The sequence below is a fragment of the Aulonocara sp. 'chitande type north' Nkhata Bay genome, linkage group LG13, assembly GCF_057382095.1.
Source record: "Aulonocara sp. 'chitande type north' Nkhata Bay isolate Kocher_YH1m ecotype deep benthic linkage group LG13, A_spYH_male_GT1.1, whole genome shotgun sequence".
NCBI lineage: Eukaryota > Metazoa > Chordata > Actinopteri > Cichliformes > Cichlidae > Aulonocara > Aulonocara sp. 'chitande type north' Nkhata Bay.
This window is the reverse complement of record NC_141356.1, coordinates 14,985,342-15,053,029: the sequence shown is the minus strand read 5'-3', so window position 1 is coordinate 15,053,029 and position 67,688 is coordinate 14,985,342. Positions and strand designations below refer to the sequence as shown.

General features: G+C 39.1%; 6 protein-coding genes across 8 annotated transcripts in view; 4 read left to right on the top strand and 2 right to left on the bottom strand.

Moving 5' to 3' along the window:
* Nucleotides 1–5,724, top strand: part of napba (N-ethylmaleimide-sensitive factor attachment protein, beta a) — a 12,466-nt gene extending 6,742 nt beyond the window's left edge. The window contains exons 4-10 of the mRNA XM_086258835.1: nt 87–133; nt 248–325; nt 429–484; nt 4,249–4,333; nt 4,566–4,670; nt 4,826–4,894; nt 5,543–5,724. Coding sequence (XP_086114961.1) covers nt 87–133; nt 248–325; nt 429–484; nt 4,249–4,333; nt 4,566–4,670; nt 4,826–4,894; nt 5,543–5,695 — 593 coding nt within the window. The 3' untranslated portion in view covers nt 5,696–5,724. The remainder of the gene's footprint in view (nt 1–86; nt 134–247; nt 326–428; nt 485–4,248; nt 4,334–4,565; nt 4,671–4,825; nt 4,895–5,542) is intronic.
* Nucleotides 5,725–8,849: 3,125 nt separating this feature from the next.
* Nucleotides 8,850–19,722, top strand: cdc5l (CDC5 cell division cycle 5-like (S. pombe)). 2 transcript variants are annotated; one of them, XM_086258830.1, is made up of 19 exons: nt 8,850–9,099; nt 9,572–9,675; nt 9,847–10,008; nt 10,145–10,272; nt 10,530–10,629; nt 10,767–10,893; nt 10,999–11,090; nt 11,318–11,462; nt 11,582–11,773; nt 12,792–12,940; nt 13,347–13,518; nt 13,791–13,955; nt 14,054–14,134; nt 14,303–14,554; nt 14,650–14,757; nt 18,527–18,595; nt 18,694–18,825; nt 18,959–19,039; nt 19,303–19,722. In XM_086258830.1, exons 1-19 carry the CDS (start codon nt 9,055–9,057, stop codon nt 19,414–19,416), a joined length of 2,418 nt encoding a protein of 805 aa, XP_086114956.1. In that variant the 5' UTR covers nt 8,850–9,054; the 3' UTR covers nt 19,417–19,722. The 2 variants fall into 2 exon arrangements, with proteins under 2 accessions (XP_086114956.1, XP_086114955.1); XM_086258829.1 differs by having other exon boundaries at nt 8,851–9,099; nt 18,506–18,595.
* A 2-nt stretch (nt 19,723–19,724) lies between these two features.
* supt3h (SPT3 homolog, SAGA and STAGA complex component) lies at nt 19,725–29,613 on the bottom strand. Of its 2 annotated transcripts, none has more exons than XM_086258831.1 (12): nt 29,478–29,613; nt 27,963–28,066; nt 24,565–24,649; nt 24,201–24,287; nt 23,949–24,045; nt 22,751–22,881; nt 22,445–22,520; nt 21,961–22,073; nt 21,777–21,881; nt 21,542–21,673; nt 20,531–20,620; nt 19,725–19,859 (listed from the first exon to the last, which is right to left on the bottom strand). In XM_086258831.1, the coding sequence occupies exons 2-12, from the start codon at nt 28,052–28,054 to the stop codon at nt 19,818–19,820; spliced, it is 1,050 nt and encodes a 349-aa protein (XP_086114957.1). In that variant the 5' UTR covers nt 28,055–28,066; nt 29,478–29,613; the 3' UTR covers nt 19,725–19,817. The 2 variants fall into 2 exon arrangements, with proteins under 2 accessions (XP_086114957.1, XP_086114959.1); XM_086258833.1 differs by having other exon boundaries at nt 21,542–21,670.
* Nucleotides 27,757–32,130, top strand: runx2a (RUNX family transcription factor 2a). The gene is made up of 6 exons (XM_086258834.1): nt 27,757–27,899; nt 30,109–30,299; nt 30,425–30,584; nt 31,181–31,285; nt 31,372–31,446; nt 31,669–32,130. The coding sequence occupies exons 1-6, from the start codon at nt 27,758–27,760 to the stop codon at nt 32,013–32,015; spliced, it is 1,020 nt and encodes a 339-aa protein (XP_086114960.1). The 5' UTR covers nt 27,757; the 3' UTR covers nt 32,016–32,130.
* A 148-nt stretch (nt 32,131–32,278) lies between these two features.
* Nucleotides 32,279–37,996, bottom strand: LOC147315862 (follistatin-related protein 1-like). Its single transcript, XM_086258067.1, has 11 exons — nt 37,923–37,996; nt 37,595–37,669; nt 35,264–35,353; nt 34,995–35,124; nt 34,881–34,910; nt 34,667–34,788; nt 34,265–34,383; nt 33,974–34,086; nt 33,335–33,445; nt 33,136–33,236; nt 32,279–32,765 (listed from the first exon to the last, which is right to left on the bottom strand). The coding sequence occupies exons 1-11, from the start codon at nt 37,926–37,928 to the stop codon at nt 32,742–32,744; spliced, it is 921 nt and encodes a 306-aa protein (XP_086114193.1). The 5' UTR covers nt 37,929–37,996; the 3' UTR covers nt 32,279–32,741.
* Nucleotides 37,997–43,768: 5,772 nt separating this feature from the next.
* LOC147315861 (gap junction alpha-5 protein-like) lies at nt 43,769–55,753 on the top strand. Its single transcript, XM_086258828.1, has 7 exons — nt 43,769–44,198; nt 47,882–48,009; nt 49,423–49,587; nt 51,298–51,594; nt 51,876–51,941; nt 52,036–52,184; nt 53,150–55,753. The coding sequence occupies exons 2-7, from the start codon at nt 47,941–47,943 to the stop codon at nt 53,616–53,618; spliced, it is 1,215 nt and encodes a 404-aa protein (XP_086114954.1). The 5' UTR covers nt 43,769–44,198; nt 47,882–47,940; the 3' UTR covers nt 53,619–55,753.
* The last annotated feature ends 11,935 nt before the right edge of the window (nt 55,754–67,688 follow it).

Genomic DNA, 67,688 nt, shown 5'->3' with positions numbered 1-67,688 from the left:
TAATTTGACTTCGGGGCTTCAGCACACTTTCCATTTTCTTTGTATTTATAAAAGCCCTCCTTACCCTCTCATCTGTCTCTTTCCAGAGGCTATCAACTGTTTAAATCAGGCCATTGACATCTACACTGACATGGTAAGACCTCTGCCAGCCATTAGATCTCACTCTCTGACAATGATCTCAGTCTTTCCTTTGATTAATGTCCTGTACTGCCTCTTCTATCTATGTGTGTGTGTGTGCTGACTACAGGGTCGGTTTACCATTGCAGCCAAACATCACATCACTATAGCAGAGATTTATGAGTCAGAGCTGGTGGACATTGAGAAGGTAAAGTGGGGAGTAAAAGGACTTCCTCCCTTTCTTTGGGATGAAAAGATTTTGGATCTATGTGCGACGCTCTGAATGTCCTCGTCTGTGTGTGTGTTTTCAGGCCATTGCCCACTACGAGCAGGCAGCAGACTACTACAAGGGAGAAGAATCTAACAGGTAAATGAGCTGTTTAGCTAAAAGCTAAATAACTATATAGTACATACATAATGCTAAAACCGACATTTATTTATAGAGTCAGGTTTGTTTATTATTTTTGCAATCAAGCAGTGGGGCAATTTAAAAAACAGATATAAGAGCAAAACATTTACGATTATTGGATGTTGCTGAGCTGTGACTCAGCATTGAAAATGGCCACTAGAGATTTGTCTCACATCTTTCAATCTTAGACACATTTTTCATGAACTCAAGTCAATTTTAAACATATTTGAGAAACTAAACAATGCACAAAATATTTTTTTTGTTTTAAGTAAAATCAAGATGTGATTTAAAGCTGATGTGATCACAGTAAATGATCGAGGGAGTACACAGAAACAGCAGAAAGTCTCTGTGTGGGATTACACAAATCTTCTGACTTGGTAGATCACAATTACTGGAATTTTTGACATAATAATGGGTTAAAAACAACACATTACCATTTGCAGGTTGATAAATTAGAATATTAATAAAAAAAACTGTTCTAATAAACAATTATTTCTATTACTAAAAGTAGAAAGACCATTTTTTTCAGGTTACTCAAATGGACTCAGGCGCAGACCAGGAATCCTTTGCAAAGCAGTGATTTTATTTACAGTAAACACCAACTGCAAATATGTACAACTTGCAGGGGTTGGGGGGGCGCGGGGACCAGGGCTCCAGGGTCCGTGGGAAAGGGAGAGATCCACACACACGCCACACTGTTCGGAATTCCACTCCACTCTCTTCTGTAGGCACTCGCGCTTCTAAGCACTTTGCCACTCAAACGCTCTCAGGTCCCTTGGGTTTACAGGGACGGGTCCAGGAAGATCTATTCACACAAAGGACTCGGTTAGAAACAGACTAAGATAAATACACAGGTTCAGATCAGAAATTGCCAGCCAGACTAACATAGACTACTCAACAACCCAGTGACAATCTTAAATAGTGCTCAGGATTGCAGGAGATGAGCAGCAGGTGTTGTGATTGGAGACAGGTGCGTGGGCCAGAGGCAGGAGCCTGTGATGAGCTCACCGCAGATAGAGGAGAGAGAGCGAAAGACAGAGCGCATAAAACAACAAAAAAACATGTTGCCTAACACAGAGCCAGCCAGGGAGACACGGGGACCATGACAGTTTCTGTCTTCTCTACCCCTGTTTGTTGTCTCCTGGAGGTGCTCTCTCTTAAACTAACTGTGGATGTTAATGCTATCTTTATACATTTTTTTGCAGACCTATTGTGTTCAACTACTAAATTTACCCCACATTCATCAGCATACTTATGAGACTAGTATATGTCATGGTCCTGGGTCGGTGACCCAGCGCTTTTAGTTTGTTATCATTTTCTAGATGCTGATTGTTTAGGTTCTGTGTTATATTCGGTCTGCCTCTGTGTCTGCGTCTGTATCTGTCTGTCTATGGTGTCACCCCATCTGTTTGTGAATCTGTCTGTTTAGTTCAATGTCTTGTCTGGTTCCATGTGTCTGAGTTTCCTGTTTTATTGTGAAGGTCCGTGTCGTATGTGAGTGTGATCAGTTTACGTTTCCCCTGTCCCGTCAGCCCAGATTCCTCCCAGCTGTGTTGCCCTCCTGTCTGTCATCCCCTGATTACTGGTGTGTGTATTTAAGCCCTGTGTGTTTTCCTGCCTGTTACTCGGTGTCCTGCTTGTCTCGCTGCCTCTCATCCCTTTTTGTATCTTCTCAGGTTTGTCATTTAGCTTTCCCAGTTCAGGTCTTTAGTTTTGTCTTCTCTCTTGCCTGTTTTGCCTTCTCACCACTGTGTAAATAAATCATCACCAGCGTTATCATCTACTGCCTACGTTTTGGGTAGTGATGGGCAGATGAAGCCCCATGAAGCACTGAAGCTTTTCATCCAATTGGTTCACCCCAACGCGAAGCTTCATGAAGCTTCATTTGCTCTAGCAGGACACCTACTGGACGTAAAAATAATAGCTGGCATGAATTTGAAGAGTGTGGCATTTTGCACACAGCCTGTAAATGTCAACAACAAAAGGAGTGTGTAAAACATGTATATTGTAGTGATGGCAGTATACTGTGTATATTTATAGTGGCAGTATGGGAAATGATTATTTGGAAATGCTTGAAATGGAAATGATCATTTACTGTGAGGTGAGGTGTGGTTGGGGTGTGGACAGTGGTTGTGCTTTTGTAACGTTGAGGTATGGACAGCTACACACTGAGGCTTTGAGCCTCAGTCCTGCCTGTTCACATTTTATTCTGTAAAAACTAAATTTTCACTGCTTTTACGACCTTTTTAGTGGGGAGAACATAGCTAGGATTTAATGATTTAACAAATCTTTTGAATCCTTTGTCCTCCACAATGCTAAATGGCTGGGAGTCCTCAATCACCATGCTGACCAGGTCTTCATCTATTTGAGATTGTTCTCCTGAGGAAAGACAATAAAGATAAAGCACAAATATAAATATCACACACGTAACTTATAACAGTTGTATAATATTGTTATATCATTTAGTAACATTACTGCATCCTATATTATCATTGCATTTGATGGCTCACCTGGTCTTGCTCCACAATCGGTGTTCCCCTTATTCTCATGCAAAGCTCTGTAGTGCCTAAGCATGGATGAGGTGTTGTTGTTATATCCCAGCTCCCTGGCACATAGCAAACACTTCACCTTGTACAAAAGTCAAGACAGCTCAACATAAATTGTATTGCACCATCAGTATCATGAAAATACATCTTCTGTAGAAATACCTTGTTGGGAGGAATAAGATCAAAATGTTCCCACACAGGGGAGGACATCCTCCTCTTCTTAGCTGGCTCCATTCTCTCCTGACTTTCCTCACTCTCATAAACCTCCATACGGTCTCCAAACTCTCACTAACCGCAACTCTCCATCAAACACCCACATTTTTGAATGAAGTCTGAGGGGTTTATATCGCTGTCATATCTCGCGGCAAAGTTCGAACCACTTCATGAACCAGTCACGTGGTACAGCCGGGCAGCGAGGCTTCGGACGTCATCATTTTCAGCTCCTCCCATAAATGAAGCAAGCCTCGATACGCGCTTCGCGGAAACGCCCCCTCCATTACTCGACACACGCTCCGAAGCCTCGATACAGAACGTCCCATCACTAGTTATCATCTACTGCCTGCGTTTTGGGTCCTTTTTCCCCTTCAATACCACACGGCTCGTCTCAGCAGCCGTGACAGTATATCATTTTGTGAAAACTTGGAAGGAACCAACCAGATTATGATTACAGACAACTGAACAAAGGACAAAGGAAAACATAAGAGTTTACACAGAGGGTTAATCTGGAAGTGGGGTTGCTGATTTTATTGCTTATTTGGTATTTTTGTGTTATGGACTCTCTTATTTCTTTTGATTTGGGGAAAGTTGTGTTTCTTGGAGTTTGATGGATCACTCTTTAGTCTGATTAGTGAGAAAAAACTGAGAACCTGATCTGTAATTAAAATATAAGCAGTGGTTCTAGCCCTTGTAGGGGAAAATGTATAACTATACATGTATAAATGTGACTGTGATATTGTTGACACTGGTGGAGTGTTTCATGATAAAGCTGCCACTCGTACAATATGATGAAGTGGTCATTGAGTGATGCTCACTCAGCCAAGCCTGATGGTCTTTACAGCTGGATAATACGCTTTGTATACAGTCTGTGGGTAAAAAACTGTCAGTCATCTGTAGGAAGATTCAGTATGAAAGAAACAGCAGATGTTAAAGTAAAATTTCTTGTTTGCGTCTTTTCAGCTCAGCTAACAAATGTCTTCTGAAGGTCGGACACTACAGCGCTCAGCTGGAACAGTACCAGAAAGCGATTGAAATCTATGAGCAGGTAACAACTGATTGTTATACCCATTTTGCTTTTATAAATGCAATAATGTTAAGTTTTTATTGTATTTGAAAAGAACCCTTTTTTATAATGTTTCATCCCATTTCAAAATTTATTGGTTTATAAGTGACCAAAAATGTAAAAATGTATCAAGTTAAAGAGAGGGTTTTAAAAACTGGTCGTTTATGACATTTGCCCACTTCGGTTAATGTTTGTGCCTCCATGTGTGTTTTAGGTTGCAATGAGCACCATGGACAATCCCCTACTCAAGTACAACGCAAAAGAGTATTTCTTTAAGGCATCGCTCTGTCATTTCATTGTGGATGAGCTCAATGCCAAGGTAACACAACAAACAACAACTATAGCCAGCCACTGAGTCCGCACAGACACATGCACACTGAATCTGATGTATTTGTGGGTCGGGTTTCATGCTTAATTGTTCATTGCAGAAATCAGTTTACACGTACCGTTAACACTAACGCCTGTGTGTTTCAGTTGGCCATCGAGAAGTATGAAGAGATGTTTCCAGCCTTCTCAGACTCCAGAGAGCTCAAACTGTTAAAGGTAAATTACCTTTTCTTGTTTTTTTCAACGTAACTTTCTAAGTTTGCATAAATATTTTATTAAAGGTTTTAACGGTTTATAAAATCTGTTACGCTGAAACAATAATTTTATGAAAAATAATATAAACACTCTTTACAACAAGCAGGCAGTGATTTATGAAAGAAATTCCTGGAAAATTTAAATGTAATTTGTGTTTTTAACCTCTGCAAAGGTTTAGACTAAACTTTTCACCGAAAGTGAGGAGCTGTTTATTAGTGGATGCATTGAAATGTTTTCAAATGTTTGTTGTATATTTTTGTAGCTCTCCATCTTTGACTTACGTGATTAAATAACAATTGCATTGACTTAGTGCACCATCTTGTGGTTCAAACTGGCATTACACAAAGGTACAGCCCAGCCTTACCCCAACTTCAGTTGATATGTCTTCAGATATTGCACCTTTAGTTAAGTTTAGACACTGAAATCAAACATGTAGATTTCTTTCAATAGTATTTAATGTAAATAGTCATAAGAACATTACGATGTAAAGGAAAGCCCACAGAATATGATCATTAAAACACTGCTGCTACTAATCAGAGCTTAATTGTGCCATTTGTGTGTTTTTTCCCATGAACATTTTTGCCTATTCGCCACTCCTCTGTGCAACAGAAACTGCTAGAAGCCCACGAGGAGCAGAACAGCGAGGCGTTCACGGAGGCCGTGAAGGAGTTTGATTCTGTGTCTCGCCTGGACCAGTGGCTGACCACGATGTTGCTACGCATCAAGAAAACCATCCAGGGGGACGCTGGGGACCTGAAATAGACACACTTAGAAGGGGGAGAGAACAAAGGGGGGGAATAGGGAAAGGGGCCATTGAAGAGAGAAGGAAGATGAGAGTGGAGGGGATTAAATGATGGGACAAGAGACAGGCATGTATCTTAATGGATGTGCAAAAGTAGAATAAAGTAAAGGCAGAAAGATGAAAGAGGGTGGGAGGTGAAGGAGTTTACAGTTGTACATATCAGTCTGCATGTGACCTGCCCCCCAATGAGCTAAGCATCACCTTTAAATCACCTTAAGATCACCCTGTGTCTCCCGGTCCTGCAGTATTGCTCTCGTAACACTGGACAGAATTGTACTTAAAAAGTAAGAGTGGAAAGAAAATGTGTGTGTGTGTGTGTGTGTGTGTGTGTGTGTGTGTGTGTGTGTGTTTGTGTGTGTGTGTGTGTGTGTGTGTGAGAAAGAGTGTGTGTGTGTGTGTGAGAAAGAGTGTGTGTGTGTGTGTGAGAAAGAGTGTGTGTGTGTGTGTGAGAAAGAGTGTGTGTCCACACCAGAAAGGTAAATGAAACTGTCTGATGGGAAAGTTTGCAGCTTACATGAGATTTAAGGAAATATGTTATTAAAAAAAAATATTGAGAAATATTATTTATGAGATTTCTGATATTTATTGTCAATACTGAACATATGTATTGTTTATTAAGGTGCTCAGTGTTATGATTTGTCTTACTATTTTAGGTATTAGCCCCTCAGCTCTCTCTCCTTCTCCTTTCTCCTTTACTTCTTCTCTTCCTCCTCCTCTTTCTCACTGTCCTCTCCGCATCCCCACACCCTGTCAAATCAGAGAAATCACCCATTGTGATTGGTTGGCTCTTTGTGTTCAGGCCAGTGGTGGTTCGGCACAGTAAGCCACCAGTGGTGACTCCTGTCACTGCCTTGTTTTGTGCATGTCTACTGTCATGTTGTTGTAAGTGTTTTCCGTGTTGTGCTAATGTGTGAAGAACATACATGTAGCCTCGTATCATTTGTGTGAAATCGGTAAATATGTACTTCAGAGACCGAGTTGAATAAAAACATCAGCGCTCCAAGTATCTGGGTGTTTATTTAGAATATGGAAACAGACCACAGGCCAGAAAATGAGAACACTGAGAAAGTAGAATATCTCATGAAAAGAAATATAAATAAAGGAAAATAAATACACTACATTCACTTTAATAACATAACGTAGACGCATTCCTAAATAGAACTGGTGTCTCTGTGGTAGTTATTGCTGCAGTTACAGATTTTGGAAGCTAGGATCTGAAATGGATTTTAGTCATAGGTGAGAGTGAGTCAATCAGGTTTTTCCCAAAGGCAGGTGGATACACCAAGATGAATTCTGCAACACTCAACACAGCTCAACAAGGAATGGTGAGGAGGTTCATATTTAGCTTTTGTGTTCAGAGAATATTTGTTTCATGTATATATACAGAACAGGAAAAGGAACTGCCATAGAAGACCAAGCTTTTACATGTGATGTGCTGTTGACTGATAGAGGAAATGCCTGAAGCCAAGAAGTGGCTTGAAAAGGCCTGCTTAAAGGACAGCACAGAAATTCTGATCATGGCAGCAGAAGAATAGAATAGAATAGAATAGAATAGAATAGAATAGAATAGAATAGAATTCAACTTTATTGTCATTGCACATGCACAGGTACAGGGCAACGAAATGCAGTTTGCATCCATCCAGAAGTGCTTCAGTGATATAGATATATTACAATATATATTAGCAATAGTATAGATATGTAAGTATATTACAGAAATGGGTCTATTATGGTATGTTATAATATACACGGTATGAAGTATGTTGTGAATATTCTATAACTATAAGTATGTACAGGCTGTAGTGAGTACAAGCTATGTACAGGCTATGAACAGGATATAAATATGAAAAACTATACAGAATATGTTATAAATAACTTTACAGAAATCTGAGATATACAGTTATACAGAAATGGGAACTATGCAAGTTGTAAACAGTTGTAGGATTAAAAATTATCGAATGTACAGAATGATTATTTACACAGAGCTATACAGTAGTGCAGTTAAGATAAGTGAGGGTGTAGATAGTTTCTACAGAGGCTATATAAAGTGCTAGTGGTTGTGAGTGGTGGTTCAGTCCATGTTATTATTGTGTGTTTGAGGGTAAGAAGAGGCCATAAGTACTGCTTCCAAAGAAGCATGACAGGACACAAGTTGCAGACTGTGCAAAGTGTGCCCTGCAGACTATCAAACACATGTTGCCAGACTGTAAGATGCAAACTGAGACCGCATGCACTGAGAGGCACAACCAAGTGGTGAGGAACATCTGTGCCTTTGTGACTATGGGAGACACCACCACAGGTGACTGACAACAACAGAGGTAAAGTCCTGTGGGACTTTGAGTTCCAGACAGCAAGCAGCTCTGTATTTATTCATCCACTCACCTAGTCAGCAGGACACTGCATCAGACCTTGTGTCTCAGCTGTACTCTGCTGACCATCCTGCACATTTCTTTTGATTGCCTGATAACCTTGAATGACATAATGACAGATGCCATCTGGTGTTGGTGTTTTAAAGTTAAAATGGTTAAAACCCTTCCTTAATAGTAGATCATTATTTTTGGTTTAACAAACTTTATTTGTTTTTTTATTTCAAAATTTAGGAGGAATAGACTTTTTATTCTGATTTAATTCAGGAACTTACATATCAATGGTTCCTATCTAGCCCTGCGACAGACTAGCGACCTGTCCAGGGTGTACCCCGCCTCTCGCCCTATGACAGCTGGGATGGGCTCCAGCGCCCCCCGCGACCCTGAAAAGGATAAGCGGAAGCAAATGGATGGATGGATGGATGGATGGATGGATGGTTCCTATCTATTCGAAACTGGTTGAGAAACATATTTTCACGCTACATGTAACGCCAATATGGAATAATAGATATGCTCTCGTTAAATGAAAATGTGTATACACAGAGGATGTGTTTTCCAACGGTGTTTTTTAAAATGAATTATTTTTTCCGACAAGTTATTTATGTTTAAATGTTCAGATGTATCTCATGTTATTTTTTAACATGTATTAATGCTATGGTGTGTGCTTTTCATAGACTTTGTCTGTTTAATCAAGTTCCGAAAGAGGGGGACGGGGTAGGAGGGGTAAAGGAAACTGTCATCGATTTTCGTCATTACTCGTCGACGACATTACCCACAATTCAGTTGGTGGACCCGTTCTGAGTTTCCGGTATGGTGCATGTCGCCTTTTCCCTCGCAGCGCTTGTTCTGTAGTTGGATTTTTGTTTTGTTTGAATCTTAAGCTACAAAACACCACAACTGGATAAGAATCACTTATAGCATTTCACTGAAGGAGGAGATACAACGAAGCCGCCAAGATGCCGCGAATTATGATTAAAGGAGGCGTCTGGCGCAACACTGAGGTACGTGTTTACATGGCTAGCTTGGTTAGCATGATGCTAACCTCCGAAAGCAAACCTGTGGTCTCGAGTTAGCATAAAGCTAGCTACTCACTTAACAAATTTATCCCGTGTGACATTTTAAGTTCATTTAAATTATCACCAGCTGTGTTTAATACTTTATTTCGTGCTTGTGTTGAGTTGCATGAACGCAGCTTTTTAATTTGCACTTAAACATATATGTTTACAGTTAGCGAATATTTGGCAGTCTAGATGGCCAAAATAATAAACCACAAGACTTCATAAAAGTTTATAAGTGAGCAAAAGATAGGGGATAATATAATTGTAGTTCAGCACTGGGATGAAAATTAATCAGCCCTCTGCGGATTGAGGATAAAAGATTTTGACATGTTTAGTCTTTATAAATCATTTGTCATTCAGTACATCCATTTAATTTATGGACGTCTGTTCCTTTTTAAAAAATTTTTTTATTCAGGATGAGATCCTCAAGGCAGCTGTAATGAAATATGGGAAAAACCAGTGGTCCCGTATCGCCTCCCTGCTGCACCGAAAGTCTGCCAAACAGTGTAAAGCCCGATGGTGAGTTTTGAGTCAGAGATGTGTGATGTGTCAAAAACATGAGATTAATTAAACGTCTATATACATTGATGGTTGTTTCTTCTGTCTGTGATTTTTTTTTTTAGCTTTCAAATCTCTCTTTATGAAGAGTGAAATAAAGACCTTCTCCTCTGGCTTTGTTTCTGTCTGTAGGTACGAGTGGTTGGACCCCAGTATCAAGAAAACAGAATGGTCCAGAGAAGAGGAGGAGAAGCTGCTTCACTTGGCCAAGCTGATGCCCACCCAGTGGAGGACCATTGCTCCTATCATAGGAAGGACTGCTGCTCAGTGTCTGGAACACTACGAATACCTGCTGTATGTTTATCTCTAAGGACACATTTATTCACTATGATTTGTAATTCTGTGGCTTTTCACCTTGTATGTTCAGGAGCATTCATTGTTGCTAATCACTGTCGATTTGTAATTGAGATGTATTTTGTGTTTTATTCAGGGACAAAGCAGCTCAAAGAGACAATGAGGAGGAAGTGGGAGATGACCCCAGAAAGTTGAAACCAGGAGAAATTGATCCCAATCCTGAAACAAAACCTGCCAGACCTGACCCTGTGGATATGGATGAAGGTACAAAAACACACTGTCAGATGCTGTCAGATTTATTTGAGCCAACAAAAGAATGTATCCTGATATTAAGAATGGATTTGCTTCCTAGTTGTCTTGTACATTTTTATATTTAATTATTTAAAAAATTTCCTTTCTACTTTGTACTTTCAGTCGAGTCATGTGAGAGTTTAAAAATAAGTTTAATCATAACACAGTCACATGTGGTAACTAACCAATGTGTTGTGTGTGTGTGTCTGTCTCTCTTCATCGGTCTCTAGATGAGTTGGAGATGCTTTCAGAGGCCAGGGCTCGTTTGGCCAACACCCAGGGCAAGAAAGCCAAGAGGAAGGCCAGAGAGAAACAGCTGGAGGAAGCCAGGTTCAGCTAATAATGTTTTTACAATTGCTCTAAGACAAGCTGTCTTAGAGGTCCATAACTGGACCTCTTACAGAGCAGTTGACATGTAATAATAAAATGATCATATTTGACTATTTTTTCCTGATGTCATACTGTAGACGGCTGGCTGCTCTGCAGAAACGCAGAGAGCTGAGAGCAGCAGGAATCGATGTTCAGAAGAAGAGAAAGAAGAAGAGAGGAGTAGACTATAATGCTGAAATCCCTTTTGAAAAGAAACCTGCACCGGTAACCACAGCTTTATGTGTTGTATCCTTAAAAATAACCCACAACATCAGCAGTGAGATTAACTTAATCTTACAGTACTAATTGTTGTCTTTTGTTTACTTTAAGGGTTTCTATGACACCAGCATGGAGCAGTATGATGCTCAGGAGCCTAATTTCAAGAGGCTCAGACAGCAGCATTTGGATGGAGAATTACGCAAGTTAGTATAACTTTAAACTTCTGGTGCTTTTCTGTATGCTAACAAGCTCCTTGTTTATGTCACTTGAATATTTTCCTTGGTTCTTGGCTTCTCCCAGCGAAGGCGTGAGATTGTCACGCTAATGTTATATAATATAAATAATAAGGATCAAAATGTGTTCGACATTTTTTTTTTGTCTTCATCCATTCATAAGCCCTATTGTGTTTTTTTTTTTTTTTTTTTTATAGTGAGACTGAAGAGAGGGAGAGGAAGAAAGATAAACAGAAGATAAAGAAGAAGAAGGAGAGTGACTTGCCATCTGCCATCCTGCAGACCAGCGGAGTAGCTGAGTTTACCAAAAAACGTTCCAAACTAGTGTTACCCGCACCACAGGTAACCACTTTGTTTTGTTTCTTTTGTTATTACTTCTTGATTTTATATATCAATATAATGTACTTGTTATATTGATAACAGGTAGTACATTCAGTTTTTTAATTTGCCTTTCTTCACAGATCAGTGATGCTGAGTTGGAGGAAGTTGTCAAATTGGGTGTCGCCAGTGAGGTCGCCCGTCAAGCTGCCGAGGAGAGTGAAAGCGCTAACTCCGCCTCCTCCACCCTCCTCTCAGAATACAGTGTCACCAATACCATGGCAACAGGGCTACGGACCCCACGAACCCCTGCTGCTCAGGACAGAATCATGCAGGTAATAAAGACACTCAAAAGCAAAATGTCTCACATATGTTTTGTTTAATCTCATATGTGTGATTTCTGCATATCTGTGATATTTTATATTAATTGATCCATGTAATTACAGCGATGCTAAGCTAAATTGTCCCTCATGAATAAAGAATAAAGTCAATCAAAATTAGAGGGCCAATGTGAAATCACAGTCCTGTCTGCACATTTGAATGTCATAAGATAAGATAAGATAACCTTTATTAGTCCCACACGTGGGAAATTTGTTTTGTCATACAAGTTACATCAGAAAAATACCTTATAGTCTGCTGTTTGATCAGTTATTGCCAATCCAGATAATAATAAACTTAAGTTAGTAGAGACAGGATAGTGCTTAAAAATGCATGTACATATTATGTGTTGATCACTTGGCCACCAATCTTTTTGCATCATTTATGTATTTGCATTTATGTATACATTAAGGAATATCGTTGTCAGTAAAAATGTAACTTTACAAAGTTGATACCAATTTCCTGCTTCTAAATTCAGATGAAAGAGGTAATTGTACTTGGCTCTAAAAATCTAGAAATATGGTGGGTAACTAGATTCTTACTCTGGATGGCATAACTTTGTCCTCCAGCAACACTGTGAGGAACCTTGAAGTCATTTTTGACCAGGAAATGTCCTTCAATGCACATATAACACAAATATGTAGGACTCCTTTCGTCCACTTGCCTAATGTCTTAATGTATTTAGAAATATCCTGTCTCAGAGTGACGCTGAATAACTAGGTAATGCATTTATTACTTCCAGGCTGGACTGCTGTGATTCATTATTATCAGGATGTCCTAAAAACTCCCTGAAAAGCCTTCAGTTAATCCCAAATGCTGCAGCAAAAGTACTGACTAGAAAGAGAGAGCATGTTTCTCCTATACTAATGTAAAATTAAATTAAATTGAAATTATACTAAATTCCTTTCTTTTTGTTTTTAGTATTTATCTGTAAATTAATTTTTACCATCTGTGTGTGTGTGTCTGTATTTTCAGGAAGCTCAGAACCTGATGGCTCTGACTAACATCGACACCCCTCTGAAGGGAGGCCTCAACACCCCGCTGCATGAGAGCGATTTCAGTGGAGTGACGCCTCAGCGCCAACAGATACAAACGCCCAACACTGTTCTCAGTACACCATTCAGGTAAGAAACCTTTAATCCGTCACATAGCATAAGGTTTACTCTCTGTCACGTAAATAGAGTTCTGAATTCTTTTTTTAAATTTACTCTCTGCATCAAGTTAAGATGTAATAAACACAAAAGTGGTCTTTGTCAAGGCTCTAACAAAAAACCAGATGCTATTATCCTTTTACATTTTGTAAACAGTGTGAACAAAGAATCTTAAAGAGACATGTGTTACCATTTAGTACTCAAGCCTCAAATGCTGTGTCAGATTTGTTGAGCTGCATTTGTTGAATGTGTGGTGCACTATTCCATGTCACAACTCAACCATTTTCACCAAAGAGAAAGGATTTCCTAGACTTGTTTCTATACTTGTTCCTATACAGTTTACTAATTCCAATAATTTTGTGTATTTCAACTACAACAGAACTCCTGGTCCAGGTCAGGGGTCAGATGGCATGACACCTCAAGTCGGAGGTGCGATGACTCCACGTGTGGGAGGGACTCCAGGTTTAACTCCCGGCCGTACACCACTGAGAGACAAACTGAATATTAACACAGAGGAACAACTGGCTGACCCTGCATATGCTAAACACACGGTAAAATAAAAAACACTAATACATATGTGAATGCACAACAAACAGATTTGTAATGATCGGTTAAGAATCTGTGTAACGTGCCACAAATCCTGAATGTTGCAGAAAAGTTCCAAGTTTTCTGTTTTTGTGTCTTGAATAAAAATTAAATACAATGAAAAAAATCACAACTTTAAACAATTAGTTTTATGTTTTGGCAGCAGATGCACAGTTTGTGTGTTAAGAAACAAACAACACACCACAGAATGAATTACCTGCTGTTCTTCTCTTCACAGCAAAGGGAAAGCTTGCAGCACCTGCGACAGGGTCTGATGTCACTTCCTGTTCCTAAGAACGACTTTGAGATCGTTCTTCCTGAAAACGCTGAGAAAGAACTCGAAGAAACCGAGGCTGAGACGGGATTCATAGAAGACTCTGCAGATGTAGAAGCACGCAAGCAGGTGCGTGTACACACACACACACACACACACACACACACACACACACACGTAGTTTGAATAAGATATATCCAACAGGTTTACATTATGCCATTTTCCAGGCTCAACGAGACGCTGAAAGAGAGAAGGAGTTGAAATTGCGGCACACTCCTGTTCAGAGGAGTCTCCCCAGACCTACTGAGGTAAAATTACAACATTAAAATAATTTAAATAAAATGCAGGAAAATGTGTATTTGAATGTAATCACCAAATCTTTCAGAAATCAAAGCGAGCAAAGAAAAAACTAATTTCGTCTACTTTAGCTGGCATTAAAAGGATCCAGTTGTGCTTATGATCCTCCGTGTCTGCAGGTAAACGAGTCTGTTCTCCGTCCCGCCTCCATGGAGCCACTCTCTGACCTCCAGCAGGCCGAAGAGCTCATCAAACAGGAAATGATCACCATGCTGCATTTTGACTGCTTGCATCACCCTTCAGCCAATGCTGCCAATCAGCTGCAGCGCGGCAAAATCCGAGGCCCCACGTCTACGTCTAACAACGCGTCACATATTGCTTACCTGGAAAAAACCTCCTACAAGCCAATTAGCACAGAGGAGATGGAACAGGTAACCCGGCAGCACTGATGTCTCTGCTTTAAAAAAAGAAGTCCCTTACACTGTTTACACTCAGTAATTCTGTTTACCTGTGTGTCAACAAACAGGCAAAGTTAGTCCTGGCAGCAGAAATGGAGGTGGTGAAGGGAGGTATGGGCCACGGTGACCTCAGCATGGAGGCTTACAGCCAGGTGTGGGAGGAATGCTACGGACAGGTGAGCACCCATGGACCAAAAATGAGAAGTCAGAGAAGCATAAACAGGTGTAGAGATTTGTTACCACCTTTTGGTCAGTATATTTGTCATATTTCTAAATTAGAAGCTTCTAGTGTGTAGAAATACACATGGATGGAGTGTAGTGCAGTCTAACCCAACTACCGTATTTTCACGACCATAAGGCGCACTTAAAAGTCTTAGATTTTCTTCAAAAAGTACGGCGCGCCCTATAGCGCAGTGCGCCCTGTGTGTTGTAAGGAGGACGTAGTAGAGAACACCATGAGAACGCTAAAGGGTGAAGTGTGGGCGCAACCCTGAAAATGGCAAGGAGACACGCTTATGAAGCACAGTTTAAACTGAAGGCCATCAGCTACGCGGAGGAACATGGAAATCGAGCAGCGGCGAGAGAATTTAAGATTAACGAATCGATGGTTCGCAAATGGAGGAAGCTGGAAAACAAGCTCCGGCAGGTCAAGAAAACGCAGCTGAGTTTCCGCGGACATAAGGCGAGGTGGCCCGAGTTGGAGGAAAGACTTGAGCGGTGGATCATCGAGCAAAGAACGAGCGGGAGAAGCGTTTCGACGGTCACCATTCGGCTAAAAGCAGTTTCACTTTCACTTTTTATGAAACGGTGCCATTTTTCCATCCGGACCAGGACTACGGTAGCGCAGCAACTTCCAGCGGATTATAAGGAAAAGCTGGCCATCTTCCGCTCCTACTGCAGCAAACACATCGGCGACAAAAACATCCAGCCCAGCCACATCACAAACATGGACGAGGTCCCGCTCACTTTTGACATCCCGGTGAGTCACACTGTGGAGAAGAAGGGGACCAGCACGGTAGCGATACGCACAACGGGGCACGAAAAGTCTTCTTTTACTGTTGTGCTTGACTGCCATGCTAATGGACAGAAGCTGCCGCCTATGGTGATTTTTAAGAGAAAGACTTTGCCTAAAGAGAAGTTTCCAGCAGGAATCATCATTAAGGCAAATGAAAAGGGCTGGATGGATGAGGAAATGATGAAAGAGTGGCTGAGGGAGGTGTATGTAAGGAGACCAGGTGGTTTTTTCCACGCATCACCATCGCTCTTAATCTGTGACTCTATGCGTGCCCATCTCACAGCCGATGTGAAAAAACTAATGAAACAAATGAACTGTGAGCTTGCTGTCATTCCGGGAGGCCTGACAAAGGAACTCCAACCGCTGGACATCGGTGTGAACCGCCCGTTCAAAGTAAGGCTGCGAGCGGCCTGGGAGCGATGGATGACCGATGGAGACCACAGTTTCACTAAGAGTGGAAGGCAGCGCCGGGCGAGTTACGCCACAATTTGCGAATGGATTGTAGATGCTTGGGCTAACATGTCTGCTGGCACTGTTGTTCGAGCTTTCGCAAAAGCCGGCATCATTTCCGAGGAGCCGCACGGCACGGAAAGTGACTCTGACAGTGAAGAAAGTGAACCTGGCATGTTTGATGGAGATTTAGCGCAGCTGTTCAATTCAGACACAGAGGATGAGGACTTCGATGGGTTTGATTGATGATAAAAATGTGAGTACCAAACTTTGTTTTGCTCCTGCTTTATTGTTAAATATGCACACTTGTATGCTTGTGTGTTGTTGATGATGACGATTACTGGTAATAAAAATGTGAGTAAGGTACCGAACTCAGGTTTGCTCCCGCTTTATTTTTAAATACGCATACGGTACTTGTATGCGCCCTATGGTCCAGTGCGCCTTATGTGTGTGTTAAATACAGTAAGGGCACACATAACTGAGACTGCGCCTTTTAGCACAGTGCGCCTTATGGTCGTGAAAATACGGTAGTTATTACACACCCAGTCTGCCTTTGATGGCACACAGCTGAGGTGTTGACTCTCGATCATTCTCCCCGAAGCTTAAGTGTTTTGAAGTGAGTTTCCTGAGGTGTGCAAGTTCACTGTGATCTAAAACACTAGTCTGGGCCTTGTGTGATTCTGTATCTTCTGTTTTTCACCCCCCCACCTCCCCACTGGAATAATATGCGTTTCAGCAAATTGGGGTAATAACAATTTGTTTTCATGCTATACTTGAGCAGTCCAAGCTCTACTAAAGTAACACCCTCACCTAAACCAAAGGAAGAATATACAGCAGTGAGGATTAGGGCTGGGCCATATTATACCGTTCACGGTAATACCGGTATAATGTTAGGCAACGATAGGAAAATGAAATATCGCGATAGAATGGGAGTAAAACGCGCATGCGCAGTGCCTTTGTTTTCATACGCACATGGCCGATTGTTGAGTGAAACAGATGAACCAGAATTGGTTTGTAAAAATGGTGCAACTTCCGTGATGTGGAACTGGTTTGGTGTTTGTCCGTCAGATACACAACAAAGCACATTTTTTTGCAGAACATGCAAGCGGCCGTTATTGTCGTATTTGTCGGACTAAGATGCTCTTAAATCTGGGAGTAATCTGGGTCCTAAACTCCGTATGCTTCAGGTCAAACAACACTGCAGCATCACTTAGAGTTAAAAACTGTCTAAATTCTTTCATCTTTAATAAAACGATCAGCATTGCTGCTTTACCAGGTGTAACTATAAAGTTTAACTTCCAGGCATCCATGAAAACAAAAGTAATTACATTTAACGGAGTTAGAAGTTAGCAGGAAGCTAGCGGAAGTTAGCTCGCTAGTTTCGCTAGTTACCTAAGCACGATATTGCATGTTCTGACTGAGAGATTTCTGAAAAAAAAATCAAACGTACAGCTCTGCTATCACTTCCAACATAAATGAAGACAGGAAACTAAACAGCAGTGACGTTTGTAGGGTTACTGAAGTTGGGCTAGCTGGTATATAATGATGTGCTACGTGATCGCTAGCGACACAGCTATGTTAGCATAACATAAACAGTGAAGCTGGAGGACGAACACTAACACTTTTCCACTTATAAAAGTTAACGTGAAGGTTCTTCATGGTTAGAAACAAATGCAATCGCATGGCAGGATGCTGTAAACGGACCAAACTTCAGTCAGGAGAACAACTGAGATAATCCATCCACAATACGAGGTTAGTCATTAATATACTGCAACAACATGGGAATAGAGCAGCTGCCAGAGAATTCAACATTAATGAATCAATGGTACAGAAGTGGAGGAAGCAAGAAGAATGAGTTTAATAAAGTTTGATTTATCTGACTGCTTTGTTTCGCTTAATGTGCCTTATAATCCCGTGCACCTTATGGTCCGAAAAATGCGTACTGCACACTGCAGTTTAATGTTGCAAAGCACCTCTTTTTAACTTCAGTGGATATTATACATGGTTATGCTCAGGATATGTCAGCCCATTTCTACTGGAAATGCCTTTTGGTTAAACTTTCAGCAAGGAATTTGCATTTGCACTGTTACATTTTTATAAAGCTTTAATGTACATAAAAACCAGCTTCTTGTTTAAGTGAAAATAAATGGAAGGTTGTCTTTTTGCGCTAGTAATGTTGTGGAGTTGTATTTTGTCTCGCATCAATTATATCGTCGGTTATATCGTTATCGCAAATTTTCAAATATATCGTGATAAATATTTTTGGCCATATCGCCCTGCTCTAGTGAGGATGCATCTAAAGCAGAGTAGGCTTGCTGTGTGCCACCTTTAACAATATGCATTACATACACTTCTTTACGGTATGTGGGGAAACTGTTGTACTCGTGATCTCACGATATTGGTACCAATTAAATTTTTGTCTGTTGTTGAAACTGTTCATATTATCTGCGTCTGCACAGGTGCTGTATCTGCCTACTCAGAACAGGTACACCAGAGCAAACCTGGCATCAAAGAAAGACCGTATTGAAAGCCTGGAGAAAAAGCTAGATGTGAGAATGCACACAAAAAAAAGCTCTCAAACTTGACTCTTTCATCTTTTTGAGCTCTGGTCTAAACACTGACATCTCTGTATTTGTGGACCCTATAGGTGAACCGTGGTCACATGACAGCAGAGGCCAGGAGAGCAGCTAAACTGGAGAAGAAACTGAAAATCCTGCTTGGAGGATTTCAGTCCAGAGCGCTGGGTCTCCTGAAGCAGCACAGCGAACTCTGGGAACAGGTACTGAACACATTTTCATTGGACTGACAGGTTGTGTTGTCACAGGCTGTAAATTATTATGGCGCCTGAAACAGTGTGCAAGTCAGTGTCATAGTTTCTATAACAATCATGTTATTCATAATGTGTCCACCAGGTGGAGCAGGCAGCCACAGAGCTCCAGACCTTCACTCAACTGAAGAAACAAGAAGACACAGCCATTCCCAGGCGCCAAGAGGTAAGACATTACACACACAAACCTGTGTATCACATTGCAAGGTGTCTCCTTGCTTTTGTTCCATTGGTCACACAAAGTTAGTAACTTTAACACTTTGAATGTTAGAAATTCAATCACAGACCACTTGCAGCACTACACGCCCACCCAAATAAAAAGTGGGGTTAAAATTATCCAGTTTAAAAGCAGCGGTGTAACTGAGGTTATTAAAAAAAGCTAGTTAACACATCTCGCTGGTGTTTACAAGTGTTCAACTTGTGTTTCAGGCTCTGCGGGAGGACGTGGAGAGGCAGATGGAGAGAGAGAAAGAACTTCAGCAGAGATATGGAGAGCTGCTGATGGAGAGGGAGTCGCTGCTCAACAGTGCTCAGAAATACTGAGCAAACTCATCACAGAGACATCGACGTCGAACTGACCGCTGCCGCGAGTGTTGAACCTTTTAATTTCCCGCAGCAAATCCTACAGATAAGCCCTCCATGTGCTCATGATGTTAAGATGTCACAGGCTGAGTTTTCAGCATGCTCAGTGGTCCTTTGTGTTTCTGTATTAGTGACCAATAAAGTTTCTTTTCAACATAACTTAGTATCACTGGGGTAGATTTTTATCAAGTGCAGCAAACAGTAAAGTTTAATGTATTTTAAGAAAACTACCTTGGGTCTGTAAAAATCAATAAACCATGAATCTGACACCGGCTTACTGAAAAGTTTTTATTACAATAGAAATTGAAAAAAAAATGTATAGAACAAAATCCAAGAATGTGCCTAAAATAATTGATGCGTCCTCAGCAGGTGAGGAAGGTCATCCCACTCCTGGAATAGGCACTCTGCCAGAGAGAGAAGATGGACGGCATGTTGTTCAGTAGGAAAAAACACATTTAAATTCCTGTCCAGAGTGTATTTCTGACACAAGGTACAGAGAGATTTGCTTCAAATAACTTTTTTTTTTTCTGGGGGGGTCTGGTAATAACTGGTTTGGTAGCAGAGTAATTGTTCTTTTCCTGCAACAAAACAGCGATTCACAGACGCTTTCTTGTGACAACCAAAATCACAAACATGACTAGTTACTCAGTACCAAAAAAGACCTAATGGTTTGTTTAAAATAATATAAAAATACCTCCCCACAACCCACATTTGTGCACAAAAAAACGACTGCTGTGGGAAAATCCTACCTTTGTTAACTTTTTTTAAATGTCACATTTGCATTCAACTGAACTTTGAATCCTATTTCACAAAAAGCAAGGAATGCTCGTTTTGACTCCGATCTGGATCGGTGAGCATGAAGGACAAATTAAAGTTATTGATTCAGCAATCACTAACTTTAATCTTACAGGTTAAGACATGTACAGAAAAAGTAAAACATCTAAACCAACACTTTAAATTAAGAGTATTTTATGCATTAGTTATACGACTTTTAACCCATGAATTAAAAAAAAAAAAAAAAAAAAAAAATAATCAGCTGTGGAAAAGTTGTGTAAGTTTCTCATTGTGTACATACTGTGTGTCTGTAGTTGTATCTTCTAATAGCCTCTCGGATGTGACAGGGCTGGATCGCTCCGCTGGGAGGCTCCACTGTAGCCGGACAGCTCTGAAGCACAATCATGAGTAATAAGTATTAACACAAATACAACAGAGGACGCAATGGAATGTTTTGGATGTTTCCTTTAGGAACGTGGAGTTTTCCATGAGCTGAAAATGGTCACCTTGTCTTGTGTGTTCAGAGACTTACATTTAGCAATTAGCAATAACATCAGTTATTATGTACATTAAGAAAATTAACAGAGGAGTTCATACTCTACATCTGCACAGAAGACTTTCTCCTAAAAAGACACATTAAAGTCTGACTCGTCAAAAATTAGTACAATCAAGAGATTAATACAGCAAAATGTTTGTTATTGTCAGAGCATTTATTCATTATTTATCATAAGTCCTTCTAAAAATATGATCAAGCAAATAAATGTACAATAAATCACAACAATTATTGGCTACTTTAGTTGTACCTGGGGTCCAAACTTTAGACCCATTTAACCCAGACACTCCTGCTTAGATTCAGGACTATTAACATGTGTTTTGATCTCTAGAGTTATACTGAATCTCAGTGCGTTTCATTTAAAATGAAAACCACTGGTTTGGAATCATACCTGCAGTGACTTCTCTGACAACATTCATCATACAAAACAAACATTTATGCACCAGATACTTAATAATAATTTACAAGTTAAAAAGGATGTTTTACAGGGTGTATTTGTGCAGCCAAAAGCCCCTTAATCCCCCTACTCTGCGGCATCCTTTATTCCACGGTCGTGTCGATGACGATCTTTTGTTAAGCACACTTTATATAGATCTCATGTAAGGTTGTGATTCCATTCTGTTGACAAAACCTATCCAGAGGCAGACAAACGCCTTTGCTGAAACCTGCCGCCATAATTAAACTGCCTTTGTAATTTCTCCTGTGCCTTCATGATACACACAGACATTAAACTCATAGGAAACTGCAGCTGGGACTCACCTTTTTACGTTTCCTCTGCCTCGCCCTGCCATCCACACTGCCGTTACCTTGTAGGACGGGCTTTGACGAGTGTGAGGACCCTGGGGTGGAGGGAGGGGTGGCTTCAGGTGAGTCTGGATCCTTCTTCACCTGCTGGGGAGGAAGACGAAAGACAGATGATATTTACTCAGTAATATTATGACGGTAGCTTTAGCGATTGATAGGTCTCAATGTGTGATGAAGTGTGTGTATGCACCTCAGCATGTGTGTTGTAGTGGATGTAGCTGGCAGAGATCACATGACTGACTGGATTAGTCTTTGCTGTCATTTCCTGCTTCACCAAGAGCGACAAATCCACGATCTGAATGAAGGAAAAGCATTTTAAAACAGGGGAAAGCTTTTAAATTACACGCACATATGTGAAGTAATGAGTTAGTTACCTGGGCAACAGTCTCATAAGCGAGGTATGACAGGATCTCCATGGCCATGCTGTTGGGTTTCAGCTCCAGGCTGCTGCAGTCGAGCCAGTCCCGAAACTTTGAAGCTTTCTTAGCTTGGAGTGAGCACAAGTAAGCACACACGACAAGAGGTCAGACGGGCTTAAAATGCTGAAACTGATCCTGAATCAGGTTTTTACCGTACGTACCTTATGTTTTTAAATTTAGAAGTGAAATAATCAGCTGATTATTCAATTGGTGAACTAACAGGATAAAAACACAGTCCACAGCTTTATTTGCTTATTTATAAGATGCCCATAAACCATGATTTAGAGCACAGGTAGAGTCCGCATTAAAAAAATATACGCAACATCAAACCGACATGAAAGCAAACATTAGCAATAAAATGTAATCCTTTACTCCTTTTGTACCTATGACAGAATCAACTTCCTGAGACAGATACTAAGTGGGCCGTTTAAAATCTTACCAAAGCTGAGCTGTCGACTCTCACAGAACTCGGCGTACTGAGCCGGGTCCATATTCCGAGTCTGACGCTCCAAACGCTGAAGATTCAAATACACATAAAAACACTTAAAGTTAAATCTATAATCCCAAAAAGTTTCTCCCACTGAAAACATCCAGATGAGCAGAATCAACTTTTTGGGAAATCTTTATCCGGATGATTGAGCATGCGTCAAGGCGTTTTAAATCTATAAGTTCATATATGTGTCATTTACTTTCAAAACAGCCCTACTAATCAATCATTTTCATGCAGACATCGATGGGCTCTGACCTCCATCCTCTCCTGTTTGATGGGGTCTATTTCCTGACGTTCTGCTAATGACAGGAGTTCACCGGTCTGATCCATCCACACCAGGAAGTCCTGGGCCAGTCGCTGCCTCCGCTGGTTAGCACCAGCAGGACCTACAGCACCCAATTTGTTCACAAAAGACAAAAAAAGAAAGAAACACTTAAGATTAAAACCAGAGCTCAGTATTCACTTGGGTTTTGACTGTAGCATTTGAAGCTTTTTTTTGTACAGTGGTTTCTGAAAACGTTTGGATGCTGTAAAAATATATATTTTTAAAGATCTGCAAATTATTTAAAACCTATATGTAATTTAAGGTATTGCAAAAACAACATATCAAATGTGGGAACTAAGGTGAATTTTGTATTGTGCAATGTGCAATATGATAATGTTAAATTTCGCCTCTGTCAGTGCGCCCCAGGGCGGCTGTGGCTACAATGTAGCTTGCCATCACCAGTGTGTGAATGTGTGTGTGAATGGGTGGATGACTGGTTGTGTAAAGCGCTTTGGGGTCCTTAGGGACTAGTAAAAGCGCTATACAAATACAGACCATTTACCATTTAAGCCAACAAGACAGGACAAGACCATGTTTTCCAGTGTGTTGCATCACTTTTTTAAACAGAAACGTTTGGGAGCTGACGAGACCCTTATGTCTGACACATAATTGAAGTTCTTCAACTTAAAATTGGCTTTTTTTTTTTGTTCCATAATGTGACACAAGTGTACACAAGCTTAACACCCGGACTTTTTAACTATAGTGCAATGCTGATACGATTTGACATCGCCTTGCAAATGTTAGTAGTAGCAAATGTTAAGCATCAATGGTGCCATTACAGATGTGAAGCCAAACCATCACATATATCACTCAGCCTGTGTAAGAGGAGAGCGACCACATTCATAATGAGCTTTAAATTTTAACCAATCAGGCCACAGCACAATTCTGCATCAGTCCATGTGAAAGAAGTGTGAGCCAAGGAAAAAAAACAAACAAGTTTTTTCTTATTTAAACTATTTAAATGCTCTTTTCAAGAGTTTTAAATTCTATTTGTGGATGCAACAACAAGCTGAATGACTCAGAAGTGCTCTTGAGCCCACGCATTGATTTCCACTCCAAAACAGGGTCACAGGGGTTTTATAATAACATTTAAAAGGTCACTGTGTGTGTGTGAGGCTCTGTGTATACCTGATTCTGCCTGTGTGTCTTCATCCTCAAGAGTCTTGAGTATTTTGGATTTATAATCTCTAAACTGGAGATATTTTAATAATCTCGCCAACTTCCTCTGGTCAGTAGATTTTGAGGCATGAAGATAAAGAACAGAAAAAGGGGAGAGGAATTAGTTATTTCAAACCTTAAAAAACAATAAAGGAAGAAAAGATTCATGGACATACAGTTTTGAATATTTAATGTTTTTTTGTTCACGTGTGCATTTTGTACCTTGTCTCGCCTCATCAGGAATAAAATGTCCTCAGGTGAAATAACCCTCGAGCCACGCAGAGCCGCTCCCTCGCAGGCCTGATGCAGCTGAGAAATAAACCAATTGCTTCAGTAAAGTCAGAAATGAATTGCACTTATGCTTTAATATAATTACATTTAGGTTTTTTTGCTATTCAGAGGCTCCGAAATGAGACAGAATCGTGGATTTTTACAGCCACATCAGTTATACATGTAAGGGTTTTATTTGTCTGATGTGCTTTACTATTGTTCAGCCTGTAATTACCTCTTCAGGTGGTTTAGGCTTTGATCTTGAAGTTTGAACAGATAACTGTTACAGCGTTATATTTGTTATGTTGTATGTTACCATAGTAATGAGTTGTGTGTGTACAATATCCTCCACCAGCGCTGCAGTCTCTTGCAAAGGCCTGCGAGTGTCTCCCAGAGCAAACCTGAAAATCAAACACAACTATAATCATAGTTGTGCAGAGCCTTGCAGAGCTTCCAGTGCGTCAGTCGAATCTAATTACACTGCCACGTGCTAAAGAGCTGCTAATTGTTAAAGTCTAAAGTCATAACTCATTAACGTTTCTTAAACATAGCGCCGGTTGTGCTAACAGCACTCATTTTAAACTGCTGCTCTGAAAGATCACTTCTAACGGGTTACTTCTATCATTTTCCATTAATGAAGCCTGCCTCTTACCACCTTCACAAAATTAAAATTACTGTATTTATACACTGTTATTTAAAAGGTAAATATATTACATAATTAATCATAATAAGTAACAAAAAAGCTAAATATATGGTATGGATTTTTTTAAAGAGTGGATTTCCTGCAGAGAAACATACTTATATATTCTAAGTATATATTTTGTACATTATAACAGCTATAAGAATAGTTTTACAGCAGTTATATTTATTCTATCATCCATCCCTTTTTAAAAACCATTTATTCACCAAAGGTTTCAGGGAGGCTGAAGCCTCTTCCAGTTGGACAAGAAGCAAAGTACTTTATTTACCAAACAAGAAAGAAATGCCTTATAAAAACACAGAAATTTACCCAAAATAAATAAATTATGAATAACACATCGTTACTAACTATACAACAGCTAAAACCTGTGAATGGTGAGATATTTTATTAGTAATTTAAAGAGGCATACAAAGATGCTCACATTCAACACTGTCATTACAGGACATTACCTTCATTTTTATTCTCACCATAAACCACTAACACTTGCAAATAATTAGAAACAGACTGGCTTGTTTGGAAGGGTTACCAGGAGAAAGCCCCTTCTCAAAAAAGAGAACATGGCAGTCAAACCACAAGACTGGAACAATCCCGTTTGGACAGACAAGACCAAAGTGAAGATGTTTGGCAATGACGCACAGCACCACGTTTGGAGAAAGCCAAACAAATCAAGTACGGGGGTACCTGGGCACCTTGCAGCCATTGAGTTGACTGTGAACTATTTCAAAGTATTCTGGGGTTAAGTGTAAGGTCATGTCAGATGGCTAAAACCCGACTGAAACTGGGTCATGCAACAGGACAATGATTCCAAGCACAGCAGCAAAACTACAGCACAATGGCTGAAAGAGACGAGAATCAAACTGCTGTGAAATGCTGTGAAATGCTGTGAAGAATATGACAGACGGAGGAAGTCATACAGAAATCAATTAAATCAAGTTATTGCTGCTAAAAGTGGGGCGTACTTACTTTTTTACAGGTACTGTAAAACGCGCTGTCTCAGATGACTTTAGTCCTTTAAAGGATGCATCTCACACATTACTTTAAATACCTTTAATTGCATCCAAATTAAATGTAGCTGGATATTAAAACTTGTTTTGGTACTAACTGAAACATAGCAGGAGAAAAATTAGCAGATACTTTAAGTTGGTAGTGAGATTCAGTTCAGCTCAGATTTGTTAAAAATCTGGTGTGACTGCTTGTTTATAAACATTTTACATAAGTAAAGGAATCTTCATAAGATGAAAAGCAGTTCTTAATCTGTACGGTATTAAAGTTTTAAAATTTTTAACTATTAACTGTTACTAAACTAAACAAAAACATGATTTATTGTCTAAAAACAAGGCAGAGCTGAAGTTTTGGTTACTTTCCAAATAAACATGCAGCCAGTAAATGTGTCTGTGTATGTCTCTGTTTCTCTCTCACACACACACACACACACACACACACACACACACACACACACACACACACACACACACACACACACACACACACTCTAAGGTCAACAGGCCACACATACACCTTGACCACAATTTGGTCAAAACCTCAATTTGCATCCAGAAAGCCACTTCCATGATGGCAGACTAACGTAAACCCACATCCTGGAGCGCTTTCCTTCTCTCATTTCTTCTCTTTCCCACTCTCTCCTTTTATTTCTCTATGAAATACAAACACCTGATCGCCACCCCCACCATTCCCCTTGCTTAATCTCTGCCCCCCGGCCCTTTAACCTGCTCCCTGATTGGTTGTTTGTTGCTCTGTCATACAGGTGAGAGAGGTTTTGGTTTGGGGTTGTGGGCAGGTTGGCCTCAGGTTCGGAGGTTGGCTTCAGACTTTAGGTTGATTTTAGGTTTTGGGGTTTAGTCTGGTTTTAGCCTCTCTGACCACCAGCATCACCTCTCTGCAGCCCACACAAGGTGAGTACAGCAAAAGACACACAACACAAAGGAGGCTGCAGCAGGCATGTGGCTTCTTTAGAAAAAAAATCCTTCAGTAAGAATTTAAATATGACAGTTTTACGTGTAGTACTTCTAAAAAACCTAAGCAGAAAAAGTGACTTCATATTAGAAACTAAGTCAAAAAGTAATTTGTTATGGTACCGGAGTTGTCCAGTTGTTTTTAACTTTAACTTTAACTAACAGTTTTAACTAACAGTTGCTTTTAACAGTTGTTTTTAACTACATTTTTATTTTTAAAGATCTTTTTCCACTTTCACTGATTTATCCACTAATTATTTCCTCGACAGGATGATTTCAGAAAATGGTGAAAAATGCCGATTATTTATTAATGCTGAACCTTCCTGATTATTTCTTCTTTTCTAACTAAAAGGTCCAAAATCTAAATATATGGAGTTTCTTGTCACTTAATACAAGAAAATGTGATTATTTTAACCTAAAAATAAACTAATAATGAAAGAGTTGCTAATAAAAACTGATAAAACATTACATTCTGTATATACTGACCTACTGTCACTTACTGTGAATTTGTAGGAATGTTAATTAGATTTCTTTTTTTTTTTCTTTTGTGCAGAGCAGTACTTTTTTCCATCAGTCATATTGACTGGTTGTGAATGTAAAGGTTAACTAAATGTCTAGAGACTTCAAGTCTGAACTGATTATCACTCGTGGCTCATGTCTCTGGATATGAGCCATTTAATTTCATACTTTTATGTTTTTGTTTTTCGTTTGTTTTGCTTGACATAAAACCAAATGTTACTTAAAGTTATACTTTAGCAATTAAAAAAATTAATTTCTTGAAATTCTTCTGAACTCTTTGTACAAATGTGTTATATAAAATATTGAAATGAAGGGCTATGTGCTGTTTTCAGGCATCTGTTTTGGATTTGCAAAGTGTCATTAACCACAATGCTAATATTGTGGCTCTCTCCTTTAAAAAACAGGTTTCCATGGCTTCAAACAGTCTGTTCAGCAGCCCCAGCCCAATGCTGTACTGGGGTGAGACTCCTTCTCTTTGTTTGTTTGCGTGTGTGTGTGTGTGTGCGTGTGTGTGTGTCTTACATCATGCTCTGTAGCTCTGGGATAAAATTGATCCTGGAAGCTGGACGGTCTTTAGAGCTGGAGGGGGCGGAGCCAGCCATGGGACTGCTCATAACCACACCCACCTGATGAGAAAACCAAGACAGAACCACATTAAACTAGAGAGCAAAATTAATTTACAATCTTTTGAGTGAAGAAAAGATCTAACAATATTTTAACTTTTGTTCTCTCTTTAAATATACTTTATTGACTATAAGGTATACTTTGACTATATATAGTCAAAATATACTATATTTTCTTATATCATCTATTGACTGTACAAGAAGAGAACACCCCCAATATAAATGTCTGTGTAGGTTCTCAGTCATCAATGTCATCATAAAAGGCAGCTGGACCTCTTTAGGATTTAAAAGCAGTTTCGCCTCTCAGCCTCCTGAATGATTTCTGATAGCAGTGTTGAATATTCTACTAAAATCAGAGCGTGTTATAGTTTTCTTCTTTTCCCCCCTCCTTAATAAGGAATGAAATAAGGAATCTCGGTTAATTCTGAAAGCCTGCTTTGGGTCATTACTGCAGACTGAAAAGTCATTCTGTAAGCTAGTGTTCTGGTGTATCCACAGGCATACTAACATTCATGCAGCTCCAAACACTCTGTCTGTTAATGCCGGCCAAGTTAATGCCAATAAAGTCCCAAGCTGAACAAAGTAACATTCATCTCATCTGCTTGAAACTTCTGAAAAGTTTCATCTTCAAGTTTAGTGGCAACGACCATAACTTCATTCACGCATGTGGATGTTATGTGCCGTCCTTTTCACTGTCTGAATAGAGACAGAAACTCAGGTACCCTCAGTATAGAACAGCTAAAGCAGCTCCAATTAGAAATACTGCAGCTTTTTTAGCTTCTTTTTTTATCCTGATCGTTGCTGCATCTGAGATTGATCCTCCTGCATCATGTTTTTATCTATGTGAAGGAACCTGCTGGTTCATGTTACGGCTTTGTTGCACTTAGTCTCTACTTTGACAGATGTGTATGTGTGTCTTCTTTATACTGTGTGTGTGTGTGTGTGTGTGTGTGTGTGTGTGTGTGTGTGTGTGTGTGTGTGTGTGTGTGTGTGTTTCAAATGAAATAAATCACAATGCTGCACTTGTAGTTCACTTTCATGTGGTTTTAGTATTTTGGGATCACTTCATCTAAACAAATCAGAGCACAACAGAAGCCGAGCCAAGAGCCTAAAACAACAAAATAGCAGAACAGAGCTCGGGAGAATAAACACAACGTCCTAACACACGTTCACACACATACATAAATATAAAAACACACATACACACTCCTACAGTTGGACAGGTGGTGTGACCGCAGTAACTTCCCCTCCGGCAGTAAAATATGAATAATAATACAGCGCAGTTCCCTCATATTCAAACACTGCGGCGGCTGAAACACAATGCAGAAAAGAAACAAAGGAGGGAAAGAGGAGGGGAGGCGAAGAGGAGAACCAAAGACACATAGAAAAGCATAAAACAAGTAAAAACTCTCACCAGAGTCTGTCAGAGAGACGCTATTTCTGTTAATATTCTGGTTTTCTTCTGTTTTCGGCGCGATTTGATGACGCAAGGGACCGCGAGGGTGTGGTAGTTGTAGTTTTCTACATGTCCTGGTCGAAAGGCGCTACACTCCAGCTATGAGCTGTTAAATACAAGGTTAGCAGCTGAGATTACAGTTGAAGAAGATACACAGCTTAAGGGGGAAGTGTTTATACTCTAATCAGTACTCAGAATTTTAACATATCCACCATAGCGACACAGCTTTAACAAAATATGCTGTATATCTTTGAGCGCTCTCCTGCGGCAATCTCACTTGTATGGAGGACCAAACGGTCCAAAATTAAAAAGTAAATAAATGTATATAATTAGTAATGATTTTACAATACACATTTATGTATACAAATATAACTGGTGTTGGAGTGCTTTAGATTGAGGCAGTAGCTACAATAGCTAACCCTTTATTTAAATTGCCATCTAATATGACTCTTAATAAAGTCTGAATCTAAGACTGACTTCAGGAAATAAAAATATATTCAAGTCTAAAATGCATGTAATCTCAGCGAAAAGAACAAAAAATGAAAGACAAAATGGGATAAAAATGGACTTCTTTATTCCTATCGTTAAGATCCTGTGGTGAAGTGCCGCCTGTCACCATCAGCCAGCACTCGTCAACTGGATGAACAGGAGCTGAGGTGTCTCCACCAGTGCAGTACAGCTCCACCCAGAGGACTGGTCCCGACCGACAGCCCAAATTTCCTCTGCAGCAGCCTGCCTCAGCACTGGAGGTGTAATAAGACACTACCAAGAGCCTTTACTGTGAGTAATCTACATATACACTGGTGGTCTTTTTAAACCAAAATACAGTTTATTCATACTGAAAGAGTAAAAATCCTCTGTTCACAAAGATAAAAGACCTGTTACAATGTTTTTTCATTTCTCAGGTTGTTGCCCTGGGGAACGATGTGCCTGATGGCGTGGTTGTGACAGTGATGGCTGGCAATGATGAAAATGTTAGCGCCGAGCTACGTAATGCCACAGCCACCATGAAGCAAGGCTGTGCCCACTTCAACGACCTCCGCTTCATCGGCCGCAGCGGCAGAGGTATACAAACAGATACATGCAGCACTGTTACAAGTTATTCATACTTGTTTGTCAATAAACAAGAGGAAAGACTGCAGCCTGCCATCTTTACCACCTCTGTCTACACTGCTTACACTATTTGCAATTGCAGTGCCCTGCAATCACACAGTTAAAACATTTAGTTGTTGTTATATGTTTCTTTTAAATATTTGAATACCTGTAAAGTTAGATCAATAATCAAGCTATGGAGCCAGAATTAATTAACTCTAGTTAATTAATTAGTTTCTTAATCAATAACATCAGAGCAAAACTGAGTAAAAGAAAGCAAATCATGTGTAATCATGAGCACATTTAAATAAATTAAAAAGTCATAAGATTTAAAAGAAATAAAGAACACACTAAATACAATTAAGAGTATTAAAAATACATTTAAATATAATAGAAATAACGCTGGATAAAGTACATTAACAAGTGAAAAGTTTTGAGCAGTCAAAGCAAAACAGTGAATAAGACAAAAAATTTGATTCAGTTAAGTAAATAAAAACAAAGTAGGCAAATGTATATAAAGTATACTCAACTAGTTTCATGTGTACATATGTTTTATTATCGTTTTAAAGGTAAGAGCTTCACCTTGACGATAAACGTGCTGACATCACCTCCTCAGATCGCCACCCTACACAGGGCCATCAAGATTACCGTGGACGGACCACGGCTGCCCAGACGTTAGTAAATACGAGTGAAAACAGTATGATTGGATCAATTCTGAGGTGATCCGGGCAGGTTTTAACATTATTTCTTCTGATCTCAGGTCAGAGGCAGAAGGAGATGAAGGCTGGAGTTTTTAGGCCCACCAGCAGCATCAGTAGCAGCACAGCTTCATCAGGTAAGACATAAAATGTCACAGCAAGAATGACACAGCAAGGCCACTGAAAATTAAAAACTATGTTGTTCATTTGTAATTTTAGTTTTTAGAAAGAAAACTTTCTCTTATGAAACAGTAGTGGGGCGTGGTCATGCTCATGTCACATGACAGCTGAGCAAACAACAAAAGAAGACAACGAGTTCTGGAGAAACACTGATGTTGATGCTTCTTGTCTCGCTTCAGAATGCAGATCCTTTCCTTCCACCTCTCTGTGGATGAATGAGTCCTTTCTGGGCCCAATGACCTCTTTGGCATCTTCATTCGCTCCTACTCCCAGAATGCACCACCTGCCTGCTCTCCCTTACTCTACCCAACCTCCTCCATACAGTTCCTATCTGTCTTCTCCTCCTCCTCCCCCCGCTCCGCTCAGCCACAGTGGTCCATTCCAGGCCGGCAGCTTCCACTACGGGCCCAACCAACCATTCCAAACCACAGGGGAGGACCGCAATGTTGTCACAGCACTGACCAATTACATTGAAGGGGCATGTCTTTCCATGAGAGGGGAGGAGCCTGTTTGGAGACCTTATTGATGATTGGATTTATTATTTTAGCATAATGTAAGCATTTAACCCATTTTAATGTTTTTCTATCTTTTTTCTTTCTTTTTTTCTCAGAATAAATCCTTAAAACTACATTCTTGATATTTTGTAAACTGTTATTTATTAAAACAACATTTGTATATATTGTGTTGAACAATGAATAATAAAAAAAAGAATTCGATAGTTGCTTCTCACGCTCATTTTTATTAGATAAAAAATGATACAAAAATAGCTTTCACTATCAAAACAGTTAAAGTAGTATCTCATTACAAACCTCAAGAAAACAAACAGCATTGGGGGCTGTTTGTTTGTTTCACTGATCATAAGAAATTAGATGTCATAAATACTTGTTCATTAATACAGAGGGAAATCAAAGTTTAGACAGAGTTATCAATCAAAAATTGAAAAAAACAAAAACGTGCTCATGTGTTCTTCAAAAGCCAGAAAATATAATTCCATTCTTTAAAAGTATAAAGCAATCAATAACAAATTAAAAACATTTTTTAAAAACTGGTTGTGAATTAGCAACCAACTTCAGTGCATTAAATTCAGGAAGTAAAATAAGAGGTAGAATAATGTTTAGAAGTGATTTAACAGTTCACACAAATAAAATGTGTTGAATCATTTATAAGAATAATAACAACAGCTATTTAAACTAAACCTGTTCCTCATGTTTGGAGCGGAAGGCCACTCAGTTGATAACTGGCTGTTGCGACCTCAGTTCTGCATGGTGACAGATGCCTGAAACAGGTAAAAGAGACGTTCATTGACCTGTAGGTAGTGTTTAAACTTATACCAATCATGTGTGCATCACATTGCTACAGAAGAATTTTGTAGTTGTACATTTAAATGACTTATTTAAGTGAATAGTTTTAATTAATAAAAAATATTCAATCAAAAATTATTGAAAACCTGGAAGTGGAACTCTTTCTGGTTGTGCCTTTCTGTTAAACTCCCTTACTCTGCAGTTTAATGCATTTATTTATTCAGAAGAAATAAATGTATTTTTGCCACTCTGGTCTAAATTTGAGTAACTTTTATGTTGAGATTAAACGTCTCTGTGAATAATAATTTAAAGGTTAATAATATTGTTTCAGGAGAGACTGTCGACCTGTAAAGCATTGAGTTCAGCCACCCTCCTGCTCCACTCTTCTTCGGTCATTTCTTCATCTTCTCCTCCTTCATCAGTATCTTCATCAACCTGATGCTCTCCTGAAACACATGTTGCAAAGATAAACACAGCAGCGGGCAGAAACAGAACAAATGCAGCAGTCATACAATAAGACTACTGTTTTTAAGTGAACTCGCACCATTGCAGGTCAGAGTGGTGCACACCCAGTTTCCACAGGCGCACACACACTTGTTGCACTCCATCTGAGTTTCAGCTCCATCCTCAAAGACCTCGTCTTCCAGAGCACACTCTACACACATAAAACACAATGTAATAAACACAAGAACAGCTAACTTTCTTGTCCTTAAAAATATAAAAAGTTTCAGTTTTCAGTTTTTAATAAAAATTCTTGTAAAAGGAACAGATGCTGTAAAATGTGTGAAAATACATTGAAATAGTCCAAAATATGTGCTCTTCTTCACATTATCCAAAACTTTGCTTGGCTGATTCTAGCCCGTGAGTCTTGTGTTCGACACTCCTGATGTAGATCATACATTGAGTTAAACATACTTTGCCACTAAGTATGTGTTTGTGTAATTATATGTTCCTTTTTTGTTTGTTTATACATACATCCCCAAGTAGTAAACTCTTTGTTCTTGATTGTAAAGTGCAGTAAATAATAGTCTTCAAATGATAAACAGTGTTAGGATAAATCCAAAGCTGAATACAATGGAGAAAAGCAAATAGAAATCTTATAAAAATGTCAATCACACAAACACAAAAAGTGTTTGTTCAGTTTCATACTCTTATTTTGCTGCTTGTGTGTATGCATGTTTACTTCTCTCAGTTGGGTGGTAGGTGGGCGTAAGACAGTTGATAAACTCAGTCAAACTCAGCTTCCAGTCAGCATTTTCATCCGACAGCTCTATCAAAGCATCGACACACAGAGATCTAAGAAAAAGAAAGAAGTAAGAGACAAATGACTGGAGAAGTCTGGATATGGAGTTTTAACAGCCATTTAATTTCTAAAATGATGTGCAAAATGTGTGCTGCAATATACAAACAAAACAACAAAACAAAACGCGAAACAATTAGAAGAACAAACTCTCAGCGATGAAAAAACGAATACCTCAGCAGCAGGTTAGTCTGCAGAGTGTCTGAGTATGTGATGTTGAGTGCCGTCTCATTGTGCTTCAGGAATCGCAGAAATTCATTCGAATCAAGCTGTGAATCCCCATCATCATACGCCTGTGACACAAAAACACCATCAACAACTGCATTCAAAATCTTTTACCTCTTATTCACAGATATTCTCATATATTACTCCTTCTCTAACTAGGAAGTGAATATATTAAGAATGACTATGCAAGCAGTCAGTGTCAGAATCCATGTAAGTTAATAAATGGTTACAATAATGGTATATCATAAGGCTGAAGCTATGCAAGATAATAAGCTAAAATGTATCATTTCTTCCTGCAAGTGACTAACAGATACATTTGTAATTATTATACAGTGTATGAAGTATTCACACCTGAAAATATGTCTGAAGGATGTCACCGGCTGATGTGTTTGAGGCCAGATCTTCAGCTTCTTTCTGAATCCACTGGATCACTCTCTCTCTCATCCAGTCACGATCAGATAGGAAACACACGACTGCAAGCGTGAAGCATGAAAAAGAGACCGGCTTTAGACAGCCACTCAAATTTGCTGAATTGTGTAAAAATGTGAAATATTTCGTGACTTACTGGGGCTCACATTGGCCTTTGTTGGTTTCTCTGCAAATAGAAACACACACAAATCCTTCATGACTGCACAAGCTTCACTCAAAGCTTAAAGAGTTTGTGTTTGTGGAAACTGACCCAGACAGTGTCCTCTGTGCTCCACGTGTATCTTGGTCTGGGTGATGCAGGCGTCTCTGTGCAGTTCACAGTGATTCCTGTAGGATTTTCCGTTGCTGCCACACACCCAGTGCTCTGACATGTCACACTGCTGCAAAGGAAACAGGCTCGTCAATAGAAGATTACCAAAAAATGGTAGCTGCAGAAATATTACCTGCAGCCTTTCCCTAAACTAATACAGACGTACACATTTACAAGTACACATGTTTGCTAGTTATCAGTACCTTTACCTGTAAACAGCGACAGACTGGTTCTCCTCGGTCAGTTGATACACACTCTCTACCTGCACCGCAGAAAGTCCTGGCACACACCGACTCATCCTAACACAGAAGAACACGCAGGGACAAAGACATTGTCATCACAGTGAAGAGAATTGGGAAGAGTGGAGGAATAATTTGGGATGGGTGTGCTCCACATTCCAGATGGTGACCTTTGACCTTCGTCTGAAAGGCCACATGGCACGTTGAATGACCATGACTTTCTCCCTCTCTCGCACACACAAACACACACAGACAAAATGTATTGGAGCAGCTGCGAAGCGATGCATCTCATTTTAAATTCTGTCTTCTTCAGGACTTTTTCATTGTTTATAATTTAAAATTTAATTTCACCACCTCCATTTCTGACTGAGACAAAAACTGATTTATCAACAAATGTCCATTTAAACCCAGTTACATATTAAAGGAACTGAAAGAATTAAATGTGAATGTATAGAAAATAATATATTAAACACCAAATTAAGATGCAGTTGATAAGATACAGTTGATAAGTAAAATGTTGTTATAACCAATGTAAATATGGGCAAAGCACTGTTATAATATATTGTAATATTATTAAATATTTATATAAATATTATATAAATATTATTTTAGGCAATTTTAATAAACTTATTCAAAAGCCAACATTTTGGAGGCAAATGAGAAATGCTGAACAAAAATGATTATAATGATAAAAAAAATAAAAATAATAATGATTACCTGTGAAATATTTTGTTTTCTTTATTATATTCAGAGTCTTGTGTTGTATTTATTTCCATCCCTGCACTGATTACCTGACAGCAGGTAATCAGTGCAACATAAACTCACTAAAAGTTCAAAAAGCTGAAAAACAGACGAGATTCAGATGATAATTCTCAGTAAGTTCATCATGTTTATGATATGACAAGCCACGATTTCCTTTTCAAAGTATTTTTAAAGAGACAGTGAATTATATGAAGCAGCAATAAATACTCAATACACAGAAGAACAAAATTACACTCTGATTCCTGACATTCCTCTTTATTAACAGGATGGAAAACCTGAAAATGAAAAACATTTTTGAAATCATGTATTCCCAAAGCTCTACCATAAGGACATCTTAACTCAGGCTCCAGCAGTAATCTTCACTTTGATCTCAGGACAGTTTTTTAAATGACAGAGGACTGCACAAACTCGTCACTTTATAGAAATGTTCTCACTTTAGTGAAATGTCTTCACTCCCAGATTGTTCTACACAAAGACACAGAAGGGTGCACACACACACACACACACACACACACACACACACACACACACACACACAATAGGTACATCTGTCGCCTGTGGCTGTCCAGCTGACACCTGCTGCACTGAAAACCTGCTGTTAGCAACCAGCTGACGGTACGGAACACACACACACACACACACACACACACCGCAGTAATGTTTTCGGTGTAATTATGAGTATATGTCTTATTTACTTTGTTTGGCTGCAACCCAAGTTTCTGGATTTGTTCTTTCGTTCTCTCGTTCTCTCTTTTATATTTTCTCTTCTCTTTCCTTCCCTTAGTCAACCTCATTATTCTCTTCTCTAACAATCCTGTGCTTCTTCTGCATGAACATTGTGTAGATTTTCAATTCTGCAGTAATCCATTTTTCCCTTAAAAGTCCTTTTGGATTCTGTTCTGTCTTTTTTGTAACATTTCTGATTTATTGTATTTTTTCATTTTTTATCCCGATGTATTTTTATTAATTGGCTGTTGTGTACGACATATACATTTAAAAAGACATGTTGGAGTTACTCTATTCACATTTTTCAAAAAGTGTTTTTATCTCATGATTGTTGAAACCTTTGAAGTAAAGTAAATTTTAATGTGTGTCACCATATGTTTTTAATCTTCTTTCAAAGGTAACTTAAAAAAAGTTTCCATTGGAACTTGTTTTGAAACAAGCTTACTCATAGCAGAGTGTGTTTTCACCAAAATTACAGGTGGAGGGAGTGCGAGACACACCTGAGGACCTGTTCTATATTTCTGTGGGTTTCTATGTTACCTTAAAAACATTTGCACAAAACACATGCAGACACTTTCCTAAATCATGATTACCTCAACATATGCAAGCACACACCTGCCCGTAAACATCAGCTACTAACTAGTGAGTATTAGCAACAACAACAGTAACAACAAAAGCTTTTTTTAGTGTAATATTAAACATATTCTCATTAGTACTTAAACATAATAGAGCACTATAATTATTCTGCACACCTCTCAATTTCCATTTTATCAAAATAAAAACAAAACGACATATCTTCAGCAGTGAATTTACCTTGGAAAGGGGAGAGGAGGACACAAGATGAAGGAAGAGGAGGAACTGCAGCAGGAGCACAGAGATGGTCAACATCTGAAGTGGACAGGAGTGGAACAATCATGATGCTGTCCAACAATAACAGAAGTAAAGCGGCACTCTAATGCATGATACCATCAGTAATGCTACTGTGAAAAATAAAATAGCAGTGAAGACTGAGTCTGATCATACTTTGTTCAGTAATTGCTGCAATCAGCCTGTAAGAACCAACTTGCCTGTACCCAAATTTCACTTTATAGCGAGTCTGTTCAAAGCTAAACACCCAAACTTCCAAAATGTCCTCATGTACCTGCATAGATGATGAGTTTATATCCAGCAGTGATCGGTGAAGACTCCTGCTTTGTTCTGCTGAAAAATGACAGCATGGTATGAGGAGAGAGAGAGAGAGGGAGAAGAGGAGGAGGAGTGATGCAGGAACAGAAAGAAGACCAGCTGTCCAGAGTCACCCCCACCCTTCTACCCCCCCAAGCCTCAGAAACACATAAAAACCCACTTGTCTTCTGTGGTAGGAATGATGAGTTAAAGGCACGCAACATGTTCAGACAACTTTAAACAGTGACTGACAGATGCAGGAAAAAAAGAGTCACTGCTGACAAATTTCAGTAAAAAAAAAGTGCCACTGTTTTTTTCACAAATTATATTTATATGTATTTATGAATATAGATTTGTTTTATATAATCTATTTTTAAATGTTTATTTATATTTATTATATTTTTATGTATTTATATTCTTTATTATATTTTATTTAGTTATTTATTATTAGATAATTAAACAATTTCTCTGGACTTAAGATACAAGGTCTTTGTGTACAATCTCAATTCTAATTATCCTAATTAATAAAGAAAAAATTCTCCAGCTGTTAGTTTTTACTATCACTGACTTTTCTGCCCTGTTTGGCCTCTGTACCCTTCAGTTTCTCAGTGCTGTAGCACTGAGACCACCAAGTGAAGTAAAGCATTTGCATTTTTTAGTGCTTCTATATCTAAATGCCATCAATAACAACACAGGTACTGCATGCTGGCTTAGCTTTTCAAACCACTATCAGTAGTTACATTAGTAACACCTCTGCCCTCACTTTTACAACAGACAAAAATGTTTATAACACAACAGGAACACATAAAATGTAGCTTGTGCGTGATGGGGTAGTACCACATTGTGACCAGCAGAGGGCAGGCTGTGTGTCTTTCACTTGTCAGGCAAATGTGTGAAGCAGTACACTAGGCATCCACATATTACATAAAAAACAGGATGGTGAATGAAACAAACAGTCCCACACAGACTATTTCTACCAACCTGCCCTCATAGATAAGTGTAAACCCTACGACTAAATTTATACTCTTACCAGCACACTGAGCAATAATGAATGGGATTCGGGAGGTAGATGTGCTAATATTTAATCTTAAACATAAACACAAACTGTCTACATGCAGAAAAACTGTGCCCAGGGGCCAGAACTGTAACTGGGGGAGAGTCATGAGACCATAGATGGATCCATTCTTCTTTATGTAGTAGGTGTCATCATTAGTTCCAAATGTTAATCACAAAATATCAATCATGTCATAAACAATCTTCAAGATAAAGATAAGATATTTAGTGTGTGCTTTTAGCTAAGAACAGTATCATGTGAACAACACTGGAACAAACTTGGATCATCTTGGTCTGATCAGCCCATATAACAGCAGCAAGCAGCTTAACAGTCACATGTGTTTCTAGACTAAGATAAGGACACAAGGTTAGACAGTAGGCAGCAGCTGTTTTAGTGGATAAATAAATATTAATTCATCTGAAAAGTTTGGCCATATTAGAAAAAAAACTATTTTTAGTTGAATTGCACTTAGTTTTTTTAAATATTTGATTCTGGAAATGATTGTTGTAGGCTTCTGTTCACAGTGTGACCTTTCCGATAACAAAACTCTGTAGCTCCAGCACTGTGTTAACATTTTGCTCGACTTTGTCATCCCTCTTGGAGCTTCCTCTCTCTCTCGGGTGTGACAGTCAGCTGTTTGTCAGAGGAGGTGCTGAGGTTCAGATAAACCCAACCTCCCGGTGTGCGCTGCCACACCACTGGAGTGCTTCTTAAAAATAGTTAGGAGCAGTCAGCCAGAGTGTTAACATCATTTTTCTGTGTGCGTGTGTTCTTTTAATGGAAGGTATGTTATCGTTGTTCCCATTAGCTAAGCGATAGCAGAGGTGTGATGCATCCAAAACACTCCAAAATGGATACACACCAATATGCAGTTCACACACAGCCACACATACAGACACAATTTAAAGAGGAGGAGAGGAGATGATGATAGGAAGTAAATGTTTGCCTGTACTCTTTCTGCATTTCATCATTGAGTCTCTGAGAGTTTATTGGTTCATTTTACAGTTTTAAATAGGCCTGCATTCATTATACGGACCACTAATAACACCTATCTAGTTTTTATACCTTCTCAAATATTGACTATACAGGAATTCAATTAAAATTTTCTGCATCAGTGTCTTGATTTTTTTCATTTTAATTATTTTCTCTTCTTCATATGTCTACATATAATTTGACACTTTAGAGATATTCTTCTTTTTCTTAAATATATACATCTCCTTTTTCAAGCTAAGAAGAAATCCTTGTTTCTCTAGAGGCTAACGTGAGGTGATCACTTTTACTTGGTAAACTGTGATGACCTCACATTAGTCGACTTTCTGTGTGAGAAAATTTAGGAAAACAACTGCTTGTTGGGTGAGTAACGACAAAGCACCAAAAGTGGAAAAGAGTGTAATTATGCTTGAAGTTGTCTTTTTAGTTAAATTCTTTTAATTTTCTTTTAATTCCTTTATGAATAAGGTGACACAAACATGTATCACATCTCACAACTCCACAGCAAGTTTCTTACCACCACCATGTTTTTGGCCACATTTGCATGTATGTCATTTTGTCCCATGAACACAATAGCTAAAAAAGTTTTGAATTGATTCTGATAAAAGTTTATTGTGTAGAGTGGGGTCATGTTACTGTAATAATCCATTACAACTTGCCTTACATCCACTAAGGTCGTCACGGCCAGCTTGATGACTTATTGGTTGAAAATGGACAGAAAACCTTTTAGAAACTTAGGAACTATGATTCATCTTAGATTTAACCTCTGACCTCTCCTTCAAGGTCAATAAACTTACCTCAAGGTCAAAGGGATAGAGAACTATTTAAAATGAAAACAGGCTTTCAGACTGACGCAAACATGTTGGTATTGGATACTTTTTGTGTACATTACAGAAACAGGTTTCATCACGATTTAAATGCATAAAAATTTGAAGACATGTACAAAGTACTAATTTCTTTTGGAAAACAAAATAAACGTATACTATTTACTTAGCAAATCCATTTTCCTTACTATGTATCTATTGCTAAACATTTAAATTTGTCTAAACACATAAATAAAAAATAATAATAAACATTTATGCTCAAATGCATTTGTTTCACGTCTTAAACTTATTAAGTTACTTTTAAAAAGAACAAAGAAGGCAAAATGAATATACAGAAAATACAAAACTATTTGCATAAAAGCAAATAGTGTGCAGAGAGTGAGCTGCCATGGTGGAGGTTTGTGTTCTCAGAGTGCTTCTTAATCTGATTTATGATGACACTTAAATGAATTATTCATACTTTTAACTGATGCAAAACAGGTGTAGGTTATAAGTTAAGGTATACGTTGCATAAATAAATGAAAAAGAACACTAACATCATGCAATTCATCTAGTTTACCCAATGCACAGAAAATCTATAACAATACCAAAGTATCAATATGGTATGAAATCTCAGTCACATGTGCATGATTGTATTCTAGATTAGTTAAATATGGTCGCCTATTCAATAAACATGTGAGCAAAAACAAGGAAATAAACAAAAAATCAACAAGTTCAAAAAGTTTAACAAGAAAATTTTCTATTTATTATTTTAAAATTCTGCAGAACTTTAATCTCCTGAAGCTATTTGGAACAAAATAAAGAGTTTTTTTTATATCAAAGGGTGTGCATGCTCTGTGAAGCATTAAAAGTTGATCTTTGATAAAAAGATCATACGTTACAGGAAGTTTTTGGGGGATCTGTTGTTTTGTCCCATGGAGATTTTTTTTTTTTTTAGGACAAATGGTCTGTATTTATTTAGCGCTTTACTAGTCCCTAAAGACCCCAAAGCGCTTTACACATCCAGTCATCCACCCATTCACACACACATTCACATACTGGTGATGGCAGCTACATTGTAGCCACAGCCACCCTGGGGCTCACTGACAGAGGCAAGGCTGCTGGACACTGGCGCCACCAGGCCCTCTGACCACTACCAGTAGGCAACGGGTGAAGTGTCTTGCCCAAGGACACAACGACCGAGACTGTCCGAGCCGGGGCTCGAACCAGCAACCTTCCGATTACAAGGCGAACTCCCAACTCTTGAGCCACGATCGCCCCAAGTAAACCCAGAAGTAAATGATCACTCTGCTTCATGTGACAAAAAGCCAGCAACTAGGTTTTTGGATTCCAGCTGAAAATGTGTCAGAAGTTATTCCAACTTTTAGAATTTTTGAAGTGTAAATGCAATAAGGAAATAAAATATTCAATCGTTTAAGAATCAAAACGCTAGCAGTAGCCTTTAAGCAAACTACACTACAGTTATATTACATATAATAACTTCCTCAGTTTCCTGTTCTTAGCTGACAGGCGTGGCCACGCACCCATTGTGGTCTGTAGCCCAAGGTTCAAAATTTGATGTGTTGTGCTTTCAGAGATGTTCTTCTGCATACCTTGGTTGTAACAAGTGATTACTAGAGGTACTGTTGCCTTCCTATCGGTTCAAACAAGTCTGACTATTCTCCTACGACCTCTAGAATCAACAAGAAATTGTAACCCAGATAGCTGCTGCTTTCCTCTTTTTCTAACCATTCTCTGCAGACTGTAGAAATAGTTATCCCAGGTAGCATTCTACATTGAAAGTTATTTAAATGACCTTTTTCCCTCACTCTGATGATCTGTTTGAACAGAGGATCATCTGGACCATGTTCGCACGAGTGGCTGTGTAGGTATTTGCATCAACAAGCAGCTAAACAGGTGTACCTAATGAAGTGAGCAGTGAGCAGAGTTGCATGTTCGAACAATATCTGGTAATTTTAAAGCGAGAGACCTTATTTTATCTACCCACTCCATTCAAGAAAATCCCCTAACTGTGAAACTACATAATTAGTGGAGGAATCATGTGTTTGCATATCACAGACCGAATTTAAGAAAACGTCGATGAATTCACTGAAATGAAGCCGAATGTCATCACTTAATTTTTTAATGGCAGTTCAGCTGGTTCAAAACAAGAAAATTACCTTGAAAATTTCTGACATTTGGTGTAACGTTTATATCCTCTGGCTGTGCAGTGTTGTTCGCCACATTGTTTTAAGTGTCACATGGTATAACCACTGCTTTAGATATACTGAGGAAAAGACACGCTGATAAGAGCCTGGAGGAAGCCATGGTGCTTTTTATTCTATCACAAGTTCTCTGAAAAGAAGACACAGCTGCTAGAAAGTGTTTTCATGCTGATTAAAAAAAAACCCAAGTGAAATCACATGTTGCATCTTAGCCTACTTTTTATTTTGAGCAAAGATGTTCACTTTTACTTTTTGATTATATTTGGCAAATTTCAGTTTCCATTAAAAACAAATAAGTAAATGAAATGAATGTAATTCACTGAAATCACAAAAACGAAAGACTTAAGAAACTGAAACCAGCTTGTGTTTATCTTCGGAAGAGTCTCAGTGCAGGAACTTAACCAGCGGTTTTCCAAAGAGATTCCATAATAAATCCTGTGGAATTATACTTTAAGCTTAAGTCACTTACCAGAGCTTAAGAGAAGCAGAGAGATATATGTCAAGAGAGTGACATGAAGGAATGCAGGACTGGGTCTTTTAGCTATTGTGTCTTAATACAATATGTGACTTCCTTCAGTGCCAAACACTACAAACAAACACATGCACCTATATTTGAGAGTTGAATAGCAGGCAGCGAGGCACCAGGCCCACTTCCTCTGGAGATGTAGAAGGAGGAGAGGGAGCGAGAGGGGGAGAGAGTGAGAGAGAGAGGGGGAGAGAGAGAGGGGGGTATAAACTACAGCTTCACACACATTTCATTTCAGTTCAGATCTCTCTGGACACAAATTGCTCCAAACTGCTGGATTGACTCCTTTTTCAATCCCCTGAATCAACTTGACCTTCTCCGTCGATCCGTCTTTGTGTCAGTCTCAACCTGTCTGTCCTGAAGTTTGTCGGGTTCATCAAATTCACGCTGACATTCAGTGACTGAGGCTGAGCAGGAACGCTCACACTCACAGCTGGAGAGTGGCCGTCATTCATCACAGATCATCTGAATACGTGCATCTGTCAGCTGTTAAATCTGCTGCTCCTACATCCTGAGGATCAACTCTGAAGAGGAGGAGTGCCTGGCTTACTAGCACCTCACCAACAAGAAGAAAGCATCCATCAGTTTAACTTCAGTCTACAATCATCAGGCTATCACTGGATTAGAAGTTTCCTTTCTCTGTATCCTAAATCAGGTAAAGTATCTGTATGTGGCAGAGTTTTAGTGCAACATGTTTACAGTATGGCTAATGTCTTCATTTTAAGATTAAGATGTTAAATATTTAATTAATATCAAAAGTGTAAGCATCTTTTTCTGTTTTTATGCATTCCAGTGTTAATAATGACCACATCAGTGCTAAAAATGACCACAAAACAGCATTTTCAGACCCCAAAACCTTAAATAAGATCACAAAGAAGTGCCACAAATAAAAGTTGTGTGTGTGTGTGTGTGTGTGTGTGTGTGTGTGTGTGTGTGTGTGTGTGTGTGTGTGCGTGCCAGTGTGCATAAAGATAGAGAAATCTTTGAGTAAATTCTAAAATAATTAACAAATTAAACTTCTTTTGTTACTTGAGTTTGGAATTTAGTTTGTCTCTAAATGAACGCCCATGATGTTGATGGATGTGGCAGAATTTTATCACGTTGACCTGTTAATACTTTCTATTCAGCTTATTATCGCGTTGAAAACATCCTCATGTCTGACCGATGTCAATGATTCATCATTTATTATTGTAAACCAGCTCGAGAAAGAGGGGGCCTTTGTATTTGTGTGTTTGTGTGTGTGTGTCTGTGTGCCCATTATCAAGACAGGATGCAGAACAATACTGACTCCACATATACACACCCAGTCTCTCTCTCTCTCACACACACAAAGAGAAACACACATGCATGCAAAGGTCAAGAGAAAGTCTATACAAGGAAGTAATATTGTTATTAATGATGCTGGGATCACTTGTGAAAGATATGAATGGGAGCACACAGACACACACAACACAGAGACACACACACATGGTTTGTTCGAAGCTTCTGGGCTTTACAAAAACAGGAAGGGATGGGCATTTAATAAATAAGTTGCCAAAAAAGTTGTAATCTGATTTTAAACTTTTTTTTCTGGTCAGATTTTTAAGTTCATCTTCGTTTCTCATCTGAAATTAGTGCTTCTTGCATAACAACACGTCTGAAATAGACTTTTAATACAAGTTTAATATGAGTTCCAAGTTAGGGACAAAAACAGTCACATTTGCCCACTGGTTCGAGAAATGACATCAATCAAATGACAGAAGGGTGAGAAATTTGGCATGTAAAGCAGTCCCACTCCACCCAGAAATGCTCTTTATTGTTCCCCCTGTTTTGGAAGTCTGTACAGAGTCTGGTACTCATCAGAATCACATTTTGTGTAACATCAGAATCCATAATCCAAATACCTAGGTATGTTGTCATCAGTTACCTTGTCTGTGTTTCCTTTTTATTATCTTGTCATGTATGTATCTACACATACATGTATTTAAATAACAAAGATAAATGCAAAATCTCCTCAAACTTTAAAAATTGTGACACAAAATCTCATCCCAGGCAGTCAAATACTGCCACGTGTAATGCAAAAATAATTTAACAAATAATGAAATGAATTACTTTCTCAAGTAACTAAGTAATGTACTCTATGTTACATGTTACTTTTAAGAAAAGTAAAAAGTAATGTGAAATGTTTAACTTTTTTTTAACCCCAACACACCCAGTTGAGTCCCAAGTGGGATAAATGTAGGTTTGCTCTGCGCCCACACAGCCCCACAGTTCACCCACACCTGCCCACTGTGGGGTCAAACAGGCATGTTTGCTAGCACATTCTTTATGATAAGGAATCACCATGAAGGAATAAATGACTCTTGAGGAGAAGATTAAATGAGGCTGAGAGAAGGTCACTGATTCAAAACCTCAGTAAAATAGAAGTTAAACTGGTTCTTATTGATATACTGCAAAATAACTCAAGAAGTGAACGATATCAGGTCATATTCCAAGAATTTGAGAGTTTTGGTTTTTGTCTTTAAGGGTAAGTGCCTCTATTACGTAGAGACTTGAGTATTTAACAAGCAAAAGATTCTTGGTTCAAGCACAAGCGACATAAGACCTGATGGTTGTGTCAGGCCAGGTGCCTGGTGTGAAAATCTCCAGCATTGTGCATTGATGCACATTGTAAATGAGGGAGTGCTTAAAGGAAGCACAGATTTTAATCAACATTCCATACCAGCTGGTGACAGTAATGCAACATGGGGCATATGTGGGTCCTACACTCTTGATCCTGGTACTGGTATGGAATGTGTGTACTTCTGGGCTCCATACCATTCGGTCCAGATGCCTAGTCCCCTACACGCATTGGCATGGTACTGGGGCCCATAATGGACTGCCCACACTGGCCCCAAGGGGGCATGTTTGCTGGGAAGGAAGATTTGTATTCATACTGGTACAGACTCAACCAAACATAGGAACAGACTGGATGTGTGTGTGTGTGTGTGTGTGTGTGTGTGTGTGTGTGTGTGTGTATGTGTGTGTGTGTGTGTGTGTGTGTGTGTGTGTGTGTGTGTGTGGTAGCAGTGTTTACAGTAGATCTCTAGTTTTCCTTCCCCAGTGACAGGCGGAGGGGGAGTGTGGGAACAGAGAGGAAGCTAAACTAAACCATGGGCACAGACATTTTTATTAATGGGGTCGTGGCCGGGCTGGAGAGAGGCTCACACATACACACACGAACACACACACACACGCACACACACCTACACACACACACACACAGCAACAGCCAGTCTATTCCTCAATGGTTTATCCACTCATCAACTAAGGTTTTTTGAGCAAGAGCATGGAAAAAAGATAATAATTGCACCAAATTTGGAATTTTAGAAGGTGCACTAATACTCCATGAATAGAAAACAAGGAGAAGCACACACAGTGAGATATTTTAAGTAACACAGTTTGCCCAATCCCCAAATGAAAGAAAATAATACCAGAAGAATAACCCCATCTTTTTCTCCCCAGCCAACCATAAAACATTGTGCATTAAAGGCAGCATGCATACAGCATAATCACTGTAGCTGGAGAATATTTCTAAATGTTTTGTGGTTAATCACGAATTCATGAGAAGTGCAAATGAATATCATACAAAGATATAAAACATTTTTTTAAAGATTGCCCCAAGTTATTCTCAAGATATGTGTTTAAATCAGCCCACCTGACCATAACATACATGACAAAATCTTCCACTGAAATATTTCAAGTCTTTTAGCTCTCCAGATTAAAACACTACAAAGTGATATTCTATTCTCAGTATTTCTCCTGGATGAATTATTTAAGTTGAAATATTTTGAAAAATATTTTAAATCCGCTTTATATACAGAACAAGGAAATGTATATATATATTGAATATAAGACTGTTATACTATAAGTTTAGTCATTACATGGCATTCAGTTATGCGTTTCACATTTCTTCACATTCATAGCCCTAAAATCTATTTATAAACAAGATGAAATGTTTTTTTAAAGGAAGATTAAAAAATTGCGCCAAACAAATGTTAACAGTTGATGTTAATTTAATAGATTTTCATGCTTTTTTCTAAGATAAAGACATTTTCTCACTTGTACATTCCCTGCTTTTGTTGAAAAGCATTCTCATGAAGTAATAAAAAAGAAGCTACATCTCCATAAATGTAGGAAGTCCTAAAATCTATTGAAAACATAAAATTCTGTCTGATTCAGGGAGGATTATTCTTGGTACCTCATAGATTTTTTATTAAACTTTGTTATAAAATTAGTTTGTAAGATGTGCCTGAATGCATCATGTGACCCACCTGTTACTCATGCAAACCTTCCCATGCTCTTTGTTGGTGTGTTCAGGTGGATATTGCCCAGCTCACAGTTTAGCAGTGAGTAAGGAATTTGAGTTGTAATCAGTCATGGCAGACTGGAGCCTACTGGGAAACTTTCTGGAGGAAGTACAGGAGCACTCTACCTCTGTTGGCAAGGTAACATGCAAACACAGACACGTATATGTACACACACATTGCATACTAACACACAAGACTGGTCCGACATCCTCTGTTCATGACAGACAAACATATACACTCAAAATAGAACATTCATGTATTTCTAAATCATCCTGTTTATTTTGTGTATCCCGACGCGTGGTTTGTGGTTTCAGAGTCTTGTAACACTAGAATGAAATATCATACAAACATCTGTTAGTTTAACCATTCGAAACTCAACTCAACAAGTCTTAAAAGAAACCAAAAACAAATAACTTCACTTTCAGAGATTTTATGGAACTAATGTTACTTACAACTGTAACGATAGTAACCTCTGGTTTTCAGTGCATGTCCATTGTTGTAAAATGTGTGCATGTACTGTGTGCGTCCTCTTTCTTCTGAGAAGCTAAGTAGTAGTAGTCCTCAAAGTAAGTTGTTTACAGAACTGTTGGCAAAGCTTAGGAATCCAGGAGCACAATTTATAAACCAAGATAACAAATTTAGACATGGCACAAGGTCAAGAGGACTGGAATTCACGTTCTTTGTGGGACTGTTTCTTTTAAATCTTTGTTTCACTCGCTTGGTTAGGTTTAGGAAATGATGACGCTCTTGGTTTTAAACCCCCCCCCAATAAACATTACATATCATTGAACTTGTGAGAAGGCTCAGTTTTCTAGTTTAGATTCTTTCTTAAATAACTAATTGTAATGGTCAATTCAATCAGTCAGCACTTTGTGTACTTTTTCTAAGGCATTTTTAAATCTGTTTAGAAGTACTACAAAGATAACCAGCTCCTAAAGTATGTAATAACTTTAGTTCAGGGTGGCCATGAAGTCAGTACTGGCAGACCAGCTATTCTCACTGCCAGCCAGCTGATGGCTCAGTTAGAAGTTGTCAAGGCATCCAACTGGCAAACCTCATACAGGGAAAACTATTTAAATGGCACTTTACAATCCAGCTAAACTCCGAGTCCTCCTTTCATGGTGCACCCGACCTAATCACTGACCTATTGTTCTCACTGCTCTGTGCAGGGTCTTGCTATTGCTCTCCCTTCTTGTCCATGGATGGAGGTGGAGTTTCCATAACATAAATATACTACCAAACACAAATAACTGCAGATGAAAATAACAATTTTCATTCATTATAGTGGCCCTCCCCTCTGGGCTGGAGTAACCTTTAAGAGCTGTTTATACCTTTATTGTTTTAAAAAGGGTAAAAATGGGAATGTCCACAGTCTAGACTTTGATTAAAGGATATTTTAATTGAAGCAATTCAGCAGAAACAAATAATTATAGTAACACTTAAATTACACTTGTCCAATTAACCTACTCTGAGCTAATGCTGATTTTGTTCTAATCTTTGGAAGAAGAAGAAGACTGGAGGTCATAATTGCTTCATGTTTTTTCTCCACAGGTGTGGCTGACCATCCTGTTTATCTTCCGAATCCTTGTTCTCGGGACAGCAGCTGAGTCATCGTGGGGAGATGAACAGGAAGATTTTAACTGTGACACTGAACAGCCAGGCTGTGAGAACGTCTGTTATGACCGAGCCTTCCCCATAGCACACATACGATACTGGGTAATGCATTGGCAGTCAAAGATTATCTTTTTGTTTTAACCAACTGAAATCAAAGATCATAAAGAAGTCAGCCAATCCATCTTAAAGCTTGACATTTTATTAGAAATATATTAGAGTTACTCTATCACATCAACCAAAAGAACTTCTTTATACCTGTTGATGATTTTTAAACATTTTCTAAAACTGTAAATACAATATGAACTCTAATTAGTCAGTTGGAATGTATCTGTGTCTGTACATCCCTGTTCATTCATCAAACATTTCAGGCATCATACCATAAGTCTTTATGGTATGATGCATTTAATTTTAAATCTATCACGTGTTAAGATTGGTTTGCCACCTTCCTTACAGCTATTTACTTCCATTTATTTCAGTGCAGTGTGAAAAATAAATTGCAGTCACTTGATGTCCTCAAGGGATTAATTATGGTGAAATGTTTCCATTTCATACAGGCTATTCAATGAGATTATCTATGCTTGCAGCCGAGAGCAAGGGCTGCTTCAAAAATGCCTCCCTGCAAATGAATCCTCCCCCCCCCCCACCCCACACACACACACAACAACAGTTCAGATCAAACAATAAAACTCTTATCAAAATCTCAGAACCAAAAAAAACGGAAACTCATTTCCCAAGAAATGTGGCAACACTTTGGGTTGATGCATACCATAAAGACTTGAATGGTATGAAAGGTTGAGTTTCCAATTACAACGTAGGTTATAACATAGATTTCCAGGTCTATCAAGCTTAAATCTTTGCATTCTACTGCATTAGTCTGACCTAAATTTAACAGCTTCCTAGAAAATGAATAATCTTCAATGGTGGAAGTTAAACTCTTGCAGATATCAGATTAGTGAGTTAATCTTTTAATTTTGCGTCACTATCCTTTGTGTAAACCTAAAAAATAAATGTTCAAGTAATATGTTCAAGCAGGCTGCAAAGCCTGCAGTGGCAGCTGCCCCAGTTTGTCCCCCTGAGTACAGACTAATACTCAGGACTGAGCCATAGCTTCAGTTCAAAAGCCCTATTTAAAAAGGAGAGCGCCACCTGTTGCTGTTCAAGCACTCAACTGCTAGTTGAGTCATTCTGTCAAAGACTGCAGGAAAATAGGATCCAAATGCATTCTCCAAATGAGACGGGTTTGAAGTGAGCAAAACCTTTATTGTGGCCGATAATAAAACAGATCATAATATAACAAAGTCCAGAAACACAGCAGACAACAGAAGGGAACACACTAGAAACTATATAGACATGGGGGACGTGGAAAATGGGTAAAAAGAGACAGCTGAAATGAATCAGGAGGACTTGACACAAGGAAGTAAAATTAAAAGCAAGGAACAAGCAAGAACAGATTATCAGATAAAAGAAGATTTAAGGGGAAGAAAGAGAGAAACAAAGAACTAAGACACTAAGAAACACGGCAATCAATTATAACGGAGAACAAATTACAACATCAATTATGATTCTAAAGTTCATGAAAACACATAACTGGGCTAATGGGCCAGAACAATGACACATCTCTTGCTTTTCATACTTTCAATCACTGATGCCTGATCTGCTCTGGATGAGAGTTTCGTTGTTTCTCTCCCCACCTAAATTGTTTAAAGTATAAAGTCCTGGGAGTCCATACTGAGAAATATCTCACACTGCTGCAGATGAAAATAACAACTTTTGTTTTACTTTTGATTATAAATCTTATTCATGTCTTTCTAGGTGCTCCAAATTGTGTTTGTATCCACTCCCAGTCTGATCTACATGGGCCACGCTATGCACACTGTCCGCAGAGAGGAGAAAAGAAGGAACAGGGAGGAGGAGGGAAGAGAGGAGGGAGGGGGAGAAGAAGACCCAGGAGGAGGTGAAGGAGGAGGTGGAGGTGGAGAGAAACAAGAGAGGAAAGGGGAACGAGATGGAAATGAAAAAAATGAAAGTCACTCAGCAGGTCGAATTCGCCTGAGGGGAGCGCTGCTGCAGACATATGTTCTGAGTATACTGATACGCAGCATCATGGAGGTAAATGTCACCATTTCTGCCTTTAACTTAAACATAACTTGATAGCAGGTCAAGATTTCAAATCTGTCTAGTTCAAGCTCATGTCTGTCCTCCAAAGGCTGTAGGTGGGTCTGAAATGAGAAGAGAAGTAAATTAATGAAAAATTGCATTGCAGAGTTTGGACCAAATTGCTCATGAAAGTTTAGGATTTGTAAACATTAAAGGACTCGTATTTGTATTGTGCCTAAAACATGATGTCTACCTGTAAAAAAAACAACAAAAAAACCTGTCCTTCCATCCAGGTGGTGTTTCTGTGTCTTCAGTACTTCCTGTATGGAATCTTTCTCAATCCTCTGTACGTCTGCAAGGTAAAAATCAGACATAATTTTGATTTCTCTCTATGCTATTAACCACAATATTTGGGCCTATAACAGTAATTCTCTTGTTCCTTTGCTCTTTTAGGCATGGCCATGTCCACATCCAGTTAACTGCTATGTCTCCAGACCTACAGAAAAAAATGTCTTTATAGTGTTCATGTTGGTCGTGTCAGCTGTCTCTCTGGTCCTCAGTGTGCTTGAACTACATCACCTGGCATGGAAACATTGTTGCAGGTCAGAAATTCATTGTATAGTTTTTTAGTTAGAAAAGGTTTTTACATGACGACATAGACGAACGAATTCAGAATATTCTTTTGAACTATGATGATAATTGATGATTATTTTTTTAGGTAATTAATGATTTGATTTAATGATTGTTATGTTTATTTCCTATTTAACTCATTCACTGCCATTGACGTCTATAGCCGTCAATGGCAGTGAATGAGTCAATGGGTTTAACTCATTCACTGCCAATGGCTGGCAGTGAATGAGTTAAGAAGCTTAAGGTTGATAAAGTTACTAAGACCTATTTGAGCATTTAGTCATTAACAAAGATGTAATTTGTTGCCAGTTTGCACAAACAAAAATAGTGGTGAATTATGTAACAGTTTATTTCATATCAGGTACGACTGTGTTAATCTGTTGTTTTGTGACCCCCAAAGTGGCCAGAAAAAAGTGGAGTTTTAACTAGACAAAACTCCACTAACTCCACTAAAACTCCACTAAAAATGAAAAAATAAAGGTGGCTTTTTTTCTGAAGAGTAAGAGTAAATACTGCAATGCGGTAATAATATCCTAATATGTTACTAGACACAGGTTATTCTCCTGTATTCAGTCTAAACCTGATTAAAGAAAGAGATAAAGATAACGATTGCTGATGATTCAGATTTTTGGTCAACAGTGAGACATATTCATATGGATTTTAAAGTCTTGTAAAATTAAACAATGCAACTTTCTCACGAAATTTCATTTCCCTCAAGAGATTCGATTCCAATAACAATTTTAAGCCTTCAGTGATTCAGATGTACTTCCTGGAATTTACCATTAGAACAAATGGAATGAGGAAAACAGGGAATGCTTTCCATTTTGTGGTAGTGAATTCTTAAAGAAGTGTTCACAGCGGGCAGCACGGTATGTTGTGGTTGGCAGCATAACTTGAAATCTTACATTTTCCCACTGGTTCACTCTGTTTATTGCAGGCGATTCTTGTGCTCTACAAAAGCCAACAAAGCAGCCAACACCTCTCTGAGCCGACAGCTCTCTTTGTCTCCTCCACCACCATCGACACCACCCCCAGATTTCAACCAGTGCGTGACTGGCTCCACACACTTCCTACCCCTCCCCTTCCCCAACCACCGACTAGCAAACCAACAAAACTCTGAAAACATGGCTACCGAGCAGAACAAAATGGCAGCAGCAGTGGAAGAGGTAAACTTCCTCCAAATGAGCTGCTATTCGCATGGATGGCAGAAGACCAATGATGGTCAGATCCAAGATGGGAGATACCTGAGACCCGATGCTAACTGCTATACCCCCGAGAGCAGGGACGTCGGCTGTGTTCAGATCCAAAATGGTGGCCCAGATGTGCTGCTGCATAAGGACAAGCGAAGATACAGCAAAGCCAGCGGAACGAGCAGCCGAACTAGAGCAGATGACCTCGCAGTTTAGAAAAAAAAAAAAATAGATAATAGATTTACAAACCTGCTGAAAAAAACCACACATGCATAAAAGACAATCTAAAGCTGAATAAGTCCGTTCACCTTAGCTTTCATAACATGATTCATTTTATCTAAGGAATCATGCAAATGATGACTAATTCCTTTTATCTTCTTCCTTCCAACATTATACGGCTCCTAATGACTTAAACCAGGGGTGTCAAACTCAAATACACAGTGGGCCAAAATTCAAAACTGGAACAAAGTCGCGGGCTAACGTTAATATTTATTGAAATATATTTGTTCCTCCAGATATAAGAATGAATCTTTTCTTATGGACAAGTTTAGCTGAAAAACTGAATATGGAACAAGCAAAGCTTAATACTAAACAATATATATATATTAGCTGTATAATGCCAGTAGGCCAGCTCTGATAGTAATTTGGTATGGCTTCGCGGGCCAAATGTAATTAGGCTGCGGGCCAAATTTGGCCCACGGGCCAGAGTTTGACACCTATGACTTAAACGATGGTCTTTACCCAACATCTGAGTAATCGCCCTGCACTAGGGATTGAACAACTGGGCAGCAATGTCTGGAGTTGTGGTGCTACACAGATTGCTAAATCCAGCAAGAATAACTGGATTGTGGCTTCTTCTTGAACTGAAACAAACATGCACCTGAAGCTTGCACTGTTTATATGCTGAGACTTAAGTCACCAAAAAGGCCATAAAAGGTGAAAAAAAAAAACAAAGTTTGGGTGACACCATTGAGGGAGTCTGCACTGTAGAGCATAGATGTCTTATTCTTTTCTTTATTTACTGGTGTGACTCAGTTGGGCACAAATTAATTCATGACTTTAGTCACAAGAATGCTGACAAAGCCTTTTTTGAGAACAGCAGCAGTGACTGTATCTGAAAGCTTTTCAAAAACATGCTCTTTGTGATTTTTATCTCCTGACTAACAGCAGCTTGTGCAGGCTAGAAGAGATCTGGTCCAAGTCACAGCTGCCTTAATAGTACTAATGTGTTTCAGGACCTTAAAAGGCCCAAATGGAAAAGCTAAAAAATGCACTAAAATCCTGACTGTGACGTATTTGTTATATTTCAAAGCCCAAAGAAAAAGGCATGAGGCACATTTATTTAAAGCTTTATTTTTAACATCATGTAAAGGCAAACACCTCTTAAATATATATTTTTCTGAGATTTTACTCCCAAAATTTGTCGCCTATCATTGACGATAAACTTAAGATAGAGATGAAGATTTCCTCCAATGCTAGTGCATTTATCTGCTTGCCAGGTATTTCACTTAAACCTATAACAAACTTACACTGTGTTTATTTCACTGTTACTTCTTCACATTTTTTTTTTGCAGAAATGTTTATTCTAGCTCACCTGCTCTATAATCAGTTGAATTTCGTTCTTACTAGGTGCCATTTGAATTAAATGAGACTTTAAAACAATACATTTACATTTCAGTATCACATAAATATTGCATGAGCAGTGTTTTTTATAGTTCTTGCTGGTTTGCAGTCCTTGAGTGTGCCCAGGAAATACAAAATTGAGCCTCATGTCTTTGGAAGTACCAGCACTGGACACACTGGGGACTTCTATGCTACCTGTAGACTGAGCCTAAACTCTGTGGCTTATTGGCTGGACTTATGACTGACTCATTTAACATTTTGCACTGGAAATTTACGATGTGATTTTGTGAAACCGCTTAAAAACATTTTGCTAAATTTTCTTCTTGTTTGAACTGCGCTCTGTTTTCAGCCACATTTGATACCATGTAGATTATCTTTTCACACCAGCATGTCTTTTATCATTTCTTCTCAAAGATTTCTTGCATTTCCTAAAATATGACAGTCTGGATGATACTGATGGGTTTCTAGTACATTATATTATGGTCATTTTAGCTATGAACACACATAGAATGAAGCATGGGACTACTACTATGTCTAGCATAATGTATATGATGTGTTTTGTTTCAAATTGTTCGTAATGTCATTGGACACACACACAAAAAAGTTTGGGTATTAAGCAGTGACCAATGCTGTTAATGACAATTTAAATTTGTTTTATATTTATTATTACACTTGAATAATGTGAATGCTTTATACATTTTGAAAATAAATGCAACATATGCAAACCATTAGAGTTTGTGCTTGGAACCACAATAGCCAGAAACTGTTCGTGTTCATGCAGCAACTATGTGGACTAGTTCTGCAGGATATTATGTGGAAAGTTAAGACCTGTTTGCTACAAAGCATCATAGACTGTATATACAGGACACACATGATCCTTTCAGTCAGGAATGCAAATTGCAGCCTCAGAGTCTTTGAAGACTCAGAGTTGCTTGACATGTTGATTTTTTTTTTCTTAGAGCCATAGGCAGCCATATTTGGAGCTGGGAACATCCTGCATTCATAAACTGTACTGGTGCAACATGAAGACAGCAATATCTGCTGATTAGCGCTGAAATTAGAATTTCACTCACAGAATCTGAAGCACACACTTTTATCCCTCACAGCAGGCCATATTATTTGTCAGGTAATTCCACTGCATCTGCAAAAATGCTAACAAAAGCTACAATTAAAATATTAAGCCTTAAAAAAATCAGTGTTGTGAGTTGTAAAAGAAATCCAAGAAAGAAGGAGTTCTATGTAGAACGGTGGCTGTAAATATGTTTTTTTTTTTTTCGTTAATGTAAATTTGGTTATTTTAACATAGGCAATTTATTCATTTTTGAAGTCAGTCTCGAATAGACATTTAAGGAAATGGAGTTATTGGTACTTCCAGACCTCAAGGTCAATGTTTGTTCAATATCTCAAGCAACACATCACCACACATCTGTTGAGCTTCTGTAATAAAATTTAAATCAGCAGACAAGCAGAAAGAACAGAGTCATCTGAGCACCAAGGATTCCTGTGTTGTGTTGTTACTATGCAGGAAAAGTTAAATGTATAAATACACAAGTAAAGTATTTTAATAGTATCTAATAGTATACTTAGACTAGTCTATGTGTTTCTAACTGTAATTGCACTTAATACTGCTAAGTTCACACAAATTGATAATATGTGCACACAGTTTGCTTGGTAGAGAAATGACCAGTCATTATGACAGTGTAATCTATCTGCCATCATTATGGCACATGTTTTCACTTTGGGCCAGCAGACTTGATTTCTTCCCATGAAAGACAGAACAGTAAGGATGGACAAAACAGGCATCAAGATACATGAGAAATGCTAGATAGTTTAAGGAAGGGGCACTTTTATACATTTGTCCTGATTCCCATGGCCAACTTCCAGCATGGACAGGAGCTGATTGGAAAATTTCCATTAAGGTCATTTAAGGTCCAGGAATGTTTGGGAACTGCAAAAAAGAAGAGCTTCATGTTTTCTTTTCCCCTCTCTTCTCTTGTCCCATCTGTGGCAGCCATGTTTAATCTGTGGTAAGTTGTTTAACTTCAAGATATCAAGGCTCAGCTTATTATCTAAATATTAGATAAATATATGTCCTTTTTAATAGTATACTACTACTACTTATAATAATAATAATAATAATAATAATAACAAAAAATAAAGACCAATTAAATAAAAAATATAACCACGCCACAGCTAGAAGTGAAAGTAGATGCTGTAAGCTGTTACTTATAACAAACTTGTAGCATTACAATGATGCAACATGCAGTCACAAAACTGCACAGGTGTGTAGTTGGGAAACTGCTGAAATCAAATCCAAGTTAAGTTATGAATACAGGTTCCTCTTTACAGTTAACTCACTGTGGTGTGATCCCATCACAAGAGGTTCTTGTGAGAGATGTAAAGCAATAAATGACCATTATGAACATCATCATTATATTGTATTTCAAAGGAATTGTTAAATAATGTTAGATGAGTAATTAATAAATCACAAGTCACTGGGAGGGTAAAAGTCTTGCTTCTGGGTTGTAGAAGCATATTGAAGGGCACTTAAGTCCCACTTAATAAGCATTGTGAGCTTCATTATATGAAATAGATTTTTTTTTAGCTGTTTTTGTTGTTTGTTTGCTTTTGTTATCTTTTGGTAGTAAAGTTTGCCAACCTTCTGCTCTGGGAGATAGTGGAGCTGGAAAACAGTGGAGAGACAGCATCCCCATCTGGTGAAACAGGGTAATTTATGAGAGATATTAAATGGTACTTTTTAACCATTGACATGATGGTTTAGTGGATTCCAGAATGTATCACACACTGTCAGTCTGGATATGGTTTAGGAGTCCAGACCATAGTGCCTAGTGGCTCATTAAGTTTTTGATAATAGAAAGTGGGACTAAACTTTAACTCCTTTAACTTTAACTTAACTTTAACACCTCTCTGGGCACTGAGCAAAAGATAGACATTTATATTAAATAGCAAAAATAAAGTGAGTGTAACGAGATCATGCCTGTGCCTCAAAAATTTAGCTTGCGGTTTGGTATTCCTTTGACATAAAAAGTGTGAAAACTAATGGCATTTCATCACATTTCAGTATTTTTGCAGTTATAGTTATATGTTTAATGTGTTGAATACAAAAATAACTCAAACTAAATTCTGTCTTCATCTTTTTATTTGTCTTCATATACATAGAAGGAAGAAAATCAGAGTTGTCAAGAGTGTCAAATTTTAAAATGGATAGTTTGCTTTAAATGTTGTGTTTGTCCTGATCATCCTGGAGAAGTTTGTGGAAAAGGAATTTAGACATTCATACGTGGTAATTGTTGTTGCATAATAACGGTGAATCTACACAAAGATGTCTGCATCGCCCCTGCTGTTGGATGATCCTGCTGTTCTTTGATGGCCGATATTATGCTTGTGCAATGATTGATTGGTCAGGCAGGTATGTAACTGCTGAAGAGGCTGCTCAAGAAAAATGGTGTGAACCAGGTAACAGTACCTTATCAGAAGAGCTATCGGCAAAGTCCAGAAATCGTTCATAACATAAAATAATGTTTTTTTTATAACTCATTAACTTTCTACAAAATGTGATTTATGTTGTTATACAACAGTGCTAATGACCAGCTTAACTAAATACATTTTTTTTGTCCATTCTTTATTGCTAATCTGTGATTTAGTGGATTGGACTTATTCTTCACTATATGTCAGAGTCAGTGCCATTGTTACATTCTTCAAATTTGTAATCAGCAAAACGCAAAATAGAATAGAACAGAGAATAGAATAATCCTTTAATTGTCCCACAAGGGGAAATTTGGTGTAACAGCAGCAAGAAAGACACATATACAAACAAACAGTACACAAGACACAGAACAGAAACATACACAATTTTTACATATTTACATCATACCAAAAACTGAGTACCATACTGTTATTAAATAAAATAAAATTAAATACAGATAAGGGGCAAACCCTGGTTATAGTGTGAATCGGTTGATAAAATAGTGCCAAGTTACAGCGCAGATGTAAACATCTATGTTTGTTGGGAGCAGTTCTGATTGTACAGTTTGACAGCTGCAGGGAGGAAGGACCTGCGGAAACGCACCTTCATGCATCTAGGATGCAGCAGTCTGTCACTGAAGGAGCTCTGCAGTTTAGCAACATTTACATGCATGGGGTGGGAGACTCTGTCCATCAGAGATGTTATTTTGGCCAGAGTCCTTCTGTCTCCCACCACCTGCACTGGGTGCATCCCAGAACAGAGGTGGCGTCCTAATGAGTTTATCCAACCTCTTCCTCTCAGCTGCTGATAAACCGCTGCTCCAACATACAACACTGTAAAAAATGACAGATGCCACCACAGAGTCATGGAAGGTCTTTAAAAGTGCTCCCTGTACTCCAAATGACCTGAGCCGCCTCAGCAGGTAGAGTCTGCTCTGACCCTTCCTGTAAAGAGCATCAGTGTTGTGGCTCCAGTCTAGCTTATTATTCAGGTGAACACAGGTACCTATAAGAGTCCACTATCTCAATGTCCACTCCCTGGATGTTCACCGGTGTCAGTGTGTTGGGTCTGCGTCTCCGGAAATCCACCACCAACTCCTTGGTTTTCCCCGCGTTGATCAGCAGGTGGTTCTGCTGACACCAGTCCACAAAGTCCACAGAGTCCACTGTCCGTACTCTGAGTTGTCCTCACCTGTGATGAGGCCGACTATGGCAGAGTCGTCAGAGAACTTCTGTAGGTGGCAGCGTGGGGAGTTGATGGAGAAGTCTGCAGTGTAGAGGGTGAAGAGGAAATCTGCATTTCATTGCAGAAAAGTGGACAGTGCAAGACAAAAGCAGCAAAAATAAAAACTCTACAAAGAGTACAGTATAGAAAGTGAACTATACAAACAATCTGGAAACATAAATATGGACACGTGCCATATATATATAAAGAATTCCTGCTTGCCTTCAATCCTTCAAGCTTATATATATATATATATATATAAAATTCCCCACACGCCCCTGTGGGCGGTCAATCCTTCAAGCTCGGGTCCTCTACCAGAGGCCTGGGAGCTTGAGGTCCTGCGCAGTATCTTAGATGTTCCTAGGACTGCGCTTTTCTGGACAGAGATCTCCGCTGTTATTCCCGGGATCGGCTGGAGCCACTCGCCTAGCTTGGGAGTCACCTAGTGCTCTGATTACCACTGGTACCACTGTCACCTTCACCCTCCACATCCTCTCGAGCTCTTCTCTGAGCCCTTGGTATTTCTCGAGCTTCTCGTGTTCCTTCTTCCTGATGTTGCTGTCATTCGGAACCGTTACATCGATCACTATGGCCGTCTTCTCATGTTTGTCTACCACCACTATGTCTGGTTGGTTAGCCACCACCATTTTGTCCGTCTGTATCTGGAAGTCCCACAGGATCTTAGCTCGGTCATTCTCCATCACCCTTGGGGGCAGGGCATCTCCCATTTTGACCTCGGGACTTCCAGGTTATAATCGGCATACATATATTTAAATAAATAAATAAATATATATATATATATATATATATATATATATATATATATATAAAAAACAACACCCAGCACGCCCCTGCGGGCGGTTTATCCTTCAAGCTCGGGTCCTCTACCAGAGGCCTGGGAGCTTGAGAGTCCTGCGCAGTATCTTAGCAGTTCCCAGGACTGCGCTCTTCTGGACAGAGATCTCCGATGTTATTCCCGGGATCTGCTGGAGCCACTCACCTAGCTTGGGAGTCACCGCACCTAGTGCTCCGATTACCACGGGGACCACCGTTACCTTCACCCTCCACATCCTCTCGAGCTCTTCTCTGAGCCCTTGGTATTTCTCCAGCTTCTCGTGTTCCTTCTTCCTGATCTTGCTGTCATTCGGAACCGCTACGTCGATCACTACTTCTTCTGTTTGTCTACCACCACTATGTCCGGTTGGTTAGCCACCACCATTTTGTCCGTCTGTATCTGGAAGTCCCACAGGATCTTAGCTCGGTCATTCTCCACCACCCTTGGGGGCATCTCCCATTTTGACCTCGGGACTTCCAGGTTATACTTGGCACAGATGTTCCTGTACACTATGCCGGCCACTTGGTTATGGCGTTCCATGTATGCCTTGCCTGCTAGCATCTTGCACCCTGCTGTTATGTGCTGGATTGTCTCTGGGGCATCTTTACACAGCCTGCACCTGGGGTCTTGCCTGGTGTGATAGACCCCAGCCTCTATGGCTCTTGTACTCAGAGCTTGTTCTTGTGCTGCCATGATTAGTGCCTCTGTGCTGTCTTTCAGTCCAGCTTTGTCCAGCCACTGGTAGGATTTCTGGATATCAGCCACCTCCTCTATCTCCCCTCAGTTCTGACTACCTTCCCTCTCTTTGTTACCATCCGACTACACTTCTCCAGTCCGAACGACATTCCAATGTCATTGCTGTATAGCCTGGTAGTGTGGATCAGTGAATCGATGTCTCGTTCACTCTTGGCATACAGCTTGATGTCATCCATGTACAGGAGGTGGCTGACAACTGCTCCGTTCCGTAGTCGGTATCCGTAGCCAGTCTTGTTAATGATCTCACTGAGGGGGTTCAGGCCTATGCAGAACAGCAGTGGGGACAGAGCATCTCCTTGGTAGATCCCGCACTTGATGGTGACTTGTGCTATGGGCTTGGAGTTGGCCTCTAGTGTTGTACACCACATCCCCATTGAGTTCCTGATGAAGGCTCTTAGGGTCCCATTGATCTTGTACAATTCTAGGCATTCCAGTATCCAGCTGTGGGGCATTGAGTCATAGGCCTTCTTGTAATCAATCCAGGCAGTGCACAGGTTGGTCAGTCTGGTCTTGCAGTCTCGGCTGACTGTTCTGTCTACCAGTAGCTAGTGTTTTGCGCCTCTGGTATTTTTGCCAATTCCTTTCTGTGTCCCGCTCATGTATTAACCCAAATATATATATATATATATATATATATATATATATATATATATATATATATATATATATATATATATATATATATATATATATATATATATACCGAGTGCTCAGTGAATACCTCAGGCAGCAGAAACCCAAGAACCATCATGGAAGGACAGCACAGAGGCGCTAATCATGGCAGCACAAGAACAAGCTCTGAGTGCAAGATCCATAGAGGCTGGGGTCTATCACACCAGGCAAGACCCCAGGTGCAGGCTTTTTGTCATGGCCCTGGGTCTGTGACCCAGGGATCATGTGTTATTTTTTAGTTTAATGAATATTATGAGTTCTATTCGTCTTTCTTGATCGTTTATGGTTGTGTCTATTGTGTAATCTGCTCCTGGTCCCTCGTTTCCCTGTGTGTGTGTGTGTGTGTCTGTACTGCAGTGTGGTGGCAAAACCAGGCCTAGACAGTCTCCCAACTTTGAAACAGCCACACCAGGGATAACAACATGTTCTCACTCCCAAAGCATAATATTTGAGGCTAGGTGACAAATCGTCAACATATTACGCTTCCAGGCACCCAACACATCCCTAAATGATGAGAACGGAAAAATGAGGAAACATGAGAACCGTTTGTCTCTTGTGCTTTGGGGGGTCCAAGGATGTCTGGAGCCTGGATCTCCTCCACACCTGCTTCATGCCGTGGAGGACGGGGCTGTGGCCCCCCACACCCTCTAGCAGATCATTACATGAAGGAACCTTTTAAATGCAAGCGCGCTCATGCTCACAGCTGTACACACAACTACACCCTTTTTGGCTCCTACCTCAAAGCACACTGTTCGCTGTCGATCTTACGTGCTGCATAATAATATTCAATATTTAGTATTTACCGTTATATTCACATAGATCATCGCGATGATGTTGTTTATTATATTGCTCTTTTTTTTGGCTTGTTTTCTCTTTTTTCTTTCTCAACAGGTGATCCAGGTGATTGATATATGTATTTTTTGTCTGTTTGGTTTGTTTGGTTTTGTTTTTTGCCCTTTATCATTCCTCTTCCCCACTGTTTTTCTTTCGCTTTCTTTCTCCCCTTTCTTTTCCCCAGTCAAGTCTGTCCCATATTTAACAAGTGAAAATCAAATAAAATAAACAATAAAAACAAAGGCCAATCAAATAGACCATTACGGCAAGGCCAGGATGGTTCATTTGGTAAAGTAAATCCGTTGGGCATCTTTCTTGGCCTTTAGACAATAATTCTGATGGCAAAAGAACCAAACCTGGACAGGCGAAAAAAAAAAAAATCTGAAGGTTTAAATCTCCCCGTAGTGGTTATTCACGTAAAAGATTTACTCTGCATTAATATATAACAGATAGGAACAATTAAATTCATAACCACCAACAACACCTCCACACACTGTAAAAACAATAACTAGTAATTGTTGATTTGATTAAAGTTTTCAAATTAAACTGACTTAGAAATAAAACTTTCCATTTACAACCTAAAAAAGCTTGTCTGCCCAACAAATTTCTTCCATTGTTGTCCTAACTAAGATTTTCTAGAGAGCATAACAAAGATTATCAACTTTTGAGTAGATTTTTTGAGTCAAGTCGGGAACCAGTGGGAAACCCCGTAGATGACTGGCACACGTGGTCTGAACAAGTTTGAAGTGGACAAAACGAGCCTGAGCAGTAGTGATGTGCATACCACTGATTTCCTTTCCGATCCGATACCAAGTAATATCCAGGGTGGTATCGACGATACTGAGCCGATACCGATACTTTGTACAAAAACTTATTTTATTTATTGTATCTCAAATTATAGTGTCATAATGATTACAGGACATCAGATTACTTGTTCTTATCACTTAATAATGCAGAGTTCATCATATAGAAATAATAACGGTGACATTTAACGTATTTTATCCAATAAATAAACCCTGTAAAATGTATTTAATTTACGTTGAGTAGGCTAACCACGTTATTAAATTAATGCATGTAAGGTGAACTAGCAAACACTGTCGTAGTTACATGCGGCTGTCTTCTTGTTTGATAGAGTGATACCATAGCTGTGTCCCAAAACGTCGGCTGCATCCTCCGGAGACTTTGAAGGCCGATTACGTCACAGCCAGGCGACGAAGGCTGTCCCAATTCGTTGACTCCTTCAAATGCGGCCGACAAATGCGTCCTTCATTTCCCCGAATTTGAAGGATGGGTCGGGTGTGTCCTTTGTGGCCCACCATATCCCAGAATTCATAGCGCGGCCCAGCCAAATTTCAGCTGCCAACAATGGCGGCCGCTACTAAGTTTTAAAATTACTCTTATTAATCTTTCTGGGCCACAAAATAAACTTTTAACATATTTTAAGGCGAGAAAGTAGCGGTGTAAATTACAAATATCTGCTTTGTTTATCAAGACATTGTATATTTGCAAAAGTGTGCCGACGTTTTCGGAGACGTCTGTCACCCACCGGCTCGATAGCAAGCCGGGGGGGTTCAATGTTCACTCCAGCCAGCAAGAGCAGCGGACTCCAGGCTTCATCGTTTTCAGATCCCCGCTCTTTCGCTACTCAGGTTAAACATGATATATAAGTCACTCGGATAACTTAAAAATGTAATTGTTTGCCTTTTTTCTGTGTTTTATTTGTTCTGGAGTAAATCGGTTTGGCTGAGATCAAAGTTATTAGATTATTAGATTAAATAAAACTTTATTAATCCATCGGGTGGGTTCCTCCGGAATTTTCACACATAAACGTTAAACGGTCGAGAATTTACGCCAGTGTCCTGTTATATTTTAAATAGCAAGGAGCAGACGGCCGAGTTTATTAAACACCAGCGAGACAGCGGTGACGCAAATCTGAAGGCTAGACCGTCCCATTTCACAGCCTCGCACTTCCGGCCTTCTCGATCTTTGAAGGACCCGGCCCACGTACACAGCGAAGGCCGGGTGCAGCCGACGTTTTGGGACACAGCTCATATGTACATGCCCCTAGCTGCAGAAAAGGCTAACATTGTTATCTTTTTACAAAAAAACAGCTAAACATGAGAGGTTTTAGGACAAAATTTGTGTTTTCCATTGTTTAAGCACCGGTTCGAGCACCGTTTAAGCACCGGCACTGTTTCAAAAGTACCGGTTTGGCACCGGTATTGGATAAAACCTAAACGATACCCATCCCTATTCACAAAGATAGCATGGTTTTGCACTTCATTTTATCCATCAGAGTATGTCTCTAGCTCTTATTAACAAAGGTAGGATGTTTTGCCACTGTATTTTAGCTGTTAAAATATGCTCGTAGATCACATTTACGAAGGTAGGATGGTTTGGCACTTCATTTTACCTTAATTTTACCTGTCAGAGTATTTGTCTAGCTCAGGGGTGCCCAATCCCGGTCCTCGAGAGCTACCGTCCTGCAGCTTTTAGATGCATCCTTGTTCCCACACACCTGAATCAAATGAATGGCTTGTTATCAGGCCTTTGCCAAACATGATGGCATGCTGAAGAGATCAAACCATTTGATTCAGGTGTGTGGGAACAAGGATGCATCTAAAAGCTGCAGGACGGTAGCTCTCGAGGACCGGGATTGGGCACCCCTGGTCTAGCTAATAGTCACAAAGGTAGGACGGTTAGCCACTTAATTTCAACACAATGGGCAGCACATTGAACACGTTATAAGTGGTCAGAAACTTGTAAATAACTCATGAAAGAATAAAGTTACATTGAAACCAAGCACACCATTGTTTTTCTTGTGACATTACCAATAAGTTTGATGTGTTACATGGCCTTCTTCCTATTGAAAAAACAAAAGTTGTATCCAAGATGGCCGACTTCTAAATGGCCACCATGGTCACCACCCATCTTGAGGAGTTTGCCCCCTCACATATACTAATGTGCCACAAACAGGACTTTAATATCACCAACCATTCCCATGTTATTACGGTGTATCCATATAAATGGCCCACCCTGTAAAAGATGCTATTCTTTTTGTTGACTTCCATGATTTAGTGCAAAGATGGGTTTCAAGAGGAGTTTCTTTGGTATCTTAGGGAATGCCCCTTTGGATTTCTCTTTGACCCACTCTCTTATTTGTAGAAATTTGAAGAAACTTTGTCCTGGAAGTTAGAATTTTTCCTTTAGTTGTTGAAAGTCAATAAATGTATCATTATTGTATAAGTCATCAGCAGTTCAAATATTTCTGTCCTTCCATCCCCGCAATATTGGGTCAGCAATATGATGAGAGAGATCGGGGTTGCCTTCTAAGAAAAGAGATATTTATTTTCAGAAGCAAGTGAGATTCCTGCCAGGCGCAGAAGGTGTTTAATACTATCAAATTGTTTGTAAGCTTGGATAGACATTTTTTTGTACCTAAAAATGGAACATCTTTTAATAGTATGGGGTTCACCTCATGTTGTTCTGCATCAAAGATTTTAAGCAAATGTCAGTTTTAATTTTTAGGGTGTACCACCAAAACAAAGATTTTAATAATGCAGGACTAAATAATTAAACCAGGTCACTGCCATCTGTCATGTCAATGCTATCGCTGTTTCTGATTATTAGGAGTAAGGCTTAGTGCACCCATTGGTAGTCTGTCCTGTGCTAGTACATGATAAATTGTTAATTGTCAGAAACTGCAGCTGAAACAAACTTATATTTTCCTGACATGAGTGATTTGTGTGTTTCCTTGACTTGTTTATCACACTCTCAGAACACATGGATAATATCAGTGGAAGAAGGACATTTGAATATTGTAAAAAAAAACAAAAAACAAAAAAACAACAACAGTGATTTGAATTAAATAAAGAGGAGTCTAAACCACTCATTTCCATGTTTCACTGTAGATGTAAAGTGCTAGGACAAAGACAGACTAAGTGACTAACCTTTGGTCACTAAAGTCCTAAATTGTAATGATAGCCTTGACAGGTTATTGAAACTGCATTTCATCTTTCTTAGAACTTTATTAGAACATGTATGATGGTCATTTGATCCAATAATCTGAATACAGATGAGAATTTAGAGATTTGAAAAATCACATTTGTCATATCTGATCTTCTTTTAAAACTGCAGTTTATTTGTACTTTTAATCTTTTGCCAAACAAAAGAACTGAAATAAATCTAAGTAGACTTTTTAAACAGTGGGTTTTCTCTTCACAAGAAAAAAAGAGCAAAAAAGAGAATTTAATTAAAATGGTTCTCTGTATTTTCCCAAAAGCTGTGTGGGTGATGCTGCTGTTTAGGATGTCCAATACATAACTTGTATAGAGAGTGATTGGCCAGGGAGCTATATAAGTGCTAATCACAAAGTTCCAGAGCCAAATGGTCTGAACCATATAACAGGGCATTGTAAAAGAAGCAACTGATAAAGAGTCTAGAGTGCATAATTGGGGAAAAAAAAAAGATTTCATAAATATGTAAAATCGTAAAACTCCAATTCAGGCTACTTCATCCTACAGTTCCCTCATCTTCTATCTTGTTGCAATCTTATACTCTCATAGGTCATGACAGGCTTAAAATTATAGACTATGTATTAAAGATTCCTTTTGACAATAACAGGGGCTGAAATTCATAAAATTAACAAAATGATTAAATGAGATATGAACTGGCAACAGAGCAGATAAACTCATGAGAAAAATGTTTACTGAGGTCATGGAGCCAAGGAGACCATGGTTGTATAGACTTCACCACAAGAGAACTTCATTTTGCAATCATGAGTCCCCCCCCTGCTGGTCATAAGTAGAATAGAGAACCGTCGTTTTCATCCCTCAGCCTGGAAAGGCTGATGGGG

Coding starts and splice junctions, on each gene's coding strand:
- cdc5l (XM_086258829.1), top strand. CDS start 9,055: ATGCCGCGAATTATGATTAAAGGAGGCGTCTGGCGCAACACTGAG. Junction 11,091..11,317: donor TTGGATGGAGAATTACGCAA/GTTAGTATAACT, acceptor TTTTTTTTATAG/TGAGACTGAAGAGAGGGAGA. Junction 13,519..13,790: donor CTGCATATGCTAAACACACG/GTAAAATAAAAA, acceptor TTCTCTTCACAG/CAAAGGGAAAGCTTGCAGCA.
- runx2a (XM_086258834.1), top strand. CDS start 27,758: ATGTGCTGTTTTCAGGCATCTGTTTTGGATTTGCAAAGTGTCATTAAC. Junction 27,900..30,108: donor CAGCCCAATGCTGTACTGGG/GTGAGACTCCTT, acceptor CCTATCGTTAAG/ATCCTGTGGTGAAGTGCCGC. Junction 30,300..30,424: donor CACTACCAAGAGCCTTTACT/GTGAGTAATCTA, acceptor TTCATTTCTCAG/GTTGTTGCCCTGGGGAACGA.
- supt3h (XM_086258831.1), bottom strand. CDS start 28,054: ATGAGCAGTCCCATGGCTGGCTCCGCCCCCTCCAGCTCTAAAGACCGT. Junction 24,650..27,962: donor CCAGAGCTACAGAGCATGAT/GTAAGACACACA, acceptor TTTGATTTTCAG/GTTTGCTCTGGGAGACACTC. Junction 20,621..21,541: donor GGCAGAGGAAACGTAAAAAG/GTGAGTCCCAGC, acceptor ATTGTGCTTCAG/AGCTGTCCGGCTACAGTGGA.
- LOC147315862 (XM_086258067.1), bottom strand. Junction 34,911..34,994: donor GCACAGAGGACACTGTCTGG/GTCAGTTTCCAC, acceptor TTCTATTTGCAG/AGAAACCAACAAAGGCCAAT. Junction 32,766..33,135: donor CTGAACTCAATGCTTTACAG/GTCGACAGTCTC, acceptor TACCTGTTTCAG/GCATCTGTCACCATGCAGAA.
- LOC147315861 (XM_086258828.1), top strand. CDS start 47,941: ATGGCAGACTGGAGCCTACTGGGAAACTTTCTGGAGGAAGTACAGGAG. Junction 49,588..51,297: donor TAGCACACATACGATACTGG/GTAATGCATTGG, acceptor ATGTCTTTCTAG/GTGCTCCAAATTGTGTTTGT. Junction 51,942..52,035: donor ATCCTCTGTACGTCTGCAAG/GTAAAAATCAGA, acceptor TTGCTCTTTTAG/GCATGGCCATGTCCACATCC.